We start from the raw sequence: 72,089 nt of genomic DNA, 5'->3' as shown, positions 1-72,089 counted from the left end.
TATTTCTATCTAAGGAGGATTCCTCTGAGTCACTGCCAGAAACACCTGGAACTTATTGATGTTCGAACTCCTGGGAAAGGTCACCCTTATCATTAGTTTCTGTTTCCTCACTAGCCTGTGGCTCCAAGCCAAAGCCTTCAACATTTCCAGCATCAGAGCCTTCGAGATTTCTCTCTTCAGCATTGCTTTGGTCAGCATTGCTTTGGTCTGCTTGCATAAACCCAAATCCCCCTTCATCATCAGAGTGAACCACAATACTCAGGAGCAAAGTGGAAGCTCAGAGAGATTTTACAGGTTAAGCATTACTTATCCAGAATTCTGAAATTCTTTTTTTAATGATTTTTATTGAAATTTTCAAAAGGTGTACATAGTTTAAATGGGGGGGGGTCATTTAGGGGAAGAAAAATGGGTAAAGACAGAAGGGTTCATGTAGCCCGACCTTGTTTTTACTGTTTCTTTGACTTCGTGTTGTAATGTATATTATTATCTATTGTATTGTTTTAATTGTGCTATGATATGTTGTTTTTATATTTTGTTATATTGTATTGCTCTGGGCATGGCCCCATGTAAGCCACCCCGAGTCCCCGTTGGGGAGATGGTGGCGGGGTATAAATAAAGTTTTTTATTATTATTATTATTATTATTATTATTATTATTATTATTATTATTATTAAGATAAATTAAAAGTTAAACAGAGAGGAGAGGTTAGGGGGATTTGGGGGGGAGAAAGAAAAGAAGAGAAGAGGAGGGATTGTATCAAAGGGATAGGGGTGTGTGATAGGGAAGATATGGGGGTAAGGAACGGTGGTCCTTTTAGTTCTTCTACCCTTTTCATCACGGGATTATTATCATTTTTATTCCCCTGTTGTTGTTTCCCTGGTTGTTTTCTTCAGCCTTCATTCCGAGTCCCCACTCTAGTATTCTTCTTCTTTGCACTCTTTCATGTATTTTTCAAACTGTGTCCAGTCTGTTTTTTTTATAGGTTTCCCTCTTTTCTCCTTCAGCAAAAAAGTTTGTCCATGTCATGGATTTCCTCTATTTTTTCCTGCCATTGTTCCTTTGTTGCTATCTCTTCTGTCTTCCACTGTCTTGCAAAAGTTATCCTTGCTGCTGTATTTATATATGTAAATAAAATATCTTCATTTAAATTAAAAATTGTCTCCGAGTCAGTTATTCTGAATATATAATGTTCTGGTTTCATTGGGAAGGGTTTTTTGGGTTTCTCTATGAATTATTTTCCAAAATTTTGTGGTTTCACTACATGTAAAAAGGTATACTACCAGGTATTGTAGTATGAGCCTATATGGCTCTTGCATTTCCAGCAGGTTTTTTTTTTTGAATTTTTGTACATTATGCCTAGTTTTTTTGGAGTTATATACCATCTGTGGAACATTTTCAACCAATTATCTTTCAAATCCATTGCACAGGTATATTTTAGTTTTTTTGTCCATATTTTCCCATTATTCTAAATTCATTGAACGTCCAATGTTTTTTGCCCATTTTATCATACATTTTTGATCTCTTCTGTTACAGTTGACCAATCTAACAATTTATTGTAGATTTTTGTTATCTCCTTTTTCTCATTTTGAAGAATCTTGTCAGTTTGAAGAATCTTCTTTATTCAAGGTTGACCAATCTTTTACCCATGCCAGCGCACAGGCTTCAAAATATAGTTTAAGATTTGGAAGTCCAAAGCGCCCCCCCCCATTTTTTATATCAGTCATTATTACATATTTAATTCTTGGCTTTTTGCCTTTCCATATGAATTTCAAAAGATCTTTGTTCCATTCAATGAACACTTTGGAATTTCTAATTATCGGCAAATGCAAAGCTATATATGCAAAAATTTACTATTTTCTGGCTTATGATCCCTTCACCAGAAATGACACTGACATGACACTATGTAACAAAAGTTTTTTAAAAAATCTGTTCCTGGTTTGAAAGTGTTATTCCTGTTTAATTGTGCGGTCCTGACCTTGAAAGTAAGTTTCTACTCCAGAAACTTTGTTTTTGTGTCCGCCACAAACTGTGTTGAATTGGTTGAGAGTCTATGAGATATTGGGTAGCTGTGAGTTTTTCAAGCTGTATGGCAATGTTCCAGTAGCATTCCCTCCTGATGTTTCACCTGCATCTATGGCTTATGGTCATCTGTCAGGGGTGCTTTGAATGAGATTTCCTGCTTCTTGGCAGGGGGTTGGACTGGATGGCCCATGAGGTCTCTTCCAACTCTACGATTCTATGATTCTATGATTTGAAATAAATATAACATTTTCAGTAATACATTCATCTTTACTACTGCTATTCTCCCCAATAGTGATATATTTAAGTTTATCCATTTCAGCAGATCATTTTATTTCCCTCAATTTCAAATAGTAATTATTCTCTAATAGTTGTGCATTAGGGTTGTCCAAATTTTCGTTATGATTCTCGTTTCGTAATTATTTCAGATTGTTCTCGTTTTTTGAAATGAGTATTGAAATGTTTTCCCTGGGCGCAACTGACAATGTAATTCGAACCATCGTTGGCCCATTCTCTAATTGTTTCTTAAAATTTTCGTTAAATTTGTTCCTTCCAAAAAAAAATTTTAATATTTTTTTCTTTTTTTTCTTTTTTTGGTTTCTGCAACCTAACATGAATGGGAGCCTAGCGCAGCCTAACATGGCTACCGCTCCCTGGCCAATCAGAGACTTCCACGATGGCTGAAAAAGGTGGGGGCTAGCGTCCTCCGCGTCCACGTGGAGGATCTCTATAAAAATCCCCTCCCCAACCGAGCCAAGCCATTCTGGGCTAGGATACCGAGGAGAGAGGGTGGTTCGCGCACGCTGGGAAGCTGCTTGCTTGCTTGCTTGCTTGGGGGAGAGAGGGCTAAGGGACTGTTCTGGCTATAGGGGGTAGTCTGTTGTTGCTGGTTCGATATTGTGTTTTCTTTTGGGAAATTGGCTTGGGGCTTGTGGCAGAGTCCTTGCTGTGGCTTTGGAATTTTTATTTTCCAAAGGACATCTGCGTTCCTGCAAGTGCAGAGCTTGGGGTGCTTTTCTTTTCTACTCCAGAGGGAGACCCTTTGCCTTTCTGTTTTCTTTTTGGGAATTTAGCAATCACCACATCAGCCCTTCTTTGCAATCCTGAAAGGGGTGGGAACTTGAAAATAATAGTTTCCAAAGGATGTCTGCGTTCCTGCAAGTGCATTGCTTCCCTCCCGCTCCGTTTGTAATCCCAAGCCCCCGGGCTGAGTGTTATTGCAGCAATGACAAAGACACACATTGTTTTCAAACCTAAAGAATACATTGGAAGAAATAGTTTCCAAAGAACGTGGGGCACCCGCCAAGGCATTGCTTCCCTCACGCTCCGTTTGTAATCCCAAGCCCCCGGGCTGAGTGTTATTGCAGAAATCACAAAGACACACATTGTTTTCAAACCTAAAGGGTACATTGGAAGAAATAGTTTCCAAAGGATGTGGGGCACCCGCCAAGGCATTGCTTCCCTCACGCTCCATTTCTATTCCCAAGCCTTGGGCTGAGTTTTATTTCTGCAATCACAAAGTCAGACATTGATTTGATTCAATAGAGGGTCCACAGCAATTTATAGTTTCCAAAGGACGTGGGCACTCCTGCCAAGGCATTGCTTCCCTCGTGCTCCATTTCTATTCCCAAGCCTTGGGCTGAGTTTTATTTCTGCAATCACAAAGTCAGACATTGATTTGATTCAATAGAGGGTCCACAGCAATTTATAGTTTCCAAAGGATGTTGCCAATCCTGTCAAGGCATTGCTTGGCGTGTGCTGCATTTCTAATCCAAAGACCTCAGCCAGAGTTTCATTTTTGCAATCACAAGGTGAGCCAGTGGCACCATTGATCAAAAGGTTCAAAGGCAATTTATAGTTTCCAAAGGACAGTGGCACTCCTGCCAAGGCATTGCTTGGCGTGTGCTGTGTTTCTAATCCAAAGTCTACACAAGTAGAAGAGGGACTTTTACAGTGATAAGAACCCAATTGAACAGGAAACAAGACTTTCAAACCAGGAACAGGTTTCTTCAAATATTGAAAAATAGTGTATTATAAAAAGTTATGAAAATTCGCCAAAAATCATAGGAGACAGGAAACGTTCTGCAATTTGTTGAGCAAAGAGTGTTGAATGTGATCTCCCACTGTACCAAATTTGATGAGGATAGCTCAAGAAATGAGGGTGGGAGAGCCCTGTAAAAGTCCCCCCGGTTTCCTTTTTTTTTTTGGCAATTGCGCATGCGCGTCCGCCATTTTAGAAACATTTTGGAAACATTACGAATTTTTGGAAATATCCGAAAATTTTGGGTGAAAAATTCGGAAATAGTTTCTATATCGAAGCGCCAGCACCCCCTACTTTAGAAACGAGAATTGAAACATTTTTTCCATCGATCAGACAAGCCTATTGCGCATTCTTTGCCGTTAGACATATTCCCAGATATTTAACTTTTGTTGTCACTAATCTTATCTTCCAATATCTCCTGGTTCTTTTTTGTCATGTTTTTGTTAATATTTTAGTCTTCTTTTTATTTAGGTAGAACCCTGCAAGTTTGCCGAATTCTTCTATTTTACTTATCCAGTTTTGTATCTGTGATCTTGGTTTCTCAATAATACATATGATGTCATAGCAATGCTCTTATTTTGAATTCCTTGTTGGTGATTTTAGTTCCTTTTAATAGTTTATCTTGATTGATACTTTTTAGTAGGATCGCCAGGGCAAATATAAAGATTGGAGGGGTAGAGGACAACCTTGATGAGTTCCTTTGCCAATCCTAATGTTTTGTGTGTACTGACAATTGATCATTATTTTAGTTCTTTGTTAATCATAAATAGAGCTCACTGCATTCATGAATTGGTAGTCAATATCAATTTCCTTAAATAACAGTTCAAAAAAAGGTCCAATTTAGATTTTTGAAGGCTTTCTCAGCGTCTAAGGATAGCAACGCTACTTCTTTTTGGTGATTAGTTTCATAAAATTCTATAATGTCTAGAATGCATCTAACCTTGTCCTTCATTTTTCTACCTGGTAGAAAGCCCGTTTGTTCCTTCCCAACCAAATTATTTAGAAATTCTTTGAGTCTGTTGGCTAATATATTCATGAAAATTTTATAGTCTGTATTTAGGAGGGATATAGGGCGGTAACTTCGCACACCCGTTGGTTCTGCATTTTCTTTCAGGATAGTGATTGTGTCTGCTTCTCTCCATGAATCCAGAATCTCATTATTGTGTAGCACATTGTTCATAACTCTCTTTAAGTAGTTAGTAATCGCGTCCTGCATTGTCTTATAGAAACTAGCTGGGAATTCATCTGGTCCCAGAGCTTTATTTGACTTCAGTGATTTGATTGCCTTCCTTATTTCATCTTCTGTAATGTCTTTATTGAGGAGGTCTCTTTGAGATTCCGAGATTTTCTCTAATTGAAATTCAAAATACTCCAAAATCTAAAATTGTTTACAGGTTGGCTGAGGTAATTATATCATTGCTTTCTGGTGGTTCAATGCATGCAAAATTTGTTTCATACACAAAATTATTTAAAATATTGTATTAAATTACGTTCAGGCTACGTGCATAAGGTATATATGAAACACTAATGAATGTCATGTTTAGATTTGGCATCCATCTCCAAGAAACCTCATTATGTATATAATTGAGAATATAGGTATTCCAAACCCCCCCCCCCCAAAAAAAATCTGAAATCCAAAACACTTCTGGCCACAAACATTTTAAATATGGGATACTCAATCTGTATGATGTAAAATTCGAGCTCAAGACAGCATAATTAACTCACAGTGCCTAAATTCAACATATAAGTAAGATAGTGCAGATGAGCAGAAACTTTAAATTAATATAGAATAAAATTTCCAAGAGAAAAGGTGGCTACCTTTATGTGTTCCCCATTCGCTATGCAAATCTTCACCACCCTCACCCCACACCATGGGCAAGAACTTGGAAAGGTTTTAAGCTCTAACTCCTTGGCCATTGGCTAGAGTCTAGACCAGTAGTTCCCAGATGTTTTGGCCTTCAATTCCCAGAAATCCTAATAGCTGGTAAACTGGCTGGAATTTTTGGCAGTTGTAGCCAAAACACCTGGGGACTCACAGGTTGAGAACCACTGGTCTGGATTATCTGGAAGATTGTGGAAACTGTAGTATAAAAAAGACAAACTTTTCAGAATTCTGTATTAAGCACATTACCTGGCTCAGCTTTTTGGTAGTCATAGAACAGTGAGGTCATCAGCAGAGGGAAAGCCTTCATGCATGTCAGAGTGTATTCAATCATAATTCTGGCACAATCCAATGACTTAATTGTAGAGATGATTACACGAGAGAAGCCATTGTGCCTGGAGCCTTTCCCCTTGTAGATAACCCCATTACTGTGTGACCATCTGTTAGCCGGATGCTAGAGACAGAACTAAAATGGATATCTTCATTCTCCATTATTCACATTAAATGTACCCATTTGTTTACCTAAGCAGCTATATAATACCCTCCTTTATGCATGACAGTGCTATCTGTGGCTACATATATCCCCTCAGCCCCTGATTCCCCAGGGAAGCCCTGGATGCTTATTTATTTATTTATTTATTTTGCAAGAAAAGAATTAATTGCCTTCCCCTGGAAGCCTCCAGGAGTGGTGATCAGCCTTTTAAATTAGTTGCAGCAGCTCCTTCCCTGTACTCACATGTTTTATAAAGCTCATTTTTCAAAATCAGAAGTAAATTGCTGGGCAGTGTTTCCAGCTGTCTGGGCAGCCCCAAAGTTTCAAGGCAAAAAATTGACCCTTAGACACACTGGCCCACCCTGATTTATGAATACAATCCTTAGCCTGAGTTAATCACAGTTTGCTGTGGCAAATGCTAGCATGCTCCAAGTTACATCTTCAACATTGTATTCTAAGCAAATGAACTGTCCTGGGAAACACTGTTTGACATGTAGAGTGAGACTGAGATCACTGGAAAAGAATAGACTGGTAGAAAGGGCACGGAGAAAAAGTGAACATCAACAACCCCTTCCCCACATACTACTATTCATCAAGCTAGAAGCGAGGACTATTCTCCACTCAAAGGTCCTTAGAACTGAGACCCTATGACAGTGGTTCTCAACCTGTGGGACCCCAGATGTTTTGACACTCAACTCCCAGAAATCTTAACAGCTGGTGAAATGACTAGGATTTCTGGGAGTTGTAGGCCAAAACACCTGGGGACCCACAGGTTGAGAACCACTGCCCTATGAGAAGGTGTGGATGGGAGACAGACTAGATTAATGCCATAGTTATTTTGGTGAAACCAATGTGGCGTAAAGTTGGAAGGTTTAAATCCCCATTTAGCCATAGATACCTTCTACATGACCTCAAGCAAGTCACAGACTCAGAAGAGGGTAATGGTCTCCCCTCTCTAAATAAATCTTGCCAAGAAAACCCCTCATACTTATTCTCTTTTTTTAAATCTATGTATAAGAAAACCCCTAATAAAATTATTTTTTAAAAAAAGGAAAGAAAGAAAAGCCTGGGATTGAGCTACCATAAATTGGAATAGCCCCAAAAGCATCTGACAACAATTGCAGCCACATTGGCTTCAGAGCTAGATAAAGGAGCTTCAAAGAAACAAATAACACTGTGCCAATGGCATTGCTCTTTGTGTACAAAAAAGTGAACTCATGATTTTAGCATTAAACAGGGAAAATGAAATGTTTGCTTCTTCCACAATTCAGCAATGCACGAGTGCCACCTAAAGGTGATACGTATATATTCCAAATTGCAAGATACCTTGAAGGTACATTTTAAGTAAGATGGAACACACAAGGGCAGCAAGAATTTTGTCAACCATTTTCATGATATGCCTATTTATCTCCCAGCAGAATGAAAGCCAACTCCCAGAAATCCTAACAGCTGGTAAACTGGCTGGGATTTCTGAGAAACACTAGTTTAGGGTCTTAAAGTAAAAACAGAAATGTATAGTAATTGGTTTTCTTAAGATCAGGGGAAAAAATCACTGGCAATTTAATAATAATAATAATAATAATAATAATAATAATAATAATAATAATAATAAAAAAAAACTTTATTTATACCCCGCCACCATCTCCCCAACGGGGACTCGGGGCGGCTTACATGGGGCCATGCCCAGGACAATACAATATAGCAAAATATAAAAACAACATATCATAATACAATTACAACAATACAAAAATAATCATGTACAGTACAACACAAAATCAAAAAAGCAATATAACAGGGCGGGCCGCACAAACACTCAGTTAAAACTTGGGGTGAGAAAAAGATAAGAATAAAACCACGGGGAGCAGAGACATAAGATAGCAAACAGTCTGGAGGATAGATGATGGGGGGAGTAACAAAAAAGTGTGTAACAGTTACTCTCCGAAAGCACACCGGAAGAGCCATGTTTTTAAATCTTTCCTAAAGGCTAAAAGAGTGGGGGCTTGCCTGATTTCAATGGGCAGTGAGTTCCACAAACGGGGGGCCACAGCAGAAAAGGCCCTCTCCCTTGTTCCCACAAGGCGGGTCTGGGATACAGGCAGTGGCGACAGGAGGGCCTCCCCTGACGATCGAAGAGATCGGGCAGGTTTATGGTAGGAGATACGGTCACGAAGGTAGGTGGGTCCCAAAGCGTTTAGGGCTTTATATATGATGGTCTGCACCTTGAATTGGGATCGGAAAATGAACGGTAGCCAGTGGAGCTCCTTAAACAGGGGAGTAGATCTCAATTTAACAACAAATGTAATCATTATTCTTTCATTTTGCATCTTATTTACATTTTCAATTTTTTTTTAAAGTGCTTATTATTTGCCATGCATCTAGACCTCATTAAAATATTTCACAATACCTACAGTTATTGTTGGATAAACACTTCTGCATTCCTCCCTCAGTTCATTACTCTGGTCTACATTATACTAATAATTATAGTGTCCAATTAATATTACCTCAACAGGGCTAAAGGGCATGTGTTAATATTGCTAATCAACATTCCCTTAACATTGATAATGGCTGCTTTTCAATAAGAAAAAGAGACAGAGGAAACAGTGGGAAAATATAGAGAACATTAGAAAGGGGAGACAATAACATTTCAGCCTGAGCTTGGAAACATTATTTTTAGGTTATATCTCCCAGAATCGTCCCACCATCCCCATCCACCAAAGTCAGAGTCAGTGTCAGAGGACAGCTTGGAAAAGCTATTTTTGAGGAGCGGAAACACTCAGGATTCTCAGGCCCATATGACCAAAAATATTTATGTTCCCAAGTTCCAATTCACACACAATCATAAACAAGGGATACTAGAAGAAAGAAGAGCTGATCCTAATAGCCTGGCACTTCCTCCATGTTGCCGCCACCACTGCTTCTAGCCTGTCATGGAGCTCTGCCCAAGTGCCTGGCCACTGCAGACACTTCTCCTGATGTCAGAATGGGGTGCCCTCGCATTCAGCAAGAAGGAGGGGTTTTCTGGTCACGTGGACAACTGGTTGTGATTGCAGGTACAAGGGGTACTTGGATGGAGCTCTGTGGCTACCTAGGTGTGATAGCTACATGGGCACAAGTCACCCCTTTCTCTCTGCTGAGCAGCACAAGGAAAGAGGGTAATAGCGATTGTGTTCATCTGGGGTGCATGTACATTGAACATTTAGGTCAGTGTGACAACCAATTTTTTTGGGGGGGGGGCTGAATCATCAACCAAGATTCAGGTTAAACAGAACTGGTCTCAGCTGTCTTGACAGCCATTCAGTCAGACCTGTCCTATCCCCTTCCCCCATGTTGCAGCTGCTATCAACTGTGACACAAGCACCTACCTGTCCTGGGGTGGTCTGTTAGCCATCTGACAGACCTTGGCCTTGCTAAAGAAGCTGAAGTGTATAGGATTTCTACCCTCTCAGCCACCTTAGCCACCAGCGCTCTGGCTGATATCAGCGAGAGCCCCCCAAAGAGACAGGTAAGTAGGGTGTCATAACTGTCACTGTCATAACACTGGGGAGATGACCCCCTTTAGGTCCCTGGCCAGCAGCATCCAACCAGACTCATTGTGGTTGGGTAGTGGCTTAGGGAGTTCCTATCAGGCCACCAATGAAGTTCATCCAGCATCTGTGATGTCGGATTGACCCCACTTCATTTGTCAGTGTAGAACTTCCTCTCGACTGGGCTAAAATGCACGCAATTCAGGTGTCCAAACAGCCCCAAAACCAAGGGGTACTCTGGAGTTTTATCTACACTTGAGTGTTCCCTGATTTTGCCTCACACGTGACAAAGTTGTTTGGAAGGCGAAAGACTCGGGATGCTCATTGGAGGTCAGTGTGTATCATGAAGGTCCATTCATGGTGAATATGGGTTTCCTAGCCAGTGTACATAAGCCCTAAGGCACATCTTCATTTCACCGTTCACTAAATTTTCCAGAACAGTCAATTCACCCCTTAGATTTTTTGGAAGAGGAGGGCTTAGGGCTTGATGAACATAGTTGGGGTGACATGCGCTTCCCATGGCAGTGGTTTGCCCACCGCTGATTTGTCTCATCTACATACATGTGTGTTTGCATATGTATTATTGTGGTACTGTCAGACTGAAATAGTCAATGTTATATTTGGTTGCAATGGCTGAGAGCCAAGACTTTCTTTTAGAAAAAAAATAAGAAAGTAGTTATTTAAAACAGGAGCAATTTTTCAAAACTCCTTTTGCAGGGACAGCTCCTGCCATCATACAAGGGACAATATGCAAAGCCAAGCAATAACAGGTTATGCAAAAGCCATTTTGCTTTTGTAGTATTTATGACTCACAAAGGTGCACTCATGCCTGTTCAAAAGCTGTTTAATCTCCAACACTGCTCAGTCTGAAAGGCAGCGATTTATTACATACTTACAGTGCGTCTGTTTCATGAGATTTATGAAGTCACCATGCTGAACTTATCAGAGCATGTAAACATGATTTTCTACTACAAGTTTTAGATCTAGTTGAAGGCAATTGAACCCCCCCCCCCCCGACTCAAAATAAAGGTCAGCCTGCTTTTGAAACCATTTTTTGGCTCTCTAAAAGTAAAATCGCTAGAAATGAAACGCTTTTAGCCCAGGGTAAACGGTAAGGCTTGATTTTAGTCAACCTTAACACCTGCTGGTTAATTTAACTTTTATTGTGCTTTGAAAAAGCCTGGGAAAATCAGAAAGTAATGGAAAGTATTTTAAACTGTGAAAATGAGCAATCACCCATGAGATATTATAATTATTTATTTAAACTTTTGGAAGTATGTACTTTTAAACAGAGCCAGCCTAGTATAGTGGTCTAGCACTGGACTATGGACCTCATCAGGCAAGGCTTTTCCTCCGTCCCAGGATACTGCCAAGATACAGCCAAGACAGAGCTCGCCAGAGCCCATCACATGACGTCTTCATCTTGGAAAGAAGTGATGAGTGTAGTGCCGCAGGGATCCGTCCTGGGCCCAGTTTGGTTCAACATCTTTATTAACGACTTAGACGAAGGGTTAGAAGGCAGGATCATCAAGTTTGCAGATGACACCAAACTGGGAGGGATAGCTAACACTCCAGAAGACAGGAGCAGAATTCAAAATGATCTTGACAGACTAGAGAGATGGGACGAAACTAACAAAATGAAGTTTAACAGGGACAAATGCAAGATACTTCACTTCGGCAGAAAAAATGGAAATCAAAGATACAGAATGGGGGACGCCTGGCTCGACAGCAGTACGTGTGAAAAAGATCTTGGAGTCCTCGTGGACATAAGCCAACAATGTGATGCAGCTGCTAAGAAAGCCAATGGGATTCTGGCCTGCATCAATAGGGATATAGCATCTAGATCCAGGGAAGTCATGCTCCCCCTCTATTCTGCCTTGGTCAGACCACACCTGGAATACTGTGTCCAATTCTGGGCACTGCAATTGAAGGGAGATGTTGACAAGCTGGAGGAGGGCAACTAAAATGATCGAGGGTCTGGGGAACAAGCCCCATGAGAAGAGCCTTAAAGAACTGGGCATGTTTAGCCTGCAGAAGAGAAGGCTGAGATGAGACATGATAGCCATGTACAAACTACAGGAAAGGAGATTCCACCTGAACATCAGGAAGAACTTCCTCACTGTGAGGGCTGCTCGGCAGCGGAACTCTCTCTCCTGGGCTGTAGTGGAGGCTCCTTCTTTGGAGGCTTTTAAGCAGAGGCTGGATGGCCATCTGTCGGGGGTGCTTTGAATGAGATTTTCCTGCTTTTTGGCAGGGAGTTGGACTGGATGGCCCACAAGGTCTCTTCCAACTCTACAATTCTATGAGACAAAAAAAACCCAAGGAAATTAGGATAGTGATGCAAAAAGAAAAATAATACTATTTTTACAGGACAGAATGAATTGCCTTGTCATCTTCTTTCACTGCCATTTGTTGGGTATAATAGGATTGTGGTTTAGGTATACATGTGGAGTATATCAGGGAAGTGGAAAAAGTTCACAGCAATCCAAATTACATTACTCTCTTAGTTTCTTCAGCAAGCTTGAAAAGTGTCCTTAAAATGTTTTATTTCTATACATGCTGAATTGGCTTAGCAGTGAGGCACAGACCAAAGACTTTAAACAGCTCACAATCCCACCAACAAAATGACTTTTGTTCTTAAATGTATGCATACACGTCACTGCTTTGTTGGATCCATGCCTTAGCCTTCAAAGTTTACTAGACGTTTAAATGAGCATTGTGTTCTGGTACATCACAATCTCCTCCTGACAGATCATGATATAAAACATTTTACGGCACTTCTTACAAATAAACAATGCCAGCAAGTAACTTAGTTATATTATATTGTGTGCTCAACGCTCCCATCTCTCATGACCATGGCCTCTGGAACATTCCAGACTCTCACTAAATCATTCATTTATCCAGCTGAAATTTAACCATCCTATTGCTGATACAGTTCTATATGATGTGAACTAAATGTTAATACTATCAGCCCCCCCCCCCCACACACACACACACACACACATATAGTGCTGTGTTAGCATTATGGGCACAGTCCAGATTCCTGTGGTCCAGTGCCAAATGAATTGGAGAGAGAGAAATGTGTAGATACTCTCAAATGCCAGTTTAATCATTGTATGATATGTTTTGTTCCTTCTTCCCTCCACCCCTAGGACTCAACTGTGGGGGGAAAATCAACATTCAAATCATGGGACAATGTGGATTAAGAAAATGAAATTTTAGAGTCTTGCTTTGAATTTGTTTGCACAAAATACATCTGGATGTTTATTCCAGCATTTATAGAAGCTAGTCCTAGGTGATGGGAAAAAGAAATGTTTTTTCTTGGGGTAATGAAGCATAGATATTGGAAATGTGACAAATGCAGACCCATTTACCTACTTAAGAATTTACAAAATTGGTAATAGCTCTATTGTAAATATAATAACCCTGGTTTAGAATTTGAATTCATTGTACAGAATGGAAATAGGTTAAGGTAACTTTCCCCAGTCTTCTGACTGTATTAGACTAGAACTACCATTGGGCATTCCTACCACAGCCAAATGTCTGTTATGATGGGAGTTGTCATCTGACACATCCTGAAAAGTGCCAAGCGGGAGGTGTTTGCATCCAAAAGACTTTAAATGTGCTGCACTTCGGTCAATCTGCAATCATCAATGACTGGGAAATATCTACAATAGCAGAAATTTTCTTCTTCTGAGTTCAAGAATAACTTTTCCATTCCAGTGGAATTCAAGAGAGGGAGGGAAAAACAACAGGGACTGGGTAACCATCATTCATAGAAGGACAAAAGACATGGTGTTCTAACACAGAGGTGCCTCCAGGTGATTTCTTTTTCATTCCCTCCCCATACTCACTTCTCAGTTGGAAATTATAGGTGTAAAAATTATCAGATGTGCCAGTCACAAATCCTATTCCATGAAACATCCTGCTTGCTATGGGAAGGGCATGGGAGTCTCTCCAGTAATAACTTTTCACTACCTCAACAAAGAGAAGCAATGGATTCATGATGGTGAGAATGCTAGGTGGAGGGGGGAAAGCTAACAAACACTGTATGTGAAATTATATCCATCACATCTGATAACTAATTTTCAGGATCATAATGAGCTGACAAGGAAGATCAAGCCGTTATGTGTGAAATAAGCAGTAATATCAGGCCCAAGTACAATGTTCAAATAACAACCCTTCCTTTCATATATAAGCCATTCTAAAAAGTATATTTTTAGTTCTGGAATTACCATTACATTTTGGAAAACCTCTGCCTTTGCTATTTTTGCCTGGGAGTCCTATACATTTATTAACTAATTTATTCGTTTCTCAATAATAAAGAGATTGTTTTGTCAATGTTTTGATTTTTTTTGTTACACTTAATGGACTTACTTGGCTGAAAATATTTGGTCAATTAAGTTTAACACATCAGCTTTCTGATGTTTCCTTGCAAACATCCTGAGTTAGCTCCCAGTCCCATCAATTTCTTTTGAAAATTCCCATCCAAATAGATGGAATGGTTGGGTGGCTTAGCTTAGCTATTTTTCTTTGTTGTAGACTTTTTGATAACAATTGCCCTGTTTTCTTTGTTGCCTGCCCTTTTTGATAACAATTGGCCTGTTGCTTTGTCTTTCAGCTTCTGCCACAATCTCTGGCAATGTGCAAAAAAAAAATTAGCTCTATACACTTCACTGAAAATGAGATAGATTTCTTTCTTATAAGTCTCATTTACTGTATATACTCATTACAAGTCAGGGTCATATTTTGGGGCCCAAAATACGGATTTTATATGACCCATGAATAAGACTAGGGTCATTCTGCAGAGAGAGAAATGTGCCAGTGCCAGCTCAGGGGGCCAGCCAGCCCTGGTGCCCATAGCCACTCTTTCCCTACCGAGGCATTAAAAAAGACCAGAAGCAGTACCATGGCAGAGAGAGTAGAGGTAGTCCTTTTTTAAAGGTTCCCTTGGGACAGACTAAGCCTTTGCCTTTCACTAGTCTATTCAGAGTAGGAGATGGTTCCTTTTTTCATAAGAGTTAAGGTACAGTACTCACATTGACCTGTGAATAGGTCGAGCCAGTTTTTTGGGTCAATTTCTGACCAAAACTTCTAGATGTATACATGAGTATGTAGAGTAATAGTATAAGTGTAGTAGTTCATATTATTTTCCTAAATTAGACCTTAAATGAAAGGAAAAAGGAAGAGAGGCCGACAAAGGGCAAGATGGATGGATGGAATCCTTGAAGTGACTGGCTTGACCTTGAAGGAGCTGCGGGTGACGGCAGCCAACAGGGAGCTCTGGCGTCGACTGAACGAATAAACAACCAATACCTTAAATGAGTGAAGGGGTTAGTGACAATACAGGGTGTTTGAAAAAGAACTCCCTATTCACCATTTAAATTAAATGGTGAATAGGGAGTTATTTTTCATACACTCTGTATTTCACAAAGAACTTTTTTTCTGAAAGTTCTGTAGAACATTGTATAATAAGTATTGAGAAGCCTCTACTACCTCTCAAATATCTGGAGATACATTTTAGGACTGAATGGAATGTAGAAGAAATATAATTGTTGAGAATAATAGAATCATAGATTCTAAACAATTATATTTACTTTGAAACCATGCATAAAGTCTACCTTTAAAAAAAAGGCATTAAGCACAAAAATGTTTCTTTCCACATTGCCCCATCAGCCTCAAGGAATTGGTAGGAAGTGGCCTTTTTCACTTTAGGAGCCACTTTCATGGATGCAGCCTCTTCTTGCCTTCTCTCTCATTCAAGGCTATTGATTAGTTTTCATTTGTTTTGTCACAGGAGGAAAGTCTCCACTCTGGAAAATGCTAGTTAACAGAAGCCCCTGTGCTGATGGTGGCAAAAGGTTGCCCTGCTTGGTGTGTCCTTTGAGTCCCCTGCAAGTCACTTTGAATCCCCTTTGAGAGAGATAAAATTAATTAAATAAATAGAATAATAATAATATTTTGAAACCACACCTCTTGAAGGGGGGGGAGTAGTTCTAAGGGGATTCAGATGTGCTATGCTATCTATATGTGCATTCAAGTTTTCAGTATATGGTGTCCATAAGACAAACCCATTGCAGGGTTTCAAACCCAGTGGCAAGATTTCACATTGCTTTCCTTTGATGCTGTAAAAGTGCAACTTGCCCAAGAGCACCCAGCTGGTTTTTATGTCTGTGTAAAGATTTGAACCCTGTTTTCCTCCAGCCGTAATCCAACATTCAAACCCCTGTGCCATGCTGGCTCCAGACTACTCTTGCCCAAGTACATGCCTATTCCATGTTCATGCTTTATGTACTTTCCATTCACTCAGGCCCGTAGCCAGGATTTTGATTTGGGGAGGGGGGGAGGGTTGAGCCTGAGAGAGAGAGAGTCTACCCTAGCAAACCCTTTGTATCATTATCCCAATACCCCCATGCATATGGGATATATTGAACATGGTGATCAGATCATGATACGAATAAACATAACAGTTTAAATAATACCAGTAAGGCCTTCTCGCGGACCACCCTGAGAATTTCCGGGGGGGGGGGGGGAGTTGAAGCCCCTCAAGCTCCCCCCCCCCCCCCCCCCCGGCTACATGCCTGCATTCACTCCTTTCTGCTTTTTAAAGTCATATTTTTAATCCATTTTTAAAAAGAGAGGCTGTGCAATGTGTATGTCTTTCTCTTTTTTGAAAAAAATGAATTTCCTATGATCTGGGAAAAAGGGAAGAAACACAGAGGAAACATAAAACACAGAAGGTCAAGGATTAGATGTGATTTCAAGATGTCCCATAAAATGTAAGTCCAGAAAGCATAGCAATTTCAGACTGCGTGTGAGAGCAAACCCCCCATCTGTTTGTTTACACAATTTCATCCTAATATTTTACTAGCTTTCTTTACATTTTCAGCATTGTTTTTAAACATTCAGCTTTATGACCTTAGTTCATTGGCAGAGAACAAGCTTTGATGTCAAAATAAGTATATGATCATGACCATATGGAGACTTGGAGTAGTGCAGTAGTTTGAGCATTGGGCTACAATTTTGAAGACCTGGGTTCAAATCCCCACTCAGACATGAAATCAGCTAGATGACTTTGGGCAGGTCATATTCTCCAAGCAAAAGATTTTCCCTAATGCTGCCATGAGTCCAAAATGTTGTGTGACAGCACACAACAAACGTCATCATGTAAGTAGTAAAAAGGGAAGGTATTCATGAGTTGGTATTAATAACACACACACATATCTTTTGTGTGTCCGACTGTGGTGATAATAGCACTGACATTGTATTAGCAAAGTAAATATGGAAATACCCATAATATAAGTTCTTTTATCTTACTATTAATATATTTCTAAGTTTATTCTGAAGTGAAATGTTGTTGTAAAAACGTCCTCCTTCTCTGTTTACAAGAAAGAGGGAAAGGGGAGAGGGAAAGAGTGATACAATTGTATATTTTTGTGTTCCCCATCTTTATCTAGTTCTTTTCTTCCTAGCTTGGAAATCAATATGTCTACATATCTCAAAATGTCATTGAGTGGGTGGGAAAGGGCTGAAAATGCTAGTGCAGGATTTAGCATTGATAAATGCCAATAGTACTGTTAATGAGAACTGAATAACAGGACATTACATTTTCCTGGATGATATAATCTAGCTATTGGAATAGTTTTAATAATGTGATCTACAATTCTCAACTACTAATGTTCAAGAAACTTGGTGGAATATTTGGTGTAATATATCAATGTGTCAAATCTGGATGCTGTCGCTGAATTCATTACTCTTATTCTGAATGTCTTGCTCTCTTTTTATCCTTGTTCAGTATAAACAGGAACCTTGATCAAGACTTTAAAATATTATGTTTGTTTAATTATAGTTCCCATACTCAGGGCAAATTTACCAAATGGTAAATTTTCCAAGTTCTGCACGCAGTACAGTGAGCTTGACACCTTTCCCAACTATTTGCTGGACAAATAGGAAGTTAGCATTTTGAAAATATTAATGACTTGTGGCAACCAGCTGGTTATTATATTCTGACCACAAGCTGAGTATCCTTATCCAAAATTCTTGAAACCAGAAGTAATTTGGATTTAATATTTTTTCCAGATTTTGGAATACCTTTCTCTGCATATACATTCATAATGATATATCCTGGAGATGGAACCCAAGTCTAAAACATGAAATTCATTTATATTTCATATACAGTTAACTCTCCATATCTATGAATGGATTCAACCATACACAACTTGAAAACACTCCAAATTCCAAAAAGCAAATCTTGATTTTGCCATTCTATATAAGGGATGCCATTTTACTGCATCATTGTATATAATAGGACTTGAACATCCATTAATTTTGGTATCCATAGGGGGTCCTGGAACCAAACCCAAGTGGATACCAAGGGCCCACTGCACACTTGATATCCTGAAGGTAATTCTATACAATATTTTTAAATTTTTTGTACAAAGTTTGTGTACATGAAAGCACCAGAAAACTAAGCTGTCACTATCTCAGCAATCAATGGAGACAATCTAAGGTTTTGGAGTATTTTGGAATTCTGGATATGGGATTAATTTTAAGAAGTTAGTCTCAAATCCAATGGCTATAATCCAGTATTGATTCAATAATGAATTTATTCAGTAATGAATACATTACTGAATAGTAAATCAACAATGCATATCTTACAAATGAAAGGATCTGCTCAAATTGGAATTACCAGTTGGATGCAGGCTCTAAGTTTAAAAGACTTTCCCCTGATAACATAAAAATGCCTCTCTGTTGATTGTTTGAAGCCATTTGCAGCAGGAAGAACTTACTAAGTGGAAGGAAACTGATAGCCTTTCCTCATTTGTAAACAGGAGCAGAGACACTTCAGTGTGATTTTATATGCTCTATGTGAAGGCACAGAGATTGAAAAGCACTTTCTGTTCCAAGCAGCAACCCAGTTCATCCTGATCTTGGCCGTGTTGGTTAGTGTTGATGGGAGATGGAATCTATAAGCTACCCTGGCACAGACATCAAATTTTGGTACTTGTACATAAACTAGATCCATAAAACAAACAAAATTTATGTCAACAGCACGTGAATATAATGTGTACAACATATTTTCGCAGGGCTGAAGATCACTCAAAATGAGGCAATCCCTATCTATCTATGATGACCTAATATTCTTCACATTTCTGTCCTGGATGATATCCTGTCTGTGAATTTAGCTTCAGAAAGCCACTCACACCTGCCACTAATCTCCATTTTCTTTAGTTTATTGATGGAAAGCCAATAGCAAAGAACTCTGGCGTTCCCTGGATGATCATAGTTATGGGCATGTCGGTCATAAAGCTGCTTAGCTACAAATTGTTGGGGACATTTCATTTGTTGTTTTCATTAGCCAGGCAACCATTCCCCAAGAGACAGGAGGGACTCCTTCAATGTGTTTAATGGAATCTCTGTGATGTAATTGTCAAAATCCTGGTTGCTATATATGGCAATTATTTCAGACAGATTAGATGACACAGAACAGATGGGCTGCTTGCCTGCTCTCTTCAGGCCCCCAACACTACTTTTTTTTTCATATTTAGCATTGTGCAGTGAAACACTTCGACCTAATTTAGTATGACTACAGTTCTTAGATCTTTACACAACTGATTGGGGGATTGGAATGGAAACTGATGAATAATTTCCTCATATGTTCTTTGGAGCTAAAAAGGTTCTAAAACTGATTAATGACTCTTGTTTCACTATGAAAGCCTACATTAACCATCAACAGCCAGGGAGAAATGAAGTCTACCATCTATGACTATACTAACTTGCCCAACTCTCATTCTTCCAACAAGAGTTATCTGATCATTTTTAAGATGAGAATTCAGACTCCATCATTTATCTGCTGGTAATAATATCTCGTACATGTCCCTAGTTTATACCTTTGAAATAAGTATTATATTTACTGGAGAATGGGAAGATGCATGAAAATAAGTCTCAAGTATCATTGTTTTGTATTTGGTTAATATAAGCTGCCTGTGCTGTGATGACTTGGTTAGTTTTGTGGTGTCTTCTTGGTTCTGCAAACTTAAAGGGACACTTTTCTGAAGCTCATTGTTTTGATAGTTAATGTCCTAGCTATAATTCATTCAAACATTCATGTGCACCACAGTGACTCAATACACAATCACAGATTAAGATGTGTATAGTCTCCAGTCTGAAGAACTGTGTTTAAGGCAGTCGTAGCAAGAAAGCATGTATAATCTGTATTTTGCCCAGGTAAGAACCCAGGTAAGAGCCCCGGTGGCAAAGTGTGTTAAAGCACTGAGCTGGAGACCGAAAGGTCCCAGGTTCAAACCCTGGGAGCGGCATCAGCAGCCGCTGTTAGCTCCAGCTCCTGCCAACCTAGCAGTTCGAAAACATGCCAATGTGAGTAGATCAATAGGTACATCTCTGGAGGGAAGGTAACGGTGCTCCATGCAGTCATGCCGGCCACATGACCTTGAAGGTGTCTACAGACAACGCCGGCTCTTTGACTTAGAAATGGAAATGAGCACCAACCCCCAGAGTCAGACATGACTGGACTTAACGTCAGGGGAAACCTTTACCTTTACCTTAAGAACCCATTAATGTTGCACTTACCATGTGATTAACACGATTAAGAGAAGTATTTTTTTTTTTAAAAAAAGTTACACCTCCATATCAAAGATATGAATTGTATGGTCTTCCAGATGTTGCTGACTTCAGCTTACAAAATTCCTTACTCCTGACTCTATTGAGTAGAACTGCCTAGGCTTCAAGTTCAACATGATTCCACATGATTCATACCCTTGTACCGTATGAATGAAAGACTTTGCTACTTTGGAAGCTTTCAGCCCTTCCTTGTAAATATGCCTTCTCAACATTGCAGGAGCCTCACAAATAGTTCAATAAATTTTCTCTTATTTATTCTGGAACTGCACCTAAATCACAATAAGTTGTCCAACATTTGGATGCCAGACCAGATAAAATATAACTCTTACCATCAACACAGTCTGTTTTCAAGGCCAATATAAACTAAAGGACAACATTAAAAGATACAATAGACTTCTATATACAGGGACGTCATCTTTCACTTCTTCTAGAACAAAATATTCTGTACACAATAACATTCATTGTACATATTCTATATGTCTTGGCTTTTTTTCGGCGTGTTTGTTACATTACTGGCAGGACATTCAAATGGTGAGCCATAATTCCTAATTGGCCCATAGTCAGGATTACAGAACTGCTGAGACAGAAAATATACCCTTATTATCTTTCTAATAAAAATATATTTCTCAATATTCATGTCCTTCCAGTCCCATCACATGAGTTTATATCTTCAATGTAAATATACATTCCGATGTCTGTTTCATGATTTGGCACTTTCCCAAGCATTGTCATTGTTCACACACTCTATGTAGCTTGCAAATGAAATCCATATTAATGATCCTGTGTGCGAGTGTGCTGTTGAAAGGCTACCCTGGTGTCCATTGTTGCCACTGGGAGCTGTGCTGCTGAGCTCACGTCCCTTTCACTTGTTCTGCTGCAGCAAACTTTTTTCCTCCTCCTACGAGTTGCATTCCTCACAATGGCACGAGAGGATGTAACGGTAGGTAGCGGTGAGCCTCATGCCACCTGAGCAGCGCAACCTCATGGCCTTCAGTTTGGAAGTCTGTGGCCGGCAGCAGTGGCACGTGGATCGGAAAGGTTGTTTCAGGACTGTACTGAAGGACACCATTGGCTCAGAGCGCGATGTCTGAGTGCAGCGTCCCTCGCAGCGAGCCAGGAGCACCATCTGGAAAGGAGGACAGCAAACAGATCAAGAAAGGTAGCCCTAGAATAGGATCAATATGTGACCCCAGAAGAAGAATGGGCCATGTCATAACTGACTCGTTTCTACATTATATCTAATTATTTTATCATAATTTCCATATAAAGAAAAATACAGGGGGTTTCACTGTTGTGAATTTGGTTATTCATGAATTTGATTTAAATGTTCCCTCAAGGAATCTTTAGATCCTCCAGTGTGATTCTCTACTGTCAACTTCTGGAGAGTCTGAAAGGTTTCTCTGGAGTTAAAAAAGTTTTTGTGGCTTTTTTTCACTTTGGAAGGGGCCTGCACCCTAAGATTTCCATCTACACATGTGTAATATTAACTGTCTATTCCCTATTCCTCAAAAACCAAGTCCATTTTATGTTCAGACATAGTAAAGTAATAAACAGAAACCACTAGGGGAAAATGAAGTGAGGGAGAGCAAGATAAAAATTCGAATCACCTCAATGCAAAGTAATAGGCTGGATTACTTTTCTATCTTGCCTTCCTAAAAAACTGCACTGCCATTGTGTGCATGTGTACACATTACACATATGTATATTCAAGTTATCTTTCTACACATGGAGATCCCATGAATTTCACACGGTTTTCTCAGTCAAGGAATGCTCAGTGGAGTTTAGTCAGTTTCTTCCTCTGAAACGTAGCCTACAATCATTATTTATCCATAAATATATCACTGCAGATTTCACAATAACAGTATTTTTATAAACTGATTATTTGGGGAATATCACCTTTCTCTTTGACTCTGTCTTTCAGTTGCTCAGTTTTACTTAGCATAATCCACTATCATAGTCTTTCTCACTGCCCAGCAGACTGCTAGGAAAAAGATAAATGGCTCTTGTCAAGACATCTGAACTGGCTGATAGCAAGGAAGTTCAGAAATCTGACCAAGGACCACATGATATTAGGTACACGGCTACAAATATTTCTAGGTGGTTGGTTACCCACTCATGACTTAAAACTTAATGGATGTGTTGTGGCATTTGATGCACTAGTTTGTGAGATAGCATGTCATAATGCATTTGCTAGCTTTTAGAATTTTTTGCTGCAGCAGACGAGAGCCTGGCTGCACCCCTGGAAACTCCTAAATTTGTGCAATGCTGGTACCCCTTGTTCGTGTTTTTCATTTTTTCTTCAAGTAGAGCAGAAGGGACCTAATTCATATTTCAAGATATAACAGTCTTGTCCTTGTCCACATTCTGAGTTTTTTCTAGCTAGAAAACTAGGGTAAGGCCAAAATAGTCGGCGGCGGCGGCAGCAGGTGTCAGAGTTGCAATGGATGCTGCTCTCACACTTTCTCCCCTTCCACCCAACAGGACACAGTAGAAAACCCAACAGCTGCTATTAAGCCATACTGAATATTTCCAAGCACAACATTTCAAACAAAAACACTTTTTTGGCATTTTCTCATGTTTCTAAATGAAAAGGAAAGGTTGGCCAAAAATCACTTGAAACCATATGTAAACCACATTTACTGCTTTTGGCTCAAATGAAAATGAGGTTTGATGCATTCATGAATGACGGATGTGGATAAGCCTCATAGATGTGAGTAAAACACATATCCCTCGACAACTGCAAGAATTTTACCTAGATTTTGTTACCAACAGGAATAGAAAAATAAGAAGAGACCATATATCAAGTCATCCCATCACACTGGCCCATTTAGCACAGTATTGTCTCCAACAGCCCTTCCAAAGTCCACCTTGAAAATCCTAAGCACAGGACCTGGGCCTTCCTCTAAAATATTCTTTCATCTAATTTAAGGAAGTTTCATTTCCAGAGTTTCAATTTTTATGTAATTATTTTTTCAGTAACATGTCCATTTCATAAGTAGGTAGCCAAGATAGATTTTTAAATACGTATTTATTTACTTATTGTATATACTCGAGTATAAGCCTAATTTTTCAGCCCTTTTTTAGGACTGAAAAAGCTCCCCTCGGCTTATACTCGAGTGAGGGTCCTGGTCAGCTTCTATTCAGGTCGGCTTATACTTGAGTATATAGGTATTCAGAGTTGGACAGTCTTATCTTATTAAAGTCTTATTATTATCTTAAATCACAGTTTTATAAAAAATATTCAAAAACATTTAACCTACTGATGCCTCAAATAATGCAATTTTATTAATATCTATTTTTATTTTTGAATTTGACCCATAGCTGCTGCATTTCCCACCCTCGTCTTATACTCAAGACAATAAGTTTTCCTAGTTTTTGTGGTAAAATTAGGTGCCTCGGCTTATATTCGGGTCAGCTTATACTCAAGTATATACGGTACTTTGTTTAATATGCCACCCTCTTTCTCTCTCTGAGAGACTCAGAGCAGCTATTATTACATGACTTTGTAGTTAATATTTAGAATGGATACATATTACATGTTTAACTAAGAGAAATAGAGCCAGCCCTGCTCATTCATTGGCATTAGTGGTAGAGGACCCCCACAAAAGTGAGGAAACCATACAAAAAACTCTACTTTTTCACCAAAGGGAACACCTCTTTGAGGAATCACTAGCTTCTCCATAATGACTGTATGGCCAATTTTTGCCTGTAGTTGATTATATAATTGCACTGGAGGACCAAGAGATTCCGAGAGATAATATTTTAATCAAATCTGCAAATAATCTGCAAAGGTCAAACTCATAAATGTGGAGAGCCAACAATACTTTCTCAGGTCAAAACATTCTAAGGCCCAAAGATAACCAGCAAGGTATTTATGCAATATCACACTGGTAGTTGATCATCTGCTGAGGTATTTCTGATTCCTATATGTGGTTGCAAAAGCTGGACAGTAAATAAAGCTGTAAGGAAGAGAATAAAATCTGGTTCTATGGTCAAAATACCCAATAAATGGGTGCAAACCATGACAGAATTCTCCCTAGAAGCCAAAATGGCCAAACTGTTGTATTATGGACATATTGCAAAGAGACATTAATGCCAGATAAAGTGAAAGGCAATAGGGGAAAAGGGGAAGACCAGATTACAGGTAGATAGATGCCATCAATGAAGCTGTGAACCCAAGCCTAATTTGAGCAGGATGGTGAATGACTTAGAGATCTCCCATTTGGCAACTCCTGTAGAGTTGCCATAAGTTGGAGATGATATGAAAGCAATTAACAAGTCAATCTTCCCGCCTCACTCCAAAGTGAAGAAAAACACTTTTTCGTTTGGGTTTTTTCCTGCTTTTTTCCTTCTTTTTTGGTGACCAAAATTGTGTTCTGCAGAGAAAATAGTTTTCCTGTCTTAGAAATTTTGTGTCATATGCAGGAAACACTGCACAAGAGCTCCTTGGCAACACTTGAGAAAATTCAAATATGGGGTGAATGCTGTATCTTCTCATTTTCTCTTGCACCAGAAAGGAAACAGCCATAATTATTTCTTCTCATATGAAAGGACAAACTAGTCAAGATTTGTTTCGTACATGAAGTCTAAAAATTTTGGTAAATGCACCCCCATGAGTACAATTTTACCCATAAAATGTGCTTTGTTGCAATTTTTAGCAATCCACCCCTCCTGTCTATCCAAGTTATACTTTATTCAGCAGGATCCCTGACCCTTTTATATAGGATTTTGAGAACACTGAAAAATTTGGCACAGTATGGCTAATTTCCTCAGTTGTAGAGCTTCAGCACAAGAAAATTCAGGCTATTTATACCTTTACCAATATAGTAGAAACTTTAGTATTTTGCCTCAAGTGTTTACTGTAAAATTGTTTTTAGACTGCTTAAGACTGTCAATTTTATACTATTATTTTGTCAATACATGGTCCCTACTGAGCTGAAACGAAATGTACAATTTTAATACAGTAATTTAAAAATAAATATTTCCCTATATTATTTGCACATATTCATTAGTTGCTTACTTGTAGTTGGTCAGGTATGTGCCTTCAAGTCGCCTGTTGACTTATGACAGACCCATGAATTTCATAGGGTTTTCTTTGGCAAGGAATACTCAGAGGTAGCGTATACATTTTCTTCAAGCCTTTTTGCTGTCATATCACATTTTCAGATCCATAAACATTCAAACCAATTGCAACTTGAAACATCGAGGCAGTTCACACATTCCACTTTGTGTCTACACAGGTAGTCTAGGTCCTTATCCAAGAAAGCTAATGTGTGACCAAAGATATGTCAGCAAAAATTTTTGTCACAGTTATGGTTGGAAAAAATTTAACCACATTCAAGGGAAGTGCAGCTGAATAAATGAGTAATGGGCCAATTTATACATTTCTTCATGCATGCATGTACCTAGAGAAACAAAAATTATACTGCCTTAACCAGCAATCTGTAAAACTATTATGAAAGCGTTTCTTCAGCATCAGGTTCTAGAAAGTCTTCCTGTTTCTGGAAACTTCACAGTCAGAATCAAAAGAAATGTATAACTACCATAGTCCTGCATACTGAACTGGGCTTTGGGTCTTGTGTTTCTTGAAAAGCATGCTTATTACAAATTTCTTTTCAAAATAAGGAACCAAAACAGTTTTCAACAGGCCATTTGTAAATCTGATAGAGGAAGAGCATTCCTAGTCTTGTTTGTAAGGCATCATTTTAGCATTCACTTCAGATGCTAAAAGATCTGGCCTCTCACTAGGAATTACCCCATAATTATAATGTTTATTTTAATAGAAGCTGGACTGGACTTTTCAAGAATCTATCAGAGCTGTCACAGAAGACTTTTTGCCTGTTTCTGTACAAGCAACACTTAACATCTTTTTGTATGTGACAGCCTCACATTTTTGAATCCCTGTTATTTCAGCTCTCAACTTTATTACGTTGTGGTATTTCTGCATGGGATTAGGGCGTAAGATTTTTCCTCATTTCAAAACTTGGTAATGTTACTTTTGTAGAATTCCCCACCAAACATCTGGAAATGGTAGTAAAAAAGGAACTTTTTCAAAGGGTTGCTTGATTTGGATGCAAGTACAGTCACGGTCACCAAGGAAGCTGTCTTCTATTTCTCATAGACATTGTTCCAACATTTTAACACAAATTGGAACGTTGCTATAGGCTTAGTGAGTAGATTTGCTCTGGTGCAAACTCTTTTTGATCTAGGCAGAACAGTTCTCTCCATCCCAGTAATGGATGAGACACATAATGTTTGTATTAATATAAAAAGTTTTTGACTATAGTGTCAGCCATCTCAATAAGATTACAATGTGGGTTGAATTTTATCACAGAATGCAAAAAAAAGGTCTTGTTGGTTCCTTTTAATACCCCCCTCCCTATAACAACAGAATACATTCAGATGCACAAGTCAAAAACTGACCCTAAAAATGTAGGTTGGCTTTTCCATGGGTCAATATAAGTACTGTGCATCAACTCTTATTTTAAAAGGAAGTATTCCCTCTTTTGAGTACAGTGACGAAAAGGCAAGGGGGCCCTTAAGAAGTACTGATGTCCTGTTTTCCATTCAATATAATGCTGCTTCTTACCCTTTGGAATGACCAAGTAGGAAAAAAGTGGCAGCAGTCAGGAGTGACTGGCCTACTGAGAAGGCTCTGGCTCTTTCTCCTTTCAGTGGAATGACTCTTGACCAATTCACAAGTCACATCAAAATCCATAATTTTGGCCCCAAAACCTGCCCTCAACTAATACTTGAGGTTTACTCATATATATATGGTAATGCAGCATAACCACATTTGATGAAATCTCTGGCATGAGTTGCATGTTGGAAACCATCTATGACATTTCCAAAATGGCACTAAGCCCCATTCTGATGTACAGCATGATGTATCTTTCTTGTCCACAGATTTGAAACCCATGGTTTCACTTAACCAAACTCCAAAAAATCTTCCCCTCATTCTGCCCTGGAAATGTTTGTAGGCATCTCTGGATCCTCCAGTGCAACTCTATAGTATGATTCTGACTCAAGTATACTCACAATATTACTATTTTCCACAGTTTCAGGTATCCACAGGGGGTCTTGTAATGTATTCCCCATGGATACAGGGTTGTACATTATTTTTATGGTGCTTACATGGATATAGCTGAAGCTGAGAGATTTTCCACGCACGTACCTTTGAACTGCACTTGTACAAAGGGTGGCTGATTGAATCAACGTAGTGATGCCTCATGCAGCGGCCTGGATCCGAATCCATCATGAAAGTGCTGTCAGTTTTACTATCCGTGTCTCCCATTATTGCCAAAAGGGACAGCACAGAAATCGAGGCGGCTAGTACATGATTTCCCATCATTGAAGAACTTCTCAGGAGAAACAGTAGAGGGCGGTAGAGTATCAAAAGAACTCTAAAGGCCGAGATCCAGTCCTTTTTGAGGGAAGTGAAGGGTCTGTTGTAAGTCTTTGGGTTGTCATTGCTGGTTTTGGGTCCCACCGTTGTTGAAGTTATAATCCATCAAAACATCTCCTGTATGGCTGGAATAATATAGTAAGTAAAAATAAAAATAAATTATGATCCTGAACTAGGACAACAAAATTGTCTCTAGAGGAAAATTGGCATAAATAAGAACAAGGTTGGAAAGGGTCGTGTTATCCAAGAAATAACTCACTGAGCAAACATAGTCCTCTAGTAGGTGTAATGAAAGAAGAGTTCAAAGCCTTGCCATGTTTCAGATCTCTTCTATCAACACTTTAATAATGAAGACATTAGCTTTTAATATTGGGAGAAAAGTTTCCATGAGATGAAAGACCCCAGTGACATTCATTTCAGTATGAATTATTTAGAATTGCACCTGAGAATTTCTGAACATTAAAAGGAGTGCACATTCACATGAAATACCAAAAAGCAATTAAAGAGAATTATTGTTACCATAAAGATGGAATGTTTCTCTCAGGAAGGAAGAGAAGAGAAATTCACAAGTTCATCCCATTCCCTTGTGCACTGCCTTGTTGTTGCCTTGAAAGTTATTTCTGATTTAGGACGGCCATAAGATAACCCTATTGTGAAGATTTGCCTTTGTCTTTGCCTTTCTCTGAAGCTGAGAAAATGTGATTTGCCCATAGTTACCCAGTGGGTTTCGATGGCCAAAGGTGGGTTTAAAACCTAATCTCCAGGGTCATAGTCCAACCACTATATGACACGGGCTTATGTAAACTGCAGACATTATGGATCAGTAATTGTTCTACTTAATCCAGAGCTTGAAAGTATTTAGTGAGATAATTATTATTTCATATATTGTTGTTGCTGTTGTTGTTGTTGTTGTTGTGTGCTTTCAAGTCATTGTTGACTTATGGTGACCATATCAAGAAGGTTTTCTTAGCAAGACTGTTCAGAGCAGATTTGCCATTGCCATCTTCTGAGGCTAAGAGAGTATGAGTAGCCCAAGGTCACCCGATTGGTTTTCATGGCTGAGCAGGGATTCAGACCGTGGTCTCCCAGAGGTCTAGTCCAATAATGGTTCTCCCAGTGTGTTGATCCATTCTCAAACATCTAAAATACATGTCATGATTAGTCTAACAAAGGTTAAATCTACTACTATTGTGATGTAGCTTAAGTTTTCGATAGGTATGAGGTATGACTCTAAAATGTTGGTTAGTATTACTTCCACTACATGTCTGGAAAACCCATATAGAAGAACTGACTTCCCCTTGCAGAAGAAGGTCCTCAAAGGTTTATTTTGGGGGGGGGGGGGCGTGTTCTAGTTCTGGTACAAGCAAATAGCATTTTGCAAACAAATTTTGAATATCAAAATGAGTGACAGTTTTTTTAAAAGAAAAACTTTGCAGTCTGGACTAGATTAGAAGTGAATTGACTTCAGAATAAGATCTATCAATCTATCTACAATCTATCTTTCCATAAGAATGTGTGTGGTCTGCCGCTTTGCTTTAACTTTCTTAACAGTGAAAGGCAAATGTTACAGAAAGGACAATCCAGCTTTTTTAAAAAAAATAATTCCAATAACTAGAAAACAGCAATATACAACAGGCTGGTTACTCCCTGGGTTAGACCACACTGCTATACATGGATTCCTGCTGGTTTTTCAACCAGTAGAAGCGATGCAGCAGCATAATAAGGTAGGCAGGCTTAAGACACAGGGTAGGATGATAGGTATAGCATTACATTCACAAGATTAGATATAACATAAACAATCAGTACATAAAAGATGGAAATGCACATGTGTCAGGAGCCTTCCTGTTACTTATATGGTAAAATAAAAATCTCTGGGTACATTTTTCACTGTCAACCATCATTGTAAGCCACCATTTTGTTTTGTTTTTTAATCATTGTCAAATGTTGCTTTCAAGAACAATAATGAGGTGTAAAAGCTGAGTATCATTCCCACATATCCAAGATTCAGACTTATTTACTGCATTATGCTTTTATTTATATACTGTATTATTCTTTCAAAGTATTTTTTTTCTATATATGAAATACAGGACATTCTAGCCATTGTGATTCAGTCCTAAAGACCCTGGGGTGGATAGCCACAGAGGGGCTGGAGGTTGCACACACTTATTTTCCAGACTTCCAGGCTTCTGCAAGTTACATCTACCCATTTTTCAAAACTAAAACTGACCAAATGGTTTGAGGTCCAAAAGACTTAGAGGAACAATAGCCTTAACATGGAGGATCATACTCCTGTATATCTCTAGAAGCCCCATTCTCCACTTTGGGAGGAACGTGCATCTTCGTAAGTGGATTTACATGTGTGGGAATTAGAACAGTGCAGTTGCATAACATCCATGTCCAATAGAGGGCTGACATTATGCTACTTTTCAGCAGGCTTTCGGAGATACAGTCATTAATTAATCAGCCCCAGAGGGTTTTTAATAATCTATCCTGTATTTATTATGGTCTTGCCTTTTATGTGTTTTTAATGTAATTTTTTATCCTGTATTGTTGTTTTAATTGATATATTGCATTACTGTTTTATCTGTTTTATACTGTGATTGTATTATGTTGTTTATATTTTGTCCTTGTGTTGTTTGGGCCTCTGCCCCATGTAAGCCTCCCCGAGTCCCCACGGGGAGATGGTGGCGGGGTATAAATAAAGTTTATTATTATTTATTATTACTTTTTAGCAGAGCCTTCAAAATACCAGATGGGCATTGATGCCTGATATACAACGGGACCAAAGCACTATGAGACAAATGCTTTTGTCTTGCTATACATCAGATTGGTATTGCTTCGCACTGGATACCAATGTAATTGGGCACTCTTGCTGGTATCCCATTACGCATTTTAGCAAAAGGATTTTCATAGTTATATTTAACTATAGCTTTATTTATATCTCTGGGTATAAGATAAAGGTAAACGTTTTCCCCTGACATTAAGTCTAGTCATGTCCAACTCTGCGGGTTGGTGCTCATCTCCATTTCTAAGCCGAAGTGCCGGCGTTATCCATAGACACCTCCAAAGTCATGTGGCCAGCATGACTGCATGGAGCACTGTTATCTTCCAGCTGAAGCAGTATTTATTAATCTACTCACATTGGCATGTTTTCAAACTGCTAGGTTGGCAAAAGCTGGGGCTAACAGCAGGAGCTCATCCAGCTCCATGGATTCGAACCGCCGGCTTTTAGGTCAGCAAGTTCAGCAGCTTAGTGGTTTAACCCGCTACGCCACTGGGGGACTCTGCATATCTAGGTATATATAAAGTTCTATAACATAACAGATCATGTAAGATTCCAGTACATAATTCCATCTATCATCAATCTATCTATCTCTCTATCCAGGCAATGAAGGACTCGGGGTCCTTTATGAATCACTGTTTACACAGTACCCACTGCTCTTCTAGACCAATTAGCTAACACTTTAGCCTGATGTGTTCTACTTGTTGAGAGCAGTTCTCTACTTGAAGAGATGTCACAAGACAACCCTGTTTTTGAGGCTGACATCTGTCTCAAGTGCCGTCCAGCCCGAATTTGTTGTAAAGCAAAAGAATGAGGGGGAGGAACAAGGGCTTTCAATTTGTTCAACAATACAGATCCCTGGACAGGAGGCAGAACAGGCATACAGTTCATTTCATTCCAGTCTCCCCACTCCCATGGCAGGACTTAACATTTAAATAGTAAAATTTGTATCCAAAAAAATGGAAATTTTATGCAGTGTAAAATATAATATATGCTCTTTGAGCACTTATCTGATTTGGAAGAGTTTATTTTGGGATGATAGATTCTGGAGGCTCTTGCCCCATGGTCTATCAATCTGGCAATTATTAGCATATTGTTCAAAAATAGATTGCTGTGCAAACAAATGATAGCCATATCTTAGACTTTCTGATCTCTGCAGATTGGTTCCCTGTAATACTGTGTGACCTTCATATATGTTGCATCTGTACATGCAAATATATGCTATTGGACAAGATGCCTACCAATTTATGTGTTTGGCTACAAAACTTCTCTTTTAGCATTTTACCTGTCTGCCATGAAATACTAGATGAACCTGGGGGGAAACACCTACTTTTCCCTCCTATCAACAGAGTGTTGGGGCAAACACAGCTATTGAAGGATCTTAGCAGGATAACAGGCTAAAGTCAAATGTAGGTATATTAAACTGGGCAGGTGGAAGTATATTTCTCTTGCCCTCTCTCCCCACCTCAGACTTTCTTCTGGCCCCTGAGAATGCTATAGGAAGAATTGAGTGGCAATGCTGATGAACAAACTTGGTTGTGGGGCCAGGCTTTCGAATAACAATTAGCAGCACTAATTATTATTATGTATGCTGGAACTCAATTGACAGACCCAGTCTTTTAGACTCAAACATGTCCATCTGTATTTTATAAGTGTTTTTATGAATGTCTGATGTAATTTAATAACTTTTTAATTGATTCACAATGTATTGTACAATTTTATATATGTGTTTTATTGTAAGCTGACCTGAGTCCCCTATTGGGTGAGAAGGGCGGGATATAAATATTGTAATAAATAAATAAATAAATAACAAGTGTTCAAGGGAAAGTGATCCCAAAATCAGGTCTGCAGACTTCCCTCCCCAGGTCCAACTCAGTGTATGTGAAGCATTCTGAACATGCTAAAGCAGTAAATATAATTTACTTAAGTATTTGTACCTTATTGTTCAACTCAAATATAAAATTAAAAGTCCAGAATAAAACTAGAATTATAACAACAGCTGTCTGCTATAGTGATAGCTTGGCTTGGGGAGAGAATATTCTCTTCATTTTGGTGAGCAGAAATTTGCCTGTTGGACATCATCACAGCTGTCCTATGTGTTTCTGTGTGTCTTTATCTATAAACATCAGAGTTTGGAAAGTTACTTTCAGATTGCAGGCCCCAGTCTCAGAATTCTGGGAGTTGTCTTAAAAGGTAACCCCTTTTAATCTCTTGTACATACTTGCATGTCACAAGGAGCCTGTGATTCCTGGTCACATGAAGCAGAATTGTTAAAGGTAGCAACCTCAGATGCCTAGTAATTGCTAGTTTGTATGTGTTTTAAAGAGTTTAAGCACAGTTTACCATTTCCTGATTGTCACTCTTAGCCAAAATTTCTTTCTTCCTACCTCAATTAATCTGCAGTAAGAGTCCAATATTCAATAATCTGTAGTTCTTTCTGTCTCCTCCACATTTGAAGAGCTCATATTACAGAGCTTCTCACCATGAGATTTTATAAAAAATATTCAGTGTTCTTAAATAAACCTGCTTAGTATGTTTTTCCCCAAAGAAGGCTAACTTTCTTTATTTCTCTTTTAAACCTTTCTGTCAGTGGTAATGATGTGGGAATGGTTGTGGCTCTCCTTCTGCTTGCAGACACTAATTATTCTGCTTGTGAGAGATACTACTGTCTCTGACATTCCTGAACAAGAACATGTACCAAGCTGAGATATGAGGATTACCAGAAGATGCATAATGATCAGTTGTATGGCCAACAAACATTGTGTTGCCTTTTCCCTCCCATACTCATACTCACATGTACAGGGCTACAAGACATCAAATGAGGCGTAATGGTCCACTCTCAGATGTAGTGGAAGTGTCCTGGAGTCATTTGAAATGGCATGAGGCAGCAAAGAAAGGATGTGTATGATACAGTATGGCCCCCATATCTATGAGTTCCTTGACTTACTATGAAAACATGAATATGCACACAATAGTGAATCCTATTGAAATGAATTTCTTTTGTCAGAAGCATACCATAGAATCATGCTGGAGGACTTACAAAATTCTTAGGAAGAATACCTCTCTAGCAATATAGGGCCCCCAGCATGACTTTTGGCAGAAGCATACCATAGAATTGCACTAGAGGTCCTAGAAAAGGCCTAAAGAAAACATATTTTTTTCAGATTTCAAAGTCTAAAATATTTTTTTCTGAATTAGGATTAAATTGAACACTGAAAAGTTTCCTTTTGAAACACCTGCTACCTTTCCCCAACATATCTCCTTTGGACAATGAGGACTACATGGGCTCTTATTCCTTTACAACTCATACAAGAATAACTAAGATATCATGCCACCTCAGCAAAGGACCTACTTCCTTATGTAATGCCTTCTTTTTTATGTCATTGTTCAACTTCTGAAAGGACACTTTCACACATTGCTGATAAATGCTAGGCAAATAAAATACCTAGTGAAGTAAGCCTATGTTAGGGAAATGGAAGGGAAGGGAATCTAAAATCAATAGCTGGCCAGTATGGTATCTTTCTTAAGATCAACATTTTTTAGTTACTGCCCAATTATTTTGCAGAATATATATATTTATTTTTTTTTTGGAAAGGATGGGAGAAGGAAAGTAGAAGCCAGATGTTGGGATTCATACCCAAGGTATAGGATGTGGACTGGATTAATCACAGGTAAGTATTTCTAAGATTATCCTGAGACAAAGTAGTAATGGCTGCTCCCCTTTCAGAAGCGAAACATACAGGACATGAGCAGAAAGCAGAGATAAAGAAAAAGTATATACCAAGACTGCTTTGTCTATGACTGGAGACTGGATTTCACATGTATTTATCTCCACACACTGCACAACCAGTTTTCCCAGTTATCTTTGGAGTGTGAGGGGGAAATCATAGTGACATACATTTGGCTTCTGATATAATGAGTACTGAGCCTATAGTACTTTCTTCTTTCTTGCTTATTTGTTTGGAACTGTTCCCCAACAACAGTTAGAACAGCCAAACCAGAATTGCAAGGAATTTTGAACACAACTCAAGTAGGTTCCAGGCAAAGGTCTTTCCTACTCTTGCTCAGTAAAGTCCCTTCCAGCATCTATAAATGAATCAATCTGAAGTTTGAACTGCAACAACCTTTCCTAGGGCAGATCTATACGGATTCATTATTCCAGAGCTGATTTGGTGTGGCATATGGCAGATCGTCCCATAGTGCCCCCCCCACTGCTGCAGAGGTAGAAGGGGGTCTGAGCTGCCCAGAGGTGCTTAACTCAATTGTGCACTACCAGACTGCCACTCTTACTGCCTCCCCCCATTCTCTGTGTTGTGTTATAAGCCCTACCAGTTTGTCGTTGCCTACAGTAACATTGACCAGGGCAATGTGGTGATGACAGAAGGGGAGAGGAGAAATTGCCCACTTTTCACCCCCCCCCCCACCCGATTGTCCTGTCACCCTGGCTGACATTACTGCAGACTCATGTCATACCCAGAGAAGTCCACAATACTGTGAACAGGAGGGAACGCTAAGTGCCAACCCTTGTTCCCAAAGTATCTGAACCCTGGAAACATAGGATAGCAGTAAAAACATTTGTGACCGGTTTCATCTCAAAATCAGGCCAACTGTTTGTAGGGGCCCAAAATCAGGGAATACTCTGAATTCTGGGTCAGAATTTTGACTCTCCTCAGCTTTTGGTTAACATGAGGCAAGGTCTTGTTAAGGTGGCCTTGCCTAACACTCTGGATCAGCCCTCCGTAGTGCTTGGCCTCCTCAGAGCTGATCTGCAGCCTTTCCACATTGTGTGATCAGTGCAAATATGGCCATAAGGAACTCTGGGGTCAAAGAGATATTAAAAGGAATATATCATTTCCTATCATTAACATGCTCCTCTCCCCCCAGTAATGGGATTTCCTCAGAAATACATTAAGCCTTTTCCATTAAACTAGTGTTTATCCACCAATTGGCAATCACAAAATTTATTTATTTATTTGCGATATTTATATACTGCCCTTCTCAACTCCGAAGGGGACTCAGGGCGGTTCACAGTGTTGGCCACAATTCAATGCCCTCGATAAAAAACAGCATAAAACATCAAAGTTGACCCTCCCCTAATAAAACATTAAAAATTATTAAACTCATCACATAAAATAATATCATTTATCACACAAAGACATAGCCGTTGTCCTGGGCCATTGCACTTTCAACTTTAACTTTAACTTTAAATATTCCACAGTACTTTTGCCATGAAAACTACATGGATCAGTACAACCAGAGAAATGTCAGTATACCATCGGAAGATAGGACTCCCAGGTCGGAAGATGGTCAAAATGCTACTGGGGAGGATCAGAGGACTAGTCCAACTAGCCCCAGATGTGATGACGCAGTTAGCTCAAAGCTGAAAGGAAGGCTAACGGCCAACGATGCTGGAGGTGAATGACAAATCCGATGTTCTAAAGATCAACACACTATAAGAACCTGGAATGTAAGATCTATAAGCCAGGGAAAACTGGACATGGTTATTGGTGAGATGTCGAGATTAAGGATAGACATTCTGGGAGTCAGTGAACTGAAATGGACTGGAATGGGCCACTTCAGAAAAGATGACCACCAGATCTACTACTGCAGACAAGAGGAACACCGAAGAAATGGAGTAGCCTTCATAGTTAATAATAAAGTTGTGAAAGCAGTGATTGGATACAACCCAAAAAATGACAGAATGATCTCAATTCGAGTTCAAGGCAAGCCGTTTTACATCACAGTGATCCAAATATACGCCCCAACCACAGCTGCTGAAGAAGCAGAATTAGATAAGTTCTGTAAGGATATGCAGCACCTACTGGATAACACACCAAAAAGAGACATTCTCATCACAGGAGATTGGAATGCTAATATGGGCAGTCAAATGATATCTGGGTTCACAGGCAAGCATGATCTGGGACAACCAAACAACGCAGGACGTAGGCTGATAGAATTTTGCCAGGAAAACTCATTGTGCATAACAAACACTCTCTTCCAACAACCTAAAAAATTGCTTTATACATGGACTTCACCAGATGGTCAACACCGAAATCAGATTGACTACATCCTTTGCAGCAAAGGTGGCGGACATCCATCCAGTCGGTGAAAACAAGACCTGGAGCTGACTGGAGTTCAAATCACAAACTTCTTATTGCAAAATTTAGAATCAGACTAAAGAGAATGGAGAAAATACACAGACCAATTAGATATGATCTCACAAATATTCCTAGTGAATATGCAGTAGGGATGAAAATAGATTTCAGGGACCAGATTTAATAAATAGAGTCCCAGAAGAACTATGGACAGAAGTCCACAACATTGTTCAGGGGGCAGCAACAAAGTAAGTCCCAAAGAAAAAGAAAACCCAGAAGGCAAGATGGTTGTCTGCTGAGACACTACAAGTAGCCCAAGAAAGAAGGAAGGTGAAAGGAAACAGCAATAGGGGGAGATATGCCCAACTAAACACACAATTCCAGAGGTTAGACAAAGAACTATTTTTAAACAAGAAATACATGGAAGTGGAAGAAGACAATAGAATAGGAAGGACGAGAGACCTCTTCCAGAAAATCAGAAGCATTGGAGGCAAATTTCAGGCAAAAATGGGCATGATCAAAAACAAAGATGGCAGGGACCTAACAGAAGCTGAAGAGATCAAGCAAGGGTGGTGAGAATATACAGAAGATCTGTATAGGAAGGATAATAATATAGAGGATAGCTTTGATGGTGTGGTGAGTGAATTAGAACCAGATATCCTGAGGAGTGAGATTGAATGGGCCTTAAGAAGCATTGCTAATAACAAGGCAGCAGGAGACAACGGGATCCCAGCTAAGTTGTTAAAATCTTGGAAGGTGGTGCTGTCAGGGTGATGCATGCCATATGCCAACAAATATGGAAAACATAAGATTGGCCATCAGATTGGAAAAAATCAATTTTTATCTCCATACCAAAAAAGGGAAATGCTAAAGAATGCTCAAACTTCTGTACAGTGGCACTTATTTCCCATGCCAGTAAGGTAATGCTCAAGATCCTGCAAGGCAGACTCCAGCAATACATGGAGCGAGAGCTGCCAGATGTCTAAGCTGGGTTCAGAAAAGGCAGAGGAACAAGAGACCAAATTGCCAATATCCGCTGGATAATGGAGGAAGCCAGGGAGTTTCAGAAAAAACACATCTACTTCTGCTTTATTGACTATTCTAAAGCCTTCGACTGTGTGGATCATAATAAACTGTGGCATGTTCTTGGTGGTATGGGGATACCAAGTCACCTTGTCTGTCTCCTGAGAAATCTGTATAAAGACCAAGTAGCCACAGTAAGAACAGATCATATAACAACAGACTGGTTCAAGATTGGGAAAGGAGTACGGCAGGGCTGTATACTTTCACCCTCCCTATTCAACTTGTACGCAGAACACATCATGCAACGTGCGGGGCTTGACGATTCCAAGTGCGGAGTTAAAATTGCTGGAAGAAACATTAACAACCTTAGGTATGCAGATGATACCACTCTGATGGCTGAAAGTGAGGAAGAACTGAGGAGCCTTATCACCAAAGTGAAAGAAGAAAGTGCAAAAGCTGGGTTGCAGTTAAACATCAAGAAAACCAAGATCATGGCAACTACACCTATTGATAACTGGCAAATAGGAGAAAATGTGAAGGCAGTGACAGTCTTTATATTTCTAGGTGCAAAGATCACTGCAGATGCAGACTGCAGTCAGGAAATCAGAAGACGTTTACTTCTTGGGAGGAGAGCAATGGCCAACCTTAATAAAACAGTGAAGAGCAGAGACATCACACTGGCAACGAAGGTCCGCATAGTCAAAGCAATGGTATTCTCCATAGTAACATATGGTTGCGAGAGCTGGACCATAAGGAAGGCTGAGTGGAGGAAGATAGACGCTTTCGAACTCTGGTGCTGGAGGAAAACCTGAGAGTGCCTTGGACCGCAAGAAAATCCAACCAGTCCATCCTCCAGGAAATAATGCTCAGCTGCTCACTGGAGGGAAGGATACTAGAGGCAAAGATGAAGTATTTTGGCCACATCATGAGAAGACAAGAAAGCTTGGAAAAGATCATGATGCTGAGGGAAATGGAAGGAAAAAGGAAGAGAGGCCGACCAAGGGCGAGATGGATGGACGGTATCCTTGAAGTGACTGGCTTGACCTTGAAGGAACTGGGGGCGGCTATGGCCGCCAGGAAGCTCTGGCATGGATTGGTCCATGAGGTCACGAAGAGTCGGAAACAACTATGTGACTGAGCAGCAGCAAAGGTCAGGAGGGAGGGACCCAACCTGATCTCACTTGGGAAGAAGTTCCAGGACCTCCCCGGAAGATCTTAATCTATGAACTGGTTAACAGAGGGTGATACATTCGGACAGGTAAGTTGGACTGGAGCTGCTTAAGGCTTTATAGGCTAAAGCCAGCACTTTGAATCATGCTCGGTAGCTAATAGGCAGCTAGTGGAGTTGCCGCAACAGGCAACTCCAAAATGAGAGAGTTAATGCAAAATAAATTGGAAGGAAAAACACGTATCATTATAAAAAGACATTTTTCACTACTTGAAGGAGCACCTTTTCCAAATGCATACATTATTATTATTATTATTATTATTATTATTATTATTATTATTATTATTATTATGTTTATGTTTATTTATACCCCGCTTTATCTCTCCCGAAGGAGATTCAAAGCATATGAATAACTTCTAAAAGGCTTCTAAAATACAAAGTACTTCTGACTAAGGGCAAAGTGCAGCAATGTTTCTGATGAATAAGGTTTTTCAGAAAGCATTCCATCCATTTCACATACAATCTCTTGTGGGTTTTGTGCACAGTCATCACATTTATATCATCCCTCCAGGCAAAATTCCCACACATTCCCAAAAATTCCCGAACTTATAGATTATTAGTATGACAAAAAATATGGAAGAATGCTGGAGTACATTATTACAACTGCTAGACTACTTTGTGCACGAAGTGGAAAGTTACAGCCATTCTATCTCAAGAAGATTGATGCTGAAAATGTGTGACCCGGCAGAAATGGGAAAATGGGTGACACTAATCAAAAATAAATCATTAACTGTAAGCAAGCCTGGCAACCATTCATTGTATTTTTAAGAAACTACTGGGAGAAATTATCACTATTTGAATTTAAAGAATAGTAGTTGCATATAAATAAAATAATAATGATGCTAAGTAGAAAAATTGAGAAAGTAGGATATGGGTTTAATAAATGCCATCAACTGGATAATTGGAAATTATGTCTTATTTTCCTTCATATTTTTTGTATTTTAGATTTTAGCCAAAATGACTGAACTGAAGCTATCATAATTTGGACAAATAATGAGATGAAATAACTTAGGAAAAATTATAATATTTAGTAAAGTAAAAGATATGGTTAGAAAATAGTAAGACCAGGTGATCTTGCATTTACAGAACTGGAGCAGGGCTGTTGATGACATGACATATTTTATAGAAGTGTGTTTTAATATGTGTATTTGTGGTGTTTTTGCTGTCCTTGTGTGTTTTAATTGTTCTGTAACCCACCTCAAGCCATGAGGAGAGGCGGGTAAGAAATAAAATTATTATTATTATTATCGTCATAATCTTAAGAATCCTCTCATTCATAGGGTCACTATAAGTTGAAGATGACTTGACAGAAGTTAACAACAAATCTGGATACCATCTGGAGCCTTCTTTGGAAGAATGAAGGGATATAATTATAGTGAAAGAATAACTATATTAAAATAATATCTATTATGATTACTGCCATTTATTGTTTTACTGCCAAGAAAGAGGAGAGGCACTTATGACATTTCCCTGCCTCAACTGCCAAAATAACTTGACTCTGTGTTGACATTTTGGACAGGGAAGACACTAGTTGATCTGCTTTAGACAACAAAATGCTTTGGGCTGGCCTTGGAAAAGGTTTGGTGTGAATTACACACGTCTTTTCATTGCTGTGTGGTGAGAAAAAAAGAACTTGGTCACTTTTGCCCTTTGTCTGCTGTAAATAAACATTACTGCTATGGGTTTGTCTGCCTACCCCCTCCCTTCATGTTTCCTTATTTAAGTATTTCTGCCTTACTGATGACTGGGCAGACAATAATGCGAGTGCATTTGAAACTCTTGCTCGACATTGTCATCCAACTTTAAAATGCCCGTTGAAGTCATAAAACAGCTGTGATCAACTCAGAGGGAAACTGGTGAAAAAAGAGAAATGAAGCAGCTTAGAAAATATTCAGAGGGATCACATCCCACAACCCAACACATGTATGAAGATCAAATTCAACATGTGTGGCTAAGAAGCTGCTCCATGTAAATTAGCACTGAAGTCAATGAAACACATTTGCATCTGTTGCAGTTCTGGCCCACAATTTACACGTTAATCCAATATTATATAAACAACATTTGGCACAAGAGCAAGTATGGTTTTGGACAAGCTGTCCAAATGTTCAGGGTGGGTCTGCTCACTTTTTGCTCCTCTATTTTCTGTGCCGGCCCCATTCTGACTGATGAGGAGCTCTACAAAGACAGAATCCACCTGTCATATTCTTCAGTGTGGCCCTGTAATTTTGTGGGGAAGTTGAAGGCATTGTAATTTCCTTGAGAGTCACTTTACTTGGATTGGGTGTAAAATTTATTATCACTTTAGGTTTTTTCCTAAGAAAGGAGAATAGCTTAAAATAGACTTAACCTAAAAATAAAAACTAGGTAGACATGGTCATGGCCTTTTTATAAAAGCGCAATAATCTCTGCAATTTTGTTTTTTATATTCACTGGAGTCAAAAAGAGAAAAGATTTCTGAATAACCAGAAATCTGAATGTATTTTAATGGTCAACACAAGAGGAGTGGGCACAGAGCTGTGAGTGGTTTGGTACCTTGCAATTTGTTATCTTTCTGTTTAAGGTTATGTGAGGGTTCATCCGGCTGGAGCAGCGTTCTTTCGTCCCTGGCTGCAGGGGAGCAGCCAGAACAACATGACAGGCCTGGAGCAAGGGTCCAGCAGGCGCTGGTAGGGAAGGGTTGCAAGGGGGAGAAAGGCCACATAATAATTAAAATAATGTTTAAATATACCCCCGTTTCCCCGCGAAACAGCGAGTCCACGAAAAGTAAACCGTGAAGTAGCGGGGGAACACTGTACTGCTCTATCTCCCTGAAGGGACTTCAGGGCGGTTTCCAACATAGGCAAAACATTCAATTACCATAGATAAACACCCTCCATGCAGAAAAGTGGTGATGTGTAATGAGACTACAAGGAAGCAAAGAATAACCATTTACATTGGCTGGGAAAAGAATGAAAAAGGGGACAGGCTTTCCACAGGATCAATGAGATTGAGCCTAAGAGTTCCTATTCCATCCATGGAACATATTTATGTGAGTCCTGTCTGTGCTGCCACAGAAAATGAAGACACCTTCCCCTCAAGCATCATTACACCAATGGCACACTATCCCTAAAAATCCACATTCATAAGGCATGTTTGGGAAACACAAAACTTTGGGATTAAAATCCTGGCTTGACATGCCTCTGGAAAAGGTTATTTTTCTGGAATACATGTTCAAGAATTTCTCAGCTCATACTGACTAGGGATTCTGGCAACTGATTTTCTACCTGGTATGCTTTGGGAATTCTAGTTGGAAAAATTATTTCTTTTCAAAGCTTTATATTAAGCCAGGAAAGGGCCTAAATATACCCTTGCCTTAACTGCACACAGAGAATGTTGGAAATTGAAACCATGATAAGCAAGCTGTCTCCGGTGAAGGAGGAACTTACAGATTTCCCTCTTCGCAGACAGACTTCTCTGGGTTCTTTCAGAGAGATGTCCTCAGTATCTTATGGTTCAAAGGCTGTTGGGGCTGCACCGTACATTTTTTTAAAGTGGAGACATAGTTATTTTCAAGTCTTTTAGGCATTATTATTATTATTTAAAAAGTCATGATTTAGAAACTAAATTTTCAAGCCAAATGTTTTTTGGTCCACCAGTGGAAGTGCCATCATCTATATGACATAACCCCCATTGAAGGATAGGAGCTTTGCAATGGTTAGAGTTGTAATCAGGATAGGCAGACCCAAGCACTCTAATAATAGAATCACCCATGAGAGGAGATGCAAAACACCAGACTAAATTGGAAGATTTTTTTTTAAAAAAAAGAGCAATAGTTGAGTTCAAGTTTGCAAAAATGGAAGGGATCTCCTCCTTACTCCAACTCACTCTGCAGACTACCCTATCCCCACATTCATTTGACACTTCTGTTACCTCCCATGAAGTCTAACCCTCCCTTCAGAATCTGAGTGTTGAGCTGGCAACAATGCTTTAGGAATGCAGTCTAAAAATAGTGGTGTGTAGGTATCATTGCTTTGCATGTCTAGAGGGCAAATATAGAAAAATCACAGGTATATATTGATACATGTGAGTAGACATGAAACTGACAGTAAGGTAAGATCCTTTTTAGGACCAACTAAGATAAAAAAGCAAGGAGACCATATTCCATTTCCTCAGAACACTATTAGAATCTGGATTTAAGAATTCCAATAAATTTGAAAACTTTCTTTCTACGTCCTACATTCTGACATTTGAATGCTAATGAATATATGAGCCAACTCTCTGTGGTAAGTATTTTTAACAGACCAAGGTAACTACATAAATTCTGATAAGATTTGATAAATATAAAATTTAACTATTAAGGGAAGAAATCGTAAAATAGGATGAAGATGAATTTCTATTATCTAAAGATTGGATATAATTTTGGTGTGGGGAATCAAATGCCCTTTGTATTGTGGCTGCTCCTACCTCACCTGTACTTCCATGGGGTCTTCCCCTAGATCTAAAATCTATTCTGTTAATTTAACTATGAAGCTTCTGTTCACTTTTCTTTAGGCTTGTCCATCTGTCTCATCAAGAACACCTGCACTTTAAGAAACATTTTCATTAATAGAATGTGAAGTGAGAGTATGAAAATCAGTTTAGGCAATAATACAGTATGACCGTCATATCAGCAGGAGGGTATGTTCTCAGATTTCACGTGGGTACAGAAAACCATGCAAAATAACAAACCCTATTGAAATGAAGGACCTCCAACCCAAGAATACCATAGAATCATGTTAGGGGGGAGGGCAAAAAAAGCACCTAGGACCTCATTACATTGTCTTATACTCTGTCTCTGAGTCTTTTGCATGCAATTACCAATGGTTCTGTTCACATGACATTTGTCCTCTTTCATCAGCAACCCATTGGAAACCATCTGCAAAAGATCTCAGACACAAGGTAATTGAGCACGGAATTGAAATTGTGTTTTTACCTCAGAGAAATTCAGAGGTCTAACTTTTTCTTTGTGATTCTACATCCCATATCTATCTCATCAGTTGTGTCATGACATCTCCTTGAGGGTGGATTTGGGGGCGATTCTGCTGACTCTGGGGATTTTTCATGATAGAAGCAGGCATCATTTCTCTTTTGGTGATTGACAGAGAAAGACATCCAAAAAGGCTGTTTAGTAATTAATAATTTTCTTTTATTTCTTTTAAGTTTTTAAATTTATTTATTTTTATTTATTTACAGTATTTATATTCCGCCCTTCTCACCCCGAAGGGGACTCAGGGCGGATCACATTATAACACACATAGGGCAAACATTCAATGCCCATAAACACATCAAACAGAGACTGAGAGACACACACGCAGAGGCAAGTTAACTTCCTTCTGAGGGGATGTTCGATTCTGGCCACAGGGGGAGCAGCTGCTTCATCATCCACACTGACGGCACTTCCTCATACCAGGTCGTAAATTAGTTAATCTTGCCTCCCCACTTTTTTATTAGTGGTACCTTATCTCCTACTTGATAGATGCAACTATCTTTCGGGTTGCTAGGTCAGCAACGAGCAGGGGCTATTTTTTTTTTTTAATTGACGGGTGCTCACCCCGCCACGGGCTGGCCTCGAACTCATGACCTCATGGTCAGAGTGATTTAAGGCAGCTGCTCAACAGCTGCGCCACAGCCCGGCCCCAAATCCTGAATATGTGTGATTTTTGAGATTTCTAGTACTGCATAACTGCACAGATGAAAGATCTTCCAAAATCTCATGATAATGCTACTTTGAGACTTCCAGGCTACATAACCATGCAATATTTACCCAAAGAACTTTTTTTAAAATCAAAGGAGTGTCATCAGGGAACATCAAACGGATTGGGAGGAGCAACCCACCTATGGTGCAATGAGTCAAGGCATACTATTTTCAAAACATAGAAATCAGGTATGATTTGTACACATCCCGTGTGTATAGAGTATTCATCCAGCCTTTATAAACAACAAGGTAAATACAGATGTAGTGTTTCTCAATGTGAATGTGATGAGGCCCTTAGAAAGGATACATTTTGTCCATCATGATGTTGCTGTATAATTGATGACTCTATGATGTTAAATGTATTGATTGGGCCTGGTCCCCATGTGAGCCACACCGAGTCCCTGCTGGGGGAGATGGAGGTGGCATACCAATATAAAATTATTATTATTATCATCATCATCATCATCATGGATGAATGAAATGGCAGATACAAGTCCCATAGATATGAAGTCATACTGTATGCACATCGTAAATTGTCATTTGTAGACTGAAACTAAAGAAGAATGGGAAGAAAAATAATCCTAACTATGCTTTTTATGCTTTTAAATTCTGTTCAGCTCTCACCAGAGCCTTAGTGCAAAAGCAATTAGACTAGTCTAATTCATTTTTTAAACTTTTTGGAAATTATTGGACAGCAGTAGTCCTAGACACTAAACAGCAACTGATTGTTATTAATTTATTACCTCTAGAGCAGAGTTTCTCAAATTGTGTTCCTACAGATGTTCTGGATTTCAGCTCCCACAATTCCAAACAGCTAGTAAGCTGGCTGGGATTTCTGGGAGCTGAAGTCCAAAACACTTGGAGTAACACAGTTTGAGAAACACTGCTCTAGGGAAACAATATTATGTTCCCATTTTAGGACATCACTTGGAAATTTCATGAAATGGCACAAATAACCCAAAAAAAGTTTTAAAACCCCTTTGCATTGCATTGTGTACCCTGCCTGAAGTTAAGCCTTTTACATATTAATAGTAAAATTGTTTGAATACACTTGTAACTTCTTTGAAGGCTGGTCCTAGGAAAGCAGAGATCAAAGACCTACAAATATCAATTTATTTATTTTACCAAGGGAAACTGTATCCTTTCTCAGCTCCCATTCAGTCTGAGTCTCAATGCTATGGCAAAGATGTACATGTCACTGTCATGGTATGTTTAACCTTTGCCAAATCAGGAGTATTAACTCCAATCCTAAACTTGCAGGTCCTAAAGGGCAACATAACCCTTTCCACCTTCAACAATGCCAAGCCAAAGTGGATTAAAGCCTGGTTATAATAAGCATGAAAACCTTATCAGCAGCAGACTCCCTGACAATGATTGTTGTTGTTGAGGATGAGGTGGTGTTGGCAGAGGTTTTTTTTGGTGGTCACTAAAATAATATTGATCTAGCTAAATTCCTGGTGGCTCAGACATCCCCTTGGTATCAGCTGGCCAGAGTGTTTGATGGACAAATGGTGAGAACATTCAGGGGAAAGAATACACTGTCTGCCATTTATAAAGTAGCTGCACAATGAAATTCCAGCACACGGAACGAGAGGCGGTGGAGCTTGGAGGTGGTATTGCCAATGCTACCCGAATTCTATTCTGAATTAGATTATGTGAAGGGGGGAAAAACAGAGAGAGAATATATAGACAACCAGCTGCTCCAAGGCTTACTCCAACCTTGCTTTTATTGTTCTGCTAAGTTAGAGGTGGGGCATCAGAAGGATTCCATGCATACCGTCACTGAGAAATTTTAATATGTTCCACACTGACACATATAAAAAGGAAATAACAGCTGATCATAAGTCAGACCAGGCAACAGCATCCCTCTCTCCCTTCTTCCCTCTTTCTCCCATGCGAGAGCAGAACTGCAGGTCCTTATTGCACTCCACATCCTAGTCTGCAGAGACCCGAGACATCTAGCTCATATAATCTGAGCAACGTTTCTAGGAAATTGAATGTGGACACTACAAACACCATGGACTGCAATCCACAAAGGCATTACTCAGAGATAATGAGTTGCAATGACAAGGCTTTGAAAAACATCCTTTCCCCAGTTCTCATATTACAAAATCAAGTCAATGTCAGAGACAGCAATTGCTGGAGAACTGCTATTGTAGAATACTTTCTCTTTGCATGATCCTGTGGAACTCACAGCCAGAAATTTTTTCCTAGATCAAGAGGCTTTGAAAAGCAACAAGAGTGTTATATAGGAAGTATGAATGCAAAACTTTATATCAGTGGTTCTCAGCATTCCTAATACCGCGACCCTTTAATACAGTTCCCCAACCATAAAATTATTTTTGTTGCTACTTCATAACTGTAATTTTGCTACTGTTATGAATCGTAATGTAAATATCTGATATGAAGGATGTATCTTCATTGTTACAAATTGAAGAAAATTAAAGCATAGTGATCAATCACAAAAACAATATGTAATTATGTATTGTGAAATAATTATTTCTAATTACAAATAAATGAAATTTTCTCTGGAAGCATGATGTAGCATGGGTAATAGCCTTAATATAACAACAGTAAACTACATTGCTACATTTTGTGACAGTATGTGTAAAAGGGCAATAGCAGTGCGAGAATTGAAATTTCTTCTCTCTCACCAGATCAGAAATTATTGGGGCAGTCAGGTACTCTTTCTTACTCAGTTTCTAGAAAATGTGGTCTCATTTACACTAACCAGCAGCCAGCAGGTGATTCCCGTGTCCAGCAAATAGCTTCAAATACACCCCAGGTTTGGATCTCAACTTCACAGGAAGTATCCAGGGTGCTGAATAAGTTTTGGAGACTAGGCTTGCTACTTTGGATAGTTTTTTCAAAGTTTAGACTGAATCTGGGAGTGAAGTCAACAGTCATGCATGGATGGATCTTCATCTCTCTCTTCATTTGTCCATATAGTCCTGCTTCCCTTGTTTCTCACTTTTAGATTGGAATAGAATAGTCTTATGAAAATGGCTTTATACCTGGTCAGAGTCAGAGCTTGGAAAGATTACTTTCTGCACAGCAACTCTCATAATGCCCCACAGCTGGCAAGCTAAGCCAACCAGGGGATTCTGGAAGTTGTCCAAAGAAGCAATGCTTACAGTGTTCAAACTGTCAGTCAACCAATGCTTTGACAGGACTCTTCAGAAAGAAACTGTCTTAACCATCTGATATTTTAACTGAAGAAGCTTAAGGATGAATTTCAGACTTTTGAATGTGTATTCTAACATAGAGAAAAGCTCCCTTCTCCCAATTTAATCATAAGCCATGGGAGAAGAAAGTAATGGGTCCTTGATTCCTTCCATTGAGAGCTGAAATGATCTAGCTAAATGGGATGACCAAATCTTCAAGGAAGTGTGCTAAATTGAGCCCTAAAAATATCAGACATCTATTTCCTTTGAGCCATTTCAGAAAGAATAAATTTTGCCAGTAATCTAGTCAAACATATTTGGGAGAAAGCTATGCAGAACACATGAAAGGCATTTCCAAGTGCATGTTGTGCTTGTAATAGTCTATTTATTTATTTATTTATTTCAATATTTGTATCCCACCCTTCTCACCCAACAGGGGACTCAGGGCGGCTTACAATAAAACACACATATATAAAAATATAAAATACAGTGCAAATATGTTTAAAGATGTTTGAATGATAAAGGATGGGGAGAGAGCAATTGGCTCTCCCTGTGCATGTACCTAGAAGTACAGGGATCGTTGAAGAGTTTTTAAGGAATTTTTCCCCTCTCAAGAGCCAGCATGATATAGAGATTTCAGCTTTGGACTATGACTTTGAGGACCGGGATTCAAATCCTCACTCAGTCATGGAAACCCACTGAACAAAGTCACATTCTCTCAGCCTCAGAGGAAGGCACAGGCAACCCTCCTCTGAACAAATCTTGCCAAGACAATCCCATGATAGGCTTGCCTTAGGGTTGCCATAAGTCAGAAATGCCTTCAAAATGCACAACAACCAACCTCTCAAGACTGGTAAAAGGTAATTAAGATTGTTTGTGCATACTTAATTAATTTTACAAAGCAGTAACAATATTGAATGCAGTGAAGAATAAAAATACCCACCAACCAAAGCACTTAATATACCATTAAGGCATGGTAAGGCAATTTAAAAAAATATTTAAAGCATGTCTATGTCAAGGAAAGGGGAAATGTATAAGACCCAAAATTGGGCAACCCTAACCATAAAAACAGCTTCAAGACCCCTGTTTTGCTGCCTGTGTTGTGTGCAACTGCAGAATGACAAGCTCTGTAGTTTCCCCTACTCTACAATTTGATTTTTGCATGGGATTACAAATTGAGAGTTAAGGAAAAAGTAGTCTTATTGCCCTTTCCTGAAAATTGCAGACATTTTGCTGCTAACAGCAAATGGCACTCCTTCCTATATGTACACATTGTCCAAGTTCAAGTGTAAATTTTCCAAGTATATCTAGAAGAAAAGAAGGAAAGAATTCAACTGCAAATTAAATAACTATTTGCTGCTCTTTTATGATATCTCAAATCTCAGTCTACTTGTCCCAGAAATGCTCACAGGTCTTTCCAAGTATCTTAACATTTGTGTAGGTTCATGTAGCTTTTATGAGTTGTTTGTTTGGCCCAGTGGGTGGAAAAACCCTGAGGAAGAAGTTGAATTTTCTGGATGGGTTTAGAAGGAAAGAGAGAAATGGCAAAGAGTAGCAGCTACCGGGCCCTCTTCACTTTGAGCAAGGTATTTTCCATTGAACATTCAGGGGAGAACAAACAGGTAAATTCTTTGTCATATATTTTTTGTATTGAATTTGCTTTTATTCTGCCTTTTTTTTTCTTTTTTTTATTTAAGACTTTATGCTTGGCTAAGAAGTTACCACAAAGTGGCACTAGAGGACTTAGTAAATTCCTGGAGACGATACCTCCAGGGCAACTCTATGGTGTGCTGAGATCAGAAGTCAGGCATTAATGGCATTTGGTCATATGTATGGTTTCAGCCAGCAGCGAATTGGCAGGGAACATATTCTCTGCAGATGCAAGGGTCTATGTCTTTGAACAATATTCAATTATAGTTGGTCCCATCGAGCCCAGAAAGAGATACATTTACATACTTGGGAATAGGCAACAAGACGAGCACATTGCTAATATTTTGGGACTACATGAGGAAATCCTTTCTCTTTCTCACTTTCACACACTAAGATATAAGAGCTGGAAAGAGAAACTTACATGGACCAAAGCCTCCATGTTCACTAAAGAAGGATACTTCCTGTCTTTCAGGAACAACAGAAGACTCCTTTCTCAATGTCTTCAGGCTATGTATAAGATTAATAGGATTCTGAGTGATAATAGAATAGCTGATGAAATCAAGGTAAATGATTACATGCTTGATCATACGGAAGTATAAATATTCAATAGTATTCCTGTACCTTCATATTACGTAAGGAGAAGTCAAGGGTGGGGGTTCATGGGTGGGAATGGGGAGGTGGCGAGACTGGGGAAAAATACTTATATTTTGATTGTGGAATATCAAGATTGTATGTTTCTGTGTGTGTGCATGCATGTGTGTGTGTGTGTGTGTGTATACACAAACACACACACATACACACATATATTCCACAATAAAATAATAATAATAAATTTTAAAATGTCTACAGGAAAATCATTCCCCTGTCAGACACATTTGCATCCCACTTCAAATGATATGAAACAAAACATGAACATCTTTAGTGCTCAGTGCCTCTCAAGTCCTGAGGAATTCTCCATCCAGCAGAAAGACTGATCTAAAGAGAGCAGATGAAGAGGAGTTGCTTTTCGCTGTTTCCTCATAGTCTTTGCTTATAGGAGCAGAGTTCTGAAGGGTGGCCAGCAAGTCGACTTGAGCACACTGAGCGTATGCTTTGAGAGCCAGGCAGCTGTCCTCACCCTGACAATGTGCAAATTGTATTGCATTAGAAGCAGGCAGCTTGGATAGCTTTGTATTAGCACTCCAACATGGTGGTTATACTACCTGAAGTCAGAGTAGCCTTTGATTCAATCTTTCAAGGGGAGATGTACAAGTGATTCTGATTAAAAACTCTGCACCAGGAAGTCAGTGTGATGTGGATTTCTGAAAGAGTTATGGAAATGCGCATATTCATTTACTAAGTCTTTAATTCTGTTGCTGATATTTGTAGGGGCAGCCAGATAAGGAGTCTGAGAAGTAGTCAAACATTCACATACAAAGAAAAATTGGCCCAATTATTTTTCTGGTCTCCAAGATTTCAGGTACAAAACAGCCCTGCTATGCTCTTGTTTTGGAGATGTCCTCACAGCATTTCCACACTGCACTATCTTTTGAGTCTTTCAACAATAATGGTTAGAAACATGCTTTTGAAAGACAAAAGAAACAAATAAGCACTGAGATTGACAGACTGTTGAATTGTTCGTTCTGAATTCCCTGCCAACTGTAACAATCTAGCATCCATACCATTCTGCTTTATAAATCTTTTGAATCACTAAAGCTAACAGCCTCTACGAGATACTTTGACTAATGTTTCCTACAAGAATATGTGTGCCCCCCCCCAAAAAAAATCCACTGAATGGTGCTTATACTAGTTTAAGAGAATTCTGTATCCCCAGCCCTCTCACTAGACGTATTCTTTAAAATCTCACATAGTTTGTTCAGCAAAGGCAGCTAACACCATGATGCATCTGTGAAGCTGCCTAGATATAGAGGGGGGTGCAGCCAGTTTCAGCCAATGTGATAACTCAGAGGAAAGACTCTGTGAATGAGAAGTGAGGCTTACAACGAATATGATTAGATTTGTTGTAGAGAATCTGGGGCTTCCTATAGCTGTATATCTATCTGTTAATATGATATTTATAATTGTTTATATTTAAATAAAACAGCTATATGATGTGTAGTATGACCCACTTAAATGTGGGGATATGTTTCCAGGTTTCGTGTAGATATGTCAAATATTGGATAAAAGAGAAGCCTATTGAAATGAAGGACTTCTGTTCCAGTAATACCAGAGTCACCCAAGGACCTAGAAAATGCCTAAAGATAACATATTTTGTCAGATACACATAAATGAACCTGAGGATATTAGCAACATAGATAAAGAGGTCATACTGTAGTTCATTTGATATACAATAAGCCATTTGGGGCAAAAATTACAATTTGTATGGAGTTAATATGCAGTTGAAAATAAAACAATAAGAACCTATGGCCCTGTAAGAACTAATCAATTCATTATATTATAAGTTTACAGTCTGCTCCATTCATGCATAAAATATTACCCAGAATTTCAGATATACAAACACAGTAAACATAGTTGGATATGGAATTATAGACAGTTGAGGTCAGGGGAAAATGTATGCACAAGTACTGACAGCTGTGTGTTTGATTGAGTAGTCTAATGTTTCCCAAATCTCATGCCGTAATAAATGTGTAAGACTTCAAGACCTATCACTTTCCGACACACCACTGTCAATACTTTCCATTTTTTGGAATACATTGTTACATTTGTTGTATCAGATTAAAATTATCTCTTCTTTGGAAATTAGCAAAACTAGTTCTTAAGCACAATAGCTCAGTGATGGGGCAAATGTATTAATGGTTTGATTTGTACATCTGTAGGTAGGTTAAAAAAGAAGACAAATTGAGTGAGCTGTTGTCACTCCATGTGCAGACAATACCGGGCTAGATGAACAAATTGTTTAATCCATCATAAGACAGCTTTTTAGGGCAGGGGGGTATCTCCACTGCATTAGCACTTTGAGTCCCTCCTCTTGAGCTCTTTGGACTACATAAAGAGTTGGTCCTATACTTGCCTACTATAATGCAAGCCCCATAAAATTCTATAGTTATTCCTGGCTAAACTTGTATAAGATTGCAGCCCTTGCTGTTCTACAGCCTGTGAACTTGAGGAAATGCACATGTCCCTTCTGTCTAAATACATGGATGGTAATAGGAGCAATTGTACCCTGTTTCCCCGAAAATAAGACATCCCCAAAAAATAAGACCTAGCAGAAGTTTTGCTGAATTGCTAAATATAAGGCCTCCCCCGAAAGTAAGACCTAGCAAAATTTTTGTTTGGAAACATGCCCAGTACCTGCCAAAAAGAACACCAGAGCATGCAGGATTGGTAAATGTACATATCAGTTGTACATGGAAATAATGGTAGTAACAAGAAATTCTTGATAGGATTCAGTTTGTCTGGTTATGTTGGTTTGTGATGACAACTACTGTACAGTATATAATAAATGTTCATTTTTTGTTCAACAATAAATGTGAATTCTTCTTCATAGAAAAATAAGACATCCCCTGAAAATAAGACCTAGAACATATTTGGGAGCAAAAATTAATATAAGACACTGTCTTATTTTCGGGGAAACACGGTAACTAACCTCTGTAATGACATGTCCCATTTGAGGGAAGGCTTTGTCTGCATGGGTTCTAGATGAAGCTATGAAAGAGAAGGGCAGGGAAGTCTTGGCCTCTAGGCAACACCCAGAAGCCCCAGTCAGAATGGTTAATACTAAGGGACATTTTGGCAGTTGTAGTCCCAAAAACACCTGAAAGGGCAATACTTCTCCAGCTGTATTGTGCAATTCCCATATCCACAGGACTGGTAGCCGTAGTTTCAATTATCTATATCCAGCAAAATATGTCATCTCTAAACAAAATAGGTCATCTCTAGACAAAATATGTCATCTTACAGACCTATGATATTATTGGGCTGGAAGTCCTTAATTTCAATGGACTTTTGTATTAACTGTGGTGTTGCGTATACACACAAAGTCCAGGAATGTATCTCCAATGGACACAGGCTTTGAACTGTATACTTTTATATAAATTTTGCATGCCATCTTTCCTGATAATATCATTCATCTAACAGAATCAATAGGTAGCAATCACAAAGATCCTGCAACATAAAAACAAAGGGGGACATCCTATGAAAATGATCCTTCAGCTGTCCTCAACTTGCAGATATGAAGCATCTTTTCTAAGGCCATTTTAGAATAATACAACTCATTTCAGTTTGCCTTGCTAGGGCTCAAAGACATCTAATATTTCAAATAAGACTAGAAGGATGTCATCTCTGAAATAATCTTTTATCTTTCCTTCAGAAAAAAAAATGTTGGAAGAGTTTGCTTCCTAAAGCAAGACTATTTTCTTTTTTTCTAATACTTCTATCTCTAAAATTCAGGTACAGCCTATAAAGAATAGTTTAACACCAATATTCTTATCCTATAAGGTATTACATTTAAAAGTTTATCACTAGCTAGACTCTGTCATTTACTTCAATATCTAGTGGCACGAAGTGTCTTTAATCATGTTTTCTTTAAGGATTAATCCAAGACTTTGATATATACGTTCCTCTATCACTTCTCACACTGGTACATTTACATTACAATTCTATTATTCAATCCAGCCTTTAATCAATTTTGCTGTTTATTGACTGTCATTTTTATGGTTTTGGAATTACCTAAACCATTAAGGAGCCCCCAGTGGTGCAGTGGGTTAAACTGCTGAGCGGTTTGAATCCGGGGAGCAGGGTGAGCTCCCACTGTTAGCCCAAGCTTCTGCCAACCTAGCAGTTTGAAAACATGCAAATGTGAGTAGAGCAATAGGTACCACTGTGGCGGGAAGGTAACAGTGCTCCATGCAGTCATGCTGGCCACATGACTTTAGAGTTGTCTACAGACAACGCTGGCTTTTCGACTTAGAAATGAAGATGAGCACCAACCCCAGAGATGGGCACGACTAGACTTAATGTCAGGGGAAAACCTTTACCTTTACCCTATTATCTAAAGTACTGTTTCTCTCCTTTTCCTTTGTGAAACAAGTAATTGAGTAAGTATGTGCATGCACACATGTGTGTTCCAAATTGCCAATCAACTCATGACAATCCCAAGAATTTAATAGAATTCTCTTAGATAAGGAATATGTGTCTAAGAAAATAAGAAAGAAATAGTTTTGGAAGTCGCTTCTTCTGAAATATGGACACAGAGACACACATATACAACAAGATAAAATAACTTTTTTCAATAGGTAGCACTCAAGGCCTGGCACCTTATTTCTGAATGTAATTCTCTGCCTGAGCATCTCTCGGTGTCATCTGCCCAACAGACATCCCAATGGCATTATCGGCTGTACTGGAGGGGTGAGCCGGCTGCTCAATATATCTCCTCTGTTCTGCAGCCAAAACAAACACAGTAGATTTCCTCACCATTTTTAACCAATCAAACACACATTAAATCCCCCCTAATCCATAATCAGTGCTGTGCAGTCCAGTCCATGGCTCAACTTCCCAGGAGTTTGGATAAAAGCTAAAGTTTTAAAAAGGGAAGGGGGGAGGGAAAGCGGAGAGCTCCAACCAAACCTAAGAGTATTCCCTGAAAATCATGACACACATGGCTGGAAATAAATGTTGCCTATTGTTTCAAATTATTCTAAGCACTTCAATAGATGGCCTAACAGGGGATAGCATATATAAGTTATAATGAAAGTAAACATATCCATTTTAAATCTCCACTTTGCCTGTGTTCATACTGTCCCACTGCAATGAGACAAAGGCAGTGATGGAGATGCCCATAGCTCCCTTTTAAATCCATATAATGTTTCAGCATTTCTCTGTTCTATTTCAGCTTCTGGTACAAATGAGAGACAGTGAAAAGCCACAAACAAAAAGCCACCAGATAAGACATAAAAGTACAATCATTTTAAAGACGGTGATGTTGTTGGTTTCCAATTGAAAGCCCATTGGCATCATCTTGAGAAGGTACACACTTAAAGATTGGCTGGCAATAAAAAGGTGCAGGCAGTAAATCTTTAAACCTAGAATGCATTAACAGTAAAAAAGAAACTGTTTAAAGAAAATGGGGCAGTCAAAGAAACCAATTGTTCTCATTTAGGATCTGGATTATTGTGGGTTCTGTACAAAAACCCTTGCATGCTTGCTTACCTTTGCAAAATGTGCTGCTCGTCCTTCCCTCTTCTGGACTCCTAAAGCAAGAGCTAAAAAGAGGTCTTGTTACTTCCAAATGCTTTTGTTCTTCTGTCCCCCGTCACATGGCTTGCCTTTTATATTTGCAACACACAAAAGTTAGGGCTGTTGTTTAAGAGAGAGTGAAAGAGAGACAGAGAGGGAGGGAGAATGTCAAATGGAAAAGTGCCATTGCAGTCATATATCAATCAGGCTCGCAGCGGCAGCAGCTCACAAGCAAATGGGAATTCCACAGAAACGCAAAGCTCTTGTTATCTGAGAAATCACTAAACACCACCAGTCGAGCTCCCTTCTGCAGGGACTTCTCATTGGAGAGCTGAAACCCTGGATGCAAATACACAGAGATTCAGGATGTCTCCTTTTTATGGCAAGCAAGGCTCCAGCATTCAGGTCCAAATTCAATTCTGCCACAAATAAAAAGGGATTTCAGGCCAGATAACTGGACCACCATAGGGCAGCCTCATTCAAGCTCCTGCTAACCATGTGAAATGTCAAAGGAAAAAGGGGATAAGCCTATCTCTCTATCTCTGGCACAGCTTCTTTCACACAGGCATTATTCACATTTATGGGACAAGTCAGGTTTTGTCTAAAGAACGACTGGGGTGATTTTCACTGGATTTATGGCTTGGATTCTAAATGTGAGGTGCCCTGACTTACTACAGTTCATCAGACAAGATATATGATGTTGCCCCATCATCAAACCTGAATGAATAGCTGTGCATTTTCAAGTTACCTAAATGCTTCTCCCTGCCAGTTTGAATGTTCGTTTTATTAAAATCAAAACAACAAAGTTGATTCACTGGAATTAATGTCTGTTTGTCTATGCAAACATTTTGTTTCTAATATTTTCCCTCATCTGCACTCTCTCTATTAAATATAGAAGCATTAATTATTTTCTCTTTTCTTGCTTAAATATTATTATACAAAATTACCAAGATCTATTTTCAATGCTAATGAAATTGAAATGTAGAAAATGTCCCAGATACAGCAAATCTTTTAATTTACATTTATTTATCCACCAGTGTGTTTGAGTACCGTGTGTGTATTTCTTGCCCCTTCGCTTTCTTTTCAGTACAACTCTATGAGGTAGGTCAGGCAGGGGGGGGGGGGGGGGAGTGACTGGCTGAGACATCGGCCAAGAAGTTACGTTCAGAAAAATTTGCTGTTGGTAAGAACTGCTTGATGGTGGAATACTCTGCTACTTCAGATGTTGGTGGAGTCCCTTCTTGGAAGATATAAATAACGGCTGGATGGCCATTTGTCAGGAGTGCTTTGATTGTGTATTTCTGCATAGTAGGGGGTTGGACTGGATGGCCCTGGGGATCTCTTCCAACCTGATCATCTTTGATTATATGGCTTAGTTGGGATCTAAAACATGTATGCCTGTATGTCTATGCAACTTCTGAGATTGTGAAGGAATTATAAAATCATGCTCTTTACTCCCACTTGTCAAATCACAGATAGGATAGTCTTTGTTTTACTGTCTCAGTCTATTCACTTCCCCCAGCATAGTAGAGGATCAATGATACCCCACAAATGACAACAAAGCAATATAGTGAATTAAAAGCAAAAATTTGGGCTCGAGGCTAAAGAACAAGGAGGAAATCTTTCAATTCACAAGTACTATATGAGTAGAAAGTTGGACTCCTAACCAGACAGACATCCTGAGTCAATGCCATCATAAGCCCCTTTAGAGCTGGACAGCCTGGGTGTTGTTAATATCGAAGCCTCTTATGTGGTAAAAGATCAAAAGACAGATGGAAATGATGCTATAAAAATAGACTCCTCTGAAAGGGGAATGGCGTGTAGATGAGTAAGCATGGTGCACACAACAAAGGAAACATATTTTGGCTTGATCTGTACAGTCTGATTTGCCTGGAAGGGAAGCAAGTGGGCTACTCCAGCGTTAGTATGAGAGACTGAGCCGTTTATTCCACTCAAGGAGGTCTTTGCGAAATGTTTAGTACATTGTTTTGCCTTTCTTTTGGACCCCAGTTCCCAGAATCCTGCAGACAGAATGCTGATTTGAAGAATCTGCAAGTTGTATTCTTCCCAAAACTGTAAGATCTTTTAGTTACAAATCTGAGATCTCTCTCCCTCTTTCCATTTCATTGGAGGCTTATTAATTCTACCCAAATATTAAGTAGAATTTCCTGATGGTTAAAAGTGTTTGCAAATGAAATGGACTACTGGATGGCGATCTCTCAGGAATACATTTTTCTATACCATTCCAATTAATCCTCTGCTGCCCCATTTACTTAGCTGCTTTTAATATGTTCCAATTTCTCTCTCCTCCTCTCATTTTCCTCCTTTAACCTCAACTTGCTTCAATTGCTGCAAACTGAACTCAAAGTGCAAATTAGCTTTCACTCAATCAACACAACAGGAGGGAAGGGGCAGAGTCCTTCCCTCCTGTTGGGTTTTTTCCAGGCCTTCCTAAATTCAGTACATAAACTCCAAGATTCCTTTGAGTAAAACAGCAGCTTTCTGTGTTCTTCCCTATTACTAATTTTTGCTTTCGTGTTGCCTGGCCAAAATCTTTTGATCACAGTCTGATGTTGCTTGGCCACAGTGCATCCCAGTTTTCATTTGCAAAATGTTGGCAGGTATAACCCTTGAAGTCTTCCAACTCTGATCTTATGATTCCAGAAGTGAAGATGAGTAAGAGATGCTACCCAGAACCATATCCATTTGGCTCTGCATTCAATGCAGCATGTGTGGAAGTGCAATATACATAATTCACAATCTAAGAGAAGGGATCATGACAATTGGAAGCAACTTAGTGTTCAACATTGAAATGTAGCCAGATTTTCTTTAGATGTACACCAGAGTACAAAGCAAGTATAATCTGGATAAACAGTCATTTGGGCTAGAGTAATAGAATCAAAGCAATAGGCAATTATGACAAGCAGAGCCAATGACAGCATTTACTCCTACTTTTCTGTTGTGTCTGAGCTTTGCTAAAATCCTTAGAGTAGAAATGGAAGGTGAATTAATTTCCCAGGAAAAATGTATTTTTGTAAATTATTCCTACTTTAATGCAATTGATTTACAGGTGGCAAAGACAGGTATTAGACTATGAGTCAACTCCATTATTGACATTTTTGGGTTCTCCATATAAGCGTGGCCATCAGGACTTTCCAGATGAGTCCCCACATTTCAATATTTATCATGACACCACAGATTAAATTGTGCCAAATTGAATGGAATTGTCTTGCAAGAACATGTACCAAGATTAGTCATGTACCAAGACTAATTTTCATGTTAACTAAGATTTCCTTTTTCATTCTTAGCATCTAGGGTTGTTGCCAACTCAAAGTATAGCTGCTGCATAACAATAGGAAGAAGGAGGAGGAGGAGGAGGAGGAGGAGGAGGAGGAGGAGGAGGAGGAGGAGGAGAAGAAGAAGAAGGAATGACAATCAAAAAAAGGAGGAAAAATCACACTGCCAGTAAATAAAGTTAAATTTCCATGTGCATCCAAGTCACCTGTCAATGTATGGTGACTCCATTAATTTCCTAGGGTTTTCCTAGGGAGGCAATACTTGCTTTCCTTTTACATTTATTTTATTTATTTATTTACAGTATTTATATTCTGCCCTTCTCACCCTGAAGGGCAGATTACAATGCACATATACATGGGAAACATTCAATGCCATTAGACATATGACATATATAGACAGACACAGAAGCAATTTAACATTTTCCAGCTTCTGGCTTCATGAGGGTATGCTTGATTCCAGCCACAGGGGGAGTTGCCGCTTCACCATCCACTTGTGAAATATAGCCTGCAGCACCAGGTATTCATTGGTGGTCTCCAATCCAAGTATTAACCAGGACTGACCCTGCCTGTCTTCCAAGATCAGACAGGATCCGGGTGTTAGGAGTACTTAGTAGTCTCGTCCATTTGTATGGAATCGCTGTCCATTTCTGTTTGTCCCTTTTGGATAGCCCCATTTCCATCTGCCGCATCTGGAAACGGGTGCCTATCCAAGCGTGCCACACCCCCTGCGCCCGACACTCAGCTATATGCCCTGAAAGCCAGGGCCTGCCTGCCAGCCGGGCCTACAAGCATCAAGCAGTCGGTGCTCAGCTGTAGGACCTGCAAGCCAGGGCCTGCCAGTTGGGCCTACAAGAGTTGAGTGATCGGTGCTCGGCTGTAGGCCCTGCCAGCACACTGAAAATCAGCCAGCCAAACAGCTACCATTTCCACTTTTTTCCGTTTTATTGATATTTCCGTTCCAGAAGGAGGGTGCCGTTTCATGCATTCCAAATAAACGGCACAAAACAAAAACACAAATTAAACAAATTAGACAAATTATGGGCCCATGACTAGTGTTTAAACCCCTAATAAAGTTAAATATACAGTAGAGTATATTGCTGTCTCAATGCCCTAGACAAGATGCCAATTTTAAAAATATTAAATATATTGATAAAATATTACCTTCAAGATGTGACAGGCATTTCAGTGCATTAAGACATGTGTCAAGAAATTAACAACCACTGTAAGAATTCTTGCCTGCTGTGTAAGATTGAGGCAATAGACTTGTTCCACAATTTGAGCAAAATGCATAAACTAATTCTGCATAAACCTACCCCCTTTTCCTTTGCAGTGCAAAGCCCAAACAGAAAGTGCAAATACGGAAGGGCTATTTTCACGGATGTTGCTCTAGGGTTGATGGGGCAGATAATAAAACAAGTCCTGCCGAATAAAAATTCTTTCCAGAAATGAAAAATGTTGGTCTGTAGATTTCTAACATTTCAATGATTTCAAGATTTCAGAGAAGCATTTAGAAATACAGTTTAAGCCATCCAAAAAAAGAGATTTGCAAAGTTCTTCTCGGCAGTGGCCCCCCGGCTCTGGAACTCTCTCCCTAAGGAGATTAGGTTAGCTCCTTCCCTGCCCATTTTCCACCGGGAATTGAAAACATGGTTGTTCCAGAGCGTGTTTGAATGAATAGGCCCAATAGAGTTGTCATCAGAATACTTCTTTATGTTTTAAAAGTGTATGGCACTTTATCACTGTTACTCATTTCCATGATACAGCACTTTATGAAACCTGTCCCCGCTGGTTTGCTTTTAATTACTCTGATTTTATCTGCTTGGATTTTAATGTATTGTCCATTATTTTATTTTGTGTATCATTGAATGTTTTAAGTTTTTGTCAAATACGTTGTGTTGTTGTTTCGGGCTTGTCCCTGTTGTGAGCCGCCCCAAGTCCCTTCGGGGAGATGGGCGGGATATAAAAATAAAGATTATTATTATTATTATTATTATTATTATTATTATTATTATTATTATTATTATCAAGCAATACAAATACAGCAAATAGAAGAGTTCTGTCTCTTCAAGAAAATAGCAAGGAAAGTTAATGAAATATAAAAAATATAGACATCTGATTTCCAACTTTCCTCATTACAATAATATAGACAATATAGGTGTGTAAAATGCCAAAAATCCACTTCATTTTGAAATATGAAATTTGTATAGCTCTCTATCAGCATCAGAGAACTGATTTTAAGCACTCCAAAACCTATAGTTTTAACTAAGCCATCAAAAGCAGGAGGAAAAAATACCCTAAGCCTTGGCTTTTATAATTTCTATAAAGGGAACTAATACATTTTCCTCCCAGAAAAAGGAAATAATTTTGTAAAATTATAATTGAACCAAATATATTTTAATATAGCAAAGGAAAGGTAGAGGTTGGTACTTGGTAGTACTAGAACTGACACAAAATATTTCTAATATGGCAAAGGAAAGGAACAGATTGGTTGGTAGAATTATCAATTGGCCCCACAATACTTTTAAGATGGCACTATTGCTTTATGCCAGGTAAGGGATGATTTTTTCCTCCCTCAAAAAGAAAATAAAGAAAGAACTTTATTTTTAATTAAATAAATCCAAAGGGGGGGATCTAATTAGTTTCCAAATCAAAAATGAATCCTCAGTAAATGGAAAAAAGCCCCAAAATTAATCCTTAGTAAATGGGAAAACCCCATACACATAAAGACAATGATCCCAAATAGATCCTAAGTTGTGACTGGCAGTGGCAGATTGCTGGCTGCTGCTAGGCTAAATAAAATGATCCTAAAGGGATCCTAAGCTATGGCTGGTAGATGACTGCTACTGCTAGGCTAAAAAGCTGACTATGGCTGCAAAAGTATTGGAGAACAGACCAAAAATGAGCTCCTGATAGCTCGATCTCCCTCTCAGAATGGTGAGAAAGACAACAATTTAGGAGAAACATAAGCAGTTGGGGCTCTGCCTGCTCTCTTCCCCTCTCCCTCAGCCATAATAGGCTGAGGAGAGCATGTGACAGAGCAATCCATATTAATTATATAATAATATGCGTCTCCCAGGAGAGTTGGCTTGCGCTTCAAAAACATGCTGACTCATGGAGACTTACGAAAATAAACGAACTTCTTCCAAAAGTTTTGGAAATGTGAGTTTCGATTAATCTAAGCTTGACAGGGTGAGGGGGGACGGCTCTGGATTTGTAAGTCGTATCATAAGTACGAATTTTGCCAAAATACTTACAATTTACAAATACGTCTGAATTTTTGCAAAACTCTAAGAACCTTATCACATTTGGAAATACTCAATTTCTGTGAGTGTCTGAGAATAATTTTGAACGAGTCCCATCACATGACATTTGCCCATCCCATCAGTATTTTGTCTGAATCTGTCTGCAAAGTGTCGCAGAAAGTGATTATGTGCAGACAGAATTCTAACCGTGTTTTTTGAAATGCTATGGATTCTTCTGTTGCTGAAGCGTTGTTTTTGTGTGTGATAGGAAAATCTGTATACATCCCATCAATAATGATGATTTTCAATATCTCACTTTGTAAAATGCTAGAATTTTGGGACTGGGGAAAATTTTCATTTGGTGGGGCAGAATTTTTATGGGGTGGAATACCCTCTTTGCTCCCAACTCAAATAGCTGCACTCATAGCTGACTGCTTTATTGATCTAAAAAAAACCACACAAACCAAACATCTATTTTTTAATTTATTTATTTTGACAATAAACACCATGCTGTCAGAATGTGTAAATTATCCCGCATTTCCATAAGTGCTAACAGAATCAATGTCTAAGGATTAACTACAGGTTCACTGTAATTGAGGTGTGGTAGCAGAGTGCTGAGTGCAGAGTGTTGCATATAAGTTTGTAGTAATCCTGTGTTGATTTGATGAAGGCTGGAGGTTGGTGGGTGAAGATAGTTTGTACATACTGTGTTAGTATATCAACTATTTGTACTATTACTGCAACTTAAGAAAGAAAAGCCTTCTGGTTGGAATGAACAGCTTTGTGTCTGTGTGTTGTTTTTGTTCCTGAGGAGACTACTTCACTGCAAGAAGGTATTTGGTTCCCTAACAGGAGTGAAGAGTCCCTTCTGCTATACAACACTTCTGGGATACTTGCTTTACCTCTCAGTTCTGTTACTCTAGAGGAGACCCAAGGCACCATTCTTAAGAACCGCCATCCCTCCACCTTACTGAAATAATACAACATGGGTGAATCTGCCATATCCCATCCCAGGTGATTTTAAGTACTTTCTCCCATTTCCAGGCACATGAGAAGCTCAGAAGACAATTTCTAGTGGCTTCAATTCCCACTGTTTCTCCATACTTCTGACACAGTTCACTGACTGATGACAGGCGGTAGTCTGCCTGCATCATATGATGGGCTCTATGGTCTTTACTGTTTTAGAAGTATGTGGAAATGGGGAGGGGTGGGATAGCACTTGTATGTGATGTAGTCCTATGTCAGCCTTTCAGTGGAGGTCAGTATTATTATGTCCATTTTGTTTTTTCCCATTAGATGGCTCTATGGTAATCCTGCAGTTTAGTCCATTGTTGCTGATCAGTTTCCAGATGTTTTGCATTTAGAAAAGAAATAGAGAACCCATGGAATTGATTATTCAGGAAGAGGCAATTTTTTCCCTGCATGCACAAAATGTTCCATTGAAAAACAGTTGTTTAGGCCAAGAGTCAAGTAATGCAAAAGTTCTGTCATGTTAGTTGGTGTCAAGAGTGGCTGATGACGATGTGAAAAAGAAAGTGAATAGTCCTCTAGTACTCCCAAATCTGATCAAGAATAGTCATTTCTCCTTCCTCTGCCAAATATAATCCCTGCAGACTCTCACCACTACTTTACAAGGAGGGTTTGTCAGTGTTGCCAAGGTGAAGTACATCAACCTAGAACCCAGGGACCCTTTCCCTGACAAGTCTTGTGAAGATGTCAATGTTACGTGATGTCAGCACACACCCAGTATGTTCTTCTATACTTGGTTTTATTTGAAATGTTCTTCACACCACATAAATGTGAGGAGTTCATTCTGTCTCTAGGATTTTGCATATATTTCAAATTCCAAACTATTTCACTCCCACTGTTTCTAGGCATCTACTCTGTTTCCCTGAAAATAAGACATCCCCAAAAAACAAGACCTAGCAGAGGTTTTGCTGAATTGCTAAATATAAGGCCTCCCCCGAAAGTAAGACCTAGCAAAGGTTTTGTTTGGAAGCATGCCCGGCGGCCGCCAAACAAAACACAATAGCATGCAGGATTGGTAAATGTACATACCAGTTGTACATGGAAATAATGGTAGTAACAAGAAATTCTTGACAGGAGTCACAGTTTGTCGGGTTTAGTTATATTGGTTTGTGATGACAACTACTGTACAGTATAGAATAAATGTTCTTCACAATAAATGTGAATTCTTCTTCATGGAAAAATAAGACATCCCCTGAAAATAAGACCTAGCACATCTTTGGGAGCAAAAATTAATATAAGACACTGTCTTATTTTCGGGGAAACACGGTATGTGCCACTGAATGAGATGCTAAGGAGGAAGAGGAGAAGATTCCTGCCATTCCATTTTAAATCCTGGAGCTGCCCAGAGCTTGGGGGATTGCGACATTGGGGGATTGAGCACAAAGAGAAGCACCTTTCCATCATTATAATGGCTTTTTGTTTTTGAATGGGAATAATGGAAAATAATTGGATAGAGGCAACCCAATCCATTTCCAAACACAGTGAGATTGCTATCTCCACAATCACCACAACCTCATTGGGTATAGGTGGCTTTTGGTTGTGCCTAGCATATGTTTGTGTTTTCCAGAGCATACCAACTCTGGAAAAAGTTAAAGCAAATGATGCCATCAGATTAAATTATGGCCAAGTGAGATTCTTTCAGAAGTGTTCTAATACAAATATATGTTACTATAAGACATTCTCTGCTTTCTGGGATCCAAATAGCATCTGCTGTATAGTAAGAGAGGATTAAAAGAATAGGATTTCAACCAAGCACAGCTCCATTGTGCACCCATGGTTGCTAGGTCAGGATTATCCCAGGTCCAGAAATTTCGGGACCAACTTCACACCCAGAAAGGATCCCCTTGTGATGTCAAAGGAATCCAGCTTGAAAATGTTACTGAGGTAATACTGAAGGGCCAGACCATAGTTCCACAGAGTATGTCATTTAAAAATCAAGTGTAACACATACATACTTTTCAACATAGTGCTGTAGCCCTGATATTCCTCCCCCTCACCCAGAGGACCAGAGAAAAGAGTCCATATCGCGAGATCTGGGAATAATTCTTGCAGACATTCTTATAATCATCTAAAGCCAATGATAGTGTGTCTGACTCTTCCCTCTGCAATATGGCGTGCTTTGAAGCTTTCATAAATTATATGGTACTTCTTGATAATGGTAAAACCCTGTGCCTATTTGTGTGCAATTCTATTCTGCAGTTCTGTATCTACTTACCAGGGACTGATCCTCACTCAACTAAATGGAAATTCTGAAGAAATGTATGAAATGGAACTGGATTTCATACAATAAATACAAGAAAATACAGACAGATAGAGCCTTGTCCACCAACCACTCTTTTGCTAGAATGGGTCGCATTTGATGGCTGTCCACATCCATAATCTGTACTATATTGTTGGAATTAGCAATTTTTTCATGCCTTTTTTCACAAATTGCTAGTATGCAGATTTTCTATTTGCTTTGATATACCCACTCTCCTTCCTCATCTCCTCTAACCTGAAGCAAATTCAAATTTTGCTATTCTGCATTTCATTAAACTGCATATTTGATGGTGGAGAAATAAAGTTATTTTATTTATTTCCATTGCCCCCCCCCAAAAAAAAATTATGCATTTTTATCTGCTTGTTGATGCATGGGACTTGTTATTGTTCAGCTTCTGCCTTGCCAATTTGATTACAATTTGATCAACTACTATTTCTCTCATTTGTCAACATGTGAGCTTGACGTGAGACTTCTTTTAAAAATACAGACCAAGGATGGAAATTACATGGGCCTCTAGATCTTTTAAAGATGATTTCCCCAATATTCTGCACCATTAGCTGGGCTGCAAGGGCTGCTTGAAGTTCCGGTCCAAAAAGATCTGGAGGCCCACGCAGTTCCCACCCCAATATAAATAGATGGCCTATACACACATAATTTCTGAAGTCTATACTGATTTGTCTGGAATTTGACAGTCATCATCCACTCAGAAGGAACAATGATTCCTGCAAATTTAATCCAATTTTGTCCCTCTGGGCTTTTTTCCTCCCATCTAGAGGCATTTGCTGGTTCCCCAAGTATAGTCAATATCTGAAGCTTTGGAAAATGAGGTAAGGTTGCAATTTGGATCCCTGCCAAAGCAGCACGTCATGCCATGAATCTGAGCCAAAGCAGGCCTCTCTCCATGTTGACAAGTTTGGGCTCTATAATGAATTCCCTGCCCCTGCCTCACTCTCATATACAGCCTTATTGATTATTTTGCTTTGTCCACATTTTGCTTTTACAGTAGAGTCTCACTTATCCAAGATAAACGGGCCGGCAGAACCTTGGATAAGCGAAAATCTTGGATAATAAGGAGGGATTAAGAAAAAAGCCTATTAAACATAAAATTACATTATGATTTTACAAATTAAGCACCAAAACATCATGTTTTACAAGAAATTGACAGAAAAAGCAGTTCAATACACAGTAATGTTATGTAGTAATTACTGTATTTATGAATTTAGCACCAAAACATTGCAACATTTACTACAAAAACAATGACTACTAAAAGGCAGATAATACAGAACCTTGGATAAGTGAAGCTTGGATAAGTGAGACTCTACTGTATTTATATTCAGTCAATATTGTTTTCAGTCTGTGCCATGGATATTTTTTAAAAATTCCTTACTTTGTAGATCTTTAGATCAAAAAGATACAAATTCATAAATAAAACATCCAGTCACAAAAGAACAAAAACAAGGTTTGACCTGTGAAGTTATTGTCCATAGCTTTACTATTTTGGTGCATGAAATCTATGAATAAAATATTCTGAATCAATAGAAGGAGCTAAGAACTATGCTTTTTGTTCTTTCTTTGTCTACTATGTATTTTTAAATTAATTCTGGCTTATGGCAGCCCATTTTAGCTTCTAAGGAGAAATCAGGCTTGATTTGCTTCATGTTCTCTGTTTTCAAGCTACAGTAGAGTCTCACTTATCCAACATAAACGGGCCAGTAGAATGTTGGATAAGCGGATATGTTGGATAATAAGGAGGCATTAAGGAAATGCCTATTAAACATCGAATTAGGTTATGATTTTACAAATTAAGCACCAAAACATCATGTTATACAACAAATATGACAGAAAAAGTAGTTCAATATGCAGTAATGCTATGTAGTAATTACTGTATTTACGAATTTAGCACCAAAATATCATGATGTATTGAAAACATTGACTACAAAAATGCGTTGGATAATCCAGAACGTTGGATAAGCGAGTGTTGGATAAGTGAGACTCTACTGTATTTCTAAATTAGGGTGACCCTAAGGTAAACTTATCATGGTGTTTCCTTAGCAAGTTTTATTCAAAGTAGGGTTGCCACTGTTCCTCTAAGGCCAACAGTGCATCTACATTGCAGAATTAGTGTAGTTTAACATTTCTTGAACTGCTCTGACTCAATGCTATCAAACATTGGTAGCTAAAGTTTTACAAGGTCTTTGAACTGCATTGAACTGCCTTATATGGGTCTACACCAGTGGTTCCCAACTTTTGGTTCTGTAGTGTTTTGGACTTCAGCTCCCACAACTCCTAACAGTTGGTAAACTGGCTGGGATTTCTGGGAACTGAAGTACAAAACACCCAGAGGACAAAGGTTGGGAACCACTGGTCTACATTAACTATCTAATGCAGTCTCAGTCTGACATTCAGATCATTACACATGCTGGCTACTTGCATCAGTAGAAATCTCTGTGTGGGCTTCACCCTGAATATGTGCTGCTGTGCAGTTGGCTCATGTGGTGTGATCTGGGCTGTAGGTTAAGATGAGAAAATCTCTCTGTCTTTGGATTGTTGGTCTCTCCAAATCCTACTCACATCCCTGCCCAACCACCACCCCATCTTATCTTTAATTCTAAGACTTTATGGGGATCTTTGTATGGAAATTTGTGCATGTATTTTTAAAACGTCAGAACACACATGGATTTTAACACATTTTTGGTATGTATTTTCCAGATATATTTTGAGTTGTATAGTTTCAAAAAGAAAAAAAAACCCTGATTTTGATTTGCCACTTCATCACAAGGGGAAAATTTACCCATTGATGCTTTCAACATGGTTCGGAGATGAAGCCTGTTGGATTCCAACAAATGACACACAGCTGTTTCCAGTGGGGCTCTGTCTCCAAACTGTGCTAAATGTATCCTACAACAGAGGCTTCCTCTGTTCTCGTTGCCTGCAATGGGGCAAGCACACGGAGAAGCCGGGCAGCGACTGGTGCTGCGATCAATGCAGGGTATGAGGTGACGAATTCCCCTGCTGCCCCAGAGATTCGCCGTGATGCTCAGCAAATCCTCCCACTTCTGGAACATGGCCACATAGGCCAAAAGACATACAACAACCCTGCAATCCTCCCACTGTCACCCATGTTAGGGCAACTAATGTGATGATGTCCTTAGTTTCTTCCCAATAATGGGAGAGTAGAACATCAAAAATAGAATCATAGAGCTGAAAAAGACAGAAGGGCTATCCATTCCAATCCCCTGCCATGCAAGAACGCACAATCAAAGCACTCCCAACAAATGGCCATCCAGCATCTATTAAAAACCTCCAGAGAAGTAGACTCCACAACATTGCAGGGCAGAGTAATCGACTGTTGACCAACTCTTATTTTCAAGAAGGGCTTCCTAATGTTTAGGTGGAATCTCTTTTCCTGCAATCTAAATCCATTGCTTTTTGTCCAAGTCTCTATAGCAGAAAAAAACAAGCTTGCCTCCTCCTCAAAGTGACATTCTTTCAACTATATGACTATGGTCATCATGTTCCTCTCAACCTTATCTTTTCCAGGCTAAAAATACATATATACAAATTACTACCAAAAAGCTTCAAGTTTACAAATTGAGCAAATTTGATTTTTAAAGAATAAACATAGATTTATTCTTTTACAGCTCTAGGTGTAGGACAGATGAACAAAGATCTTGGGACTTGAGGGTCAGTAAAGGTACAGTACCAGAAGCTTTGTTATCCATTGCTCCATGCCAATTCTCCTCATTCACTATTTTCATTTCATTTAGTGCAAGACATTTTTTGAATGAAGTCTTAATCTCTGATTGCTAGATGAAAATCACTTTGGCTGTCAACCCAGTGGCTTCAATCTGGCCCTTCAGAAGAACTACAACATTCATAGTCAAGTGAATGAGGTGTGCAACCTTTGTTTTCTCTGAGCTGATTTCTCTAATTCATTGCATCTATACTGAGGCATTACTAACTATAGACACCAGTCTGAATACAAAGGTTCCCTCACTCTTTTTTTCCCCTTGAGAGCTTGTTATAATGTGATTCATCTGCTTCCTGTCTCAGACTTCTTAGTTCAGTAGACTATAACCATTTACTATAGACTGTACTACCTGTCATGCGACACTGGTCTTATTCCAGATTACACCAAAATGGCATTCCAAGGCTCCAAACCTTTAGACAACAGGTGGAGCATTGGTGGCCCTTCAGAAGCTGTCATATTACAACTTCTATCAGTGAAAGTGGCTATTATTATACAGGAACCCATAATAAATTTACAATTTCTCCAAACTAAAGGACATTGAGAAGTTAAACCACACCCTAACTTTACATAATATGCTTGCTTGTAGTAACTACAGATTTAACTTCACATAGGAGCCCCCAGTGGCATAGTTGGTTAAAGCCCTGTGACTTGAAGGTTGGGTTGCTGACTTGAAGGCTGCCAGGTTCAAATCCAACCTGTGGAGAGCACAGATGAGTTCCCTCTATCAGCTCCAGCTCCATGTGGGGACATGAGAGAAGCCTCCCACAAGGATGGTAAAAACATCAAAACATCCGGGCATCCCCTGGGCAACATCCTTGCAGATGGCCAATTCTCTCACACCAGAAGCGGCTTGCAGTTTCCCAAGTTGCGCCTGACATGAAAAAAAAACTTCACATTTTCTATTAGTTTGGGGTAAAGCTATGTCTACTGTGGTTTCAATCCCAGGATGCATCAGCCTGGATGTGTATAGAATCCATCTCTTTGTTTCCAGTCTCACACATCTTGCTTACCCCCTGCATCTTTGTGGAAAGCTTGTGTCAGAGATGCCACTATGGGAAAGCCTTTCCTTCAACCTATCAGAAACATAAAATCAGGCAAATCTTGGCACTGCTTCTGCTGGATCCCTCCCTGTGAGGAGCTAGATTTAGAAACCATGACATACCATCACCCAAATCCTGTTTGTTACCTCTTTTGTTCTTTTAATGCTGCAGAGTCATTAGCCTTAGCAACTGAATAACATCCTTATTCCATGACTGACCAGCATGTCTTGGTTCCTCATTGGTTGCCCTGGGCTATATAAAACGGCACAGAGAAAGTAAGAAATGTTTAAGCCACATGACAGCTGCGGTGCTTGTTTGTTGCTCAGATGCCAGACTGGTTTATGCTCTCACCTTGCCCCGTCCTTGCTCCTGCTTTTGAACTTGCCTTTTGTGAGTGTTCCCACAACTGTCTGGCTCCGGCTTTTCTTTTGTTTGGGAGCTGCTGAATTCTTGGTCCTATCCAGGTACAATGGCTTGTCTGTGACCCCTGGTTTTCCCTTTGTGGGCAGTCATTGATTTGTTGCTTTGACTATTCTTGCCCTTCAAAGCTGGCAGCTGACATGAAAAGGCATGGGCAAGAGTTTTAGTACTGTGTCAGCACAGGGGTATACATGTACACACATGAATACAATACATCACAGATGTTAATCTCAATGTTGGAAGCTTTAAAACCTCTCTTCCCTGCCTATTAAATATGAAGTACTACATTTAAAAAGGAAAAACAAAATACACAAATACGGGATGTGTGACACCTGTGAAAGAGTTATAGAGGTTTTAGTAGATCACATGTTAAGCATGAATTAACAGTGTAATATGGACACCAAAAATAAATACAATTCTAGGCTGTATCAACAGAAATATAGCATCCAAATTGATGAAAGTAACCGTGTCATTTTATTCAGCTTTGGTTAGACCTTACTGGCATTACACTGTCCAGTTCTTGAGAAACATAATTCAGGATATATCAATAAAAAAGAGACCAGGATGGTAAAAGTTCTGGAAACCAAACTCTGTGAAGAATAGCTTAGGGAGCTGGGCATATTCATCTTGCAGAGGCAACCTTTGGGTCTCCATATGTTAGAAATGACTTGAAGGCTCATAACATTAAGAAATGATATGACAGCCATCTTTAAGTATGTGGAAAGATGTCACGTAGAAGATAGAGAAATCTCTTTTTCAGTTTTTCCAGAGGCTAGGACATGAATCAATGGGCACCACTTACAAGAAAAAATATTCTATTTTACCATCAGAAAAATCTTTCTGAGGGTAGGAACTGTTTAATTGCACAGTGGCCTGTCTTATAGAGTGGCTGTCTACCTTTTTAAAAAGGTCTTTAGATACAGGTTTGATAGCCACCTTTCGGGAATATTTTAGTTGTATATTTCTGTATGACGTTGGACTACATGGCCATTGAATTCCAAGTATATAATTCTAGGCTATAATTAGTTGTTGCGTTGTGTGCTGTTAGGTCATTTCTGACTTATGATAACCCTAAGGCAGACTTAACATGGAAGTTTCTGGATAGCATTTGTTCAATGGTGGTTTGCTCTTGCCTTTCTCTGATGCCGAGAGACTGCAACATGCCCACGGTTTTCATGACAAACCAAGAATTCAAACCTTTGCCTCCCAGCATCCTG

At 39.1% G+C, this 72,089-nt stretch overlaps 1 protein-coding gene across 2 annotated transcripts; it reads right to left on the bottom strand.

Annotated features, from left to right (window-relative positions):
• Positions 1-20,832: 20,832 nt before the first annotated feature.
• Positions 20,833-56,727, bottom strand: ndp (norrin cystine knot growth factor NDP). Of its 2 annotated transcripts, XM_008107431.3 has the most exons (4): positions 55,808-56,726; positions 54,916-55,038; positions 27,775-28,130; positions 20,833-21,726 (listed from the first exon to the last, which is right to left on the bottom strand). In XM_008107431.3, the coding sequence occupies exons 3-4, from the start codon at positions 27,949-27,951 to the stop codon at positions 21,499-21,501; spliced, it is 405 nt and encodes a 134-aa protein (XP_008105638.2). In that variant the 5' UTR covers positions 27,952-28,130; positions 54,916-55,038; positions 55,808-56,726; the 3' UTR covers positions 20,833-21,498. The 2 variants fall into 2 exon arrangements, with proteins under 2 accessions (XP_008105638.2, XP_003218984.2); XM_003218936.4 differs by lacking the exon at positions 54,916-55,038 and having other exon boundaries at positions 55,808-56,727.
• Between the last annotated feature and the right edge of the window lie 15,362 nt (positions 56,728-72,089).

The sequence above is a fragment of the Anolis carolinensis genome, chromosome 3 (genome assembly GCF_035594765.1).
Source record: "Anolis carolinensis isolate JA03-04 chromosome 3, rAnoCar3.1.pri, whole genome shotgun sequence".
Taxonomy (NCBI): domain Eukaryota; kingdom Metazoa; phylum Chordata; class Lepidosauria; order Squamata; family Dactyloidae; genus Anolis; species Anolis carolinensis.
The sequence above is the reverse complement of the archived record's forward strand: the minus strand, read 5'-3'. Positions and strand labels throughout refer to the sequence as shown.

What these genes read in the sequence shown, in the direction of transcription:
- ndp (XM_003218936.4), bottom strand. Translation starts at nt 27,951, where the DNA reads ATGATGGGAAATCATGTACTAGCCGCCTCGATTTCTGTGCTGTCCCTT. An exon ending in TGTACAAGTGCAGTTCAAAG is followed by an intron (nt 21,727 to 27,774) that starts GTACGTGCGTGG and finishes CCTCCTTTCCAG; the next exon opens with ATGGTGCTCCTGGCTCGCTG.